The sequence below is a fragment of the Apium graveolens genome, chromosome 1 (assembly GCF_009905375.1).
Source record: "Apium graveolens cultivar Ventura chromosome 1, ASM990537v1, whole genome shotgun sequence".
NCBI lineage: Eukaryota > Viridiplantae > Streptophyta > Magnoliopsida > Apiales > Apiaceae > Apium > Apium graveolens.
The window spans coordinates 95650940-95723028 of record NC_133647.1 but is presented as its reverse complement, the minus strand read 5'-3'; positions in this window follow the sequence as shown (position 1 = coordinate 95723028).

The window sequence follows — 72089 nt, the reverse complement described above, 5'->3', positions numbered from 1 at the left end:
ATGCTAGTTTTGGTATCCAGTTCGTACTTGTTTCACTTGTTTTTCATAAACGAGTTATGATATCTGTTCCTATACCATTTTTATGTGTATTGTTTCACTTGTTATTCATATAGTGGTACTGTTGAGAAATTGATTGCTCACCCTTGCAGCTTGTTTTGTATCTATTTATTGCAGATGTCTAGAAGACCAGGGTAGAACAGAGTGTCAGCCCCCTCCGGTCCCGGCTCCTCTGAGGTAGTTTGTATCAGACCATGAGGTCTGATGAGTTGCTGTAATAAGTTAGAGTGTCGGGTTGTGGAATATATTAGATGTGATGTTGTAACCTAAATAATACTTGAACCTGCATCAGATCCTGGTTTAGGGTCGTGTTTATATAATAAAGTTTAATTAGTAATTCACATTCATAAATTTTTATATTTTGGTGACGCTAGCCCCTGACCCCGGGGTTGAGGCCGTCACAAATGGTATCAGAGCTACAGGTTCATGTCCCTGATTTAGGTTAAGGATTGAGTCAGAAAGGTGTAGGAAGTATGTCCTAAAGTGGGAGTCAGCAACTAATTTAGAGGAGCAACCCTAAGTGTCAGTCGAGGGTTCCGACGGCGTTACCCTAGCATCTATTAATATTTTAATAGACTTTCCTTAACCTTGTTGTATTTTCCCTGTATATTTATATTGTTGACAGTGGCCCATAGTGATTTCCAGTTCTCCATCTCGGGAGAACATGTCTGATTCAGATGGTTCAGACTCTGAGAGGACTCTAGACGTTATAGCTGAGGAGACTCTCATGCCTCCCCCACCAGTTTCCCCATTTGCTCCGATAGGCGTATTAGGACCTAGTGCCCATCCTCCTTGGATATGAAGGTCATTGTCTGCTGTTAGGGATTTCCCTCCAGGGTGCGGTCCCAGTTCTTCTACCTCGAGACCACTTGTCCCCCCATCTGTTCCTTCAGGTGCTCTTCCCCGATCCCCTACCATGTTCACCGAGTGGTGAACCAGTCTTTTATCAGAAAGGAGAGCCCGGGGTTAGCAGCACAGCTTGACCAGATACCGGTTGAACCTTTTCAGGGCATCCCTGCCCTTTCACCCGATATTCAAGAGCGAGTGCGATCTTTCACTCAGGCTGTTGTAGAGAGAGCCCGAATCATTGACCGTTTAATTAGCTCACAGTTCAGGGTTGTTCAGTATAAGGATCTAGTGAACTGGTTGGTATTTTAGTTAGGGTCTATTGGTGGCAGTGGTAGTGGTTAGATAAGAGTTGCTGCAGTGAGATACAGAGCTCGGAGTTGGTTTGTAAGAGTTCTGTAGGTGTTTTCTTTATATATGTATATTATGTTGTTGTAGCTTGTATTAGGTGGAGGCTGCTATGACAGCCAATTTTGTTGTGTACTCAGTTTATTTCTAGTGTTGTACTGTAGTTGTTGGATGGATTTGTACTGTTGTTGTACTGTAGTTCTTTCTATTATATAGTTATTGTTGGTTTCATTCTCTTTGCACTGTTGTTATTACTATTACTGTTATTGTTGTATTTGTCACTGGTTTTGTTAAATTTAGTTATCCATCGCGGATGGACCTTAAGTAAATAAGGAAGGGAATATTTTATTGTGACATCATTCTCCTGATGCATAAAAATGTTGCTACTCGGGGGCACAATTTTCATATAAGACCTTTTTGTTATGTTTCAGGAGAATGCCTCCCATGAAGAATATCCCGTCCAATTCCTCCAGTAGGAACTCTGATGGGGGGCCAGCCATGTATGGATTACTAGATTTGCTGTGCCAACAGTCTAATCAGATGGCTCAGCAGCAAGAATAATTCCAGCAGCAACAACAACAATTTCTGCAACAGCAGCAACAACAGCAGCAATTCATACAACAACAACACCAACAAATCCAACAACAGTTGCAGCTTCAGCAGCAACCCCAGCCGAGAGAGCCAAACCAAACTGGATGTTTCAAGTCCTTTCAGTCAGTCAAACCCCTCAGAGTTTAAGGGAGAAGTAGACCCATTTGCTGCTAGAGTTTAGCTTAAGGAAATGGAGAAAGCCTTCACCCTCATTCAGGTCAGTGATGATTCTAAGACGGATTATGCTAGTTATTTTCTCAAGGGTGAAGAAAATTTTTGGTGGGAATCCATGAGTACACTAGAAGGAGAGGGCCCTGTTTCTTGGGCCAGATTTACAGAGTTATTTCTAGAAAAGTATTTTCCGGATTGCTTATAGAGTCAGTTGGAAGTGGAGTTTTTGGAACTGAAGCAAGGAGAGAAGAGTGTGGCTGAGTATGAGGCCAAGTTTACGGAATTGGCCCGACTAACCCCTGGATATGTGAATACTGATATTCAGAAAGCTAGGAGGTTTCAACAAGGACTGAAGCCTGAAGTTCGTAGTAGAGTGGTGGCCCTACAGCTCAAGACATATACCTCTGTAGTTCAGGCCTCCCTAGTGATTGAGAGTGATCAGAGATTGGCCTCCAAGGAGAGAAGTGATAAGAAGAGGAAGTTTGATAGCGGTGCTGATAAGGCGGATCGAGAGGAGTCCAGTCAGAAGTTCCCAAGGAAATTTGGTCATAATAGAAACAAGAGATTCAGGAGACAAGGTTTTTCCCAGACAAGTTCCGGTGTCACCTCAACTGCTTCTGCCCCATTTCAGTCAACCAAGCCAACTGTGGAATGTAAGTCATGTGGTAAGAAGCATAGTGGTCAATGCAGAAAAGATGTCCAGTGTTTTAAGTGTTATCAAAAAGGCCATTATGCGTTAAAATATAATTCAGGGAACCCCAGAGTTAACTGCTTTAAGTGCGGTAAGGTTGGACACATTGCCAGAAACTGCAAGGTTGCTACTCAGGGCAGCGTAGGAGGTAGTGCATCCCAAGGACCGGCAACCAGCACAATAAGAGCCAGAATCTTCAGGATGACCAAGAGGTCTAATGCTCAGGATTCGGATGTGGTTACAGGTGCGCTTTCTCTTAATTCCGTGCCTATTAATGTTTTGTTTAACTAAGGAGCGTCTAAGTCTTTTATATCTAAAGAATGTGTAAGTAATATGGATTTGATGTTGGAAGATTTAGCTCAGCCCTTGACTATAGAAGTGGCCAATCAAGATAAAGTTTTAGTAAGCCAATTTTTGCCCTAGGTGTCAATTAGAAATACGTGGGCATTCCTTTTCAGTGAACCTAATACCCTTTGAGCTAGGAGAATTTGATGAGATTCTAGAAAGGGATTGGTTGTCCCAGCATAAGGAAAATATTGATTGTAAGAAAAAGAAAATTGTGTTGTATACAGAAGATAATGTCAGAGTAACTTACCGAGGATGAAAGAAGGAAAATAAATTTCTCTCAGTACTAGAAGTAAGAAAACTGTTGAGACAATGATGTGAGGTATACGTAGCCCATGTCGTGGACACTGAGAAAAAGGCACCCAGTTTGGATGAGATTCCAGTAGTTAGTGAATTTTCGGATATGTTTCCAGACAAATTGCCAGGATTACCACCCGATCGTGAGATTGAGTTCTCTATTGACCTAATTCTGGGAGCAGAACCAGTTTCAAAGGCTTCATATCATATGGCCCATTGGAAATGAAAGAACTAGCTAAAAAACTTTAGGAACTTTTGGATAAAGGGGTAATCAGACCAAGTGTATTCCCGTAGGGCACACCAGTATTATTCGTAAAGAAGAAAGACGAAAGTATGAGGTTGTGTATCGATTATCGGGAACTGGACAAGTTAACCATCGGGAATAAGTATCCCCTACCCAGGATTGATGACTTGTTTGATCAGCTTAAATGAGCATGTTGTTTTTCTAAAATTGATTTAAGATCGGGCTATCACCAGCTGAAAATCAAGCCTGAGGATATACTGAAGACTGCATTCCAAACTAGGTATGGCCATTATGAGTTCTTGGTGATGTTGTTTGGATTGACTAATGCACCAACAACTTTTATGGATTTAATGAACCGGGTGTATGAGGAATATCTGGATAAGTTTGTTATTATATTTATTGATGACATCCTCATCTATTCAAAGACCAAAGATGACCATGATGAACACCTAAGGATTGTCTCCAAAGGCTGAGGGACAAGCAGTTATACACTAAGTTTTTGAAATGTGAATTTTGGTTAGAGGAAGTTCAGTTTTGGGGTCATATAGTGGGAAGGGATGGTATTAAAGTGGTTCTCGTGAATATTGAAGCTGTATCCAGATGGGAGCAGCCGAAGACTCCGACAAAAGTTAGAAGTTTTCTTGGATTAACAGGTTACTACCGAAGATTTGTGAAGGACTTTGCCAAGATTGCAACTCCATTGACTAAGCTGACCAGGAAAAATAAGAGGTTTGTTTGGACTGAGAAGTGTGAATAAAGTTTCCAGAAATTGAAGAAAAGATTAGTGACTGCACCTGTGTTAGCATTACCGGATGAAACCGAAAATTTTGTGATCTACAGTGATGCTTCTCTAAAAGGATTAGGCTGTGTGTTAATGCAACATGATAAGGTTATTATGTATATGTCCAGGAAGTTAAAACCCCATGACCAGAAGTATCTCATACATGACTTGGAGTTAGATGCAATAGTATTCGCGTTAAAGCTATGGAGGTATTACTTGTACGAAGAGAAGTGCGACATCTACACGGATCATAAAAGCTTAAAGTATATATTCACCCAGAAGGACTTAAACATGAGACAACGAAGATGGTTGGAGCTGATCAAGGATTATGATTGTTCCATCAACTATCATCCGGGAAAAGCTAATGTGGTAGCAGATACCTTAAGTAGGAAGGAAAGGTTGAATGAGATTAGCGTTTCTGAAGGACTCGCAAGAGAATTAAAGAAGCTGGAAATTGAAGTTCGAATGCCAGAAAGCAACAAAGAGCATTTGTATGAGATTACTTTTCAGCCAGAATTGATGGAAAGAATAAGAAGGTGTCAAAAGGAAGTTATGAACAAAGGACTGGATAATTTGACAGGAGAAAAAGTTTGTACTCAAAAGGATAGCAAAGGTATGTGTGACGCCCTTCAAACCCGGGTCAGAAGTTTAGGGTCCACAACATACACACACACACACACCATATTTAAACATGTTTAAGAATATAATAATATATGCAATGACCCAACTTACCATATCCACGGATCACAACAGTTTAAAGTATATCCACAAGCCACAATCTTATTTATTACAAACGTACCAAATCCCAAATTTATTTATCTTACATCTGAAGTCAAACTTTATTACAAACTTTTTAGCGCACACCAAGTCACACGACTTCTGCTAGCTTATTCCATTTCAACTTTAAAACCTAGTTGGCACACTCGACTGGGGATCCTCGCCATTACCAGTTTCCTTCTTAACTGGAGAAGAACATATATAGATTCGCAAGAGTGAGCTAACTAGCTCAGCAAGTTACAATGACAATACTGAGATTAAATAATGATCAATTGAAATGATATAGGGAATCAAGTTTCCTGATAAACAATGGTTAGGATTGGATTTTCACTTTTATTTTAAAAACCAAGGTTAGGCTGTTGATCAGTCACACACTAACCCCGAGCAAGGCTCCCAGCTTTGCTCTATACACTGGATCCAAGGCACACATTGGCCTATTATGACCACGAATCTGGTCCGACCACGAATCTGGTCCATATTTAAAAACAATACAATTCCATAATAATAACATGATAAACAATGTAATTTAATAAACTGAATCATAAACAACATTATCTTGAAGTATAAGATGATTTACAATACCATGAAAGTATAACAAGGTAAACAAGAAGATTGACATTCAATTCAATGAAAGAATCAGAGTGTAGAAGACCAAGGGTGCAAAGGTTACAAGGAATGGTCTTCTGTTATACAAGGCATAAAGGTTCGTCTGATAAATAATCTTATATCAAGGATCAATATATGGTAGATTTGTATCTGTGGAGTAGTATCGAATATGTGTGGTTTGTATCCAAGAATTTAACAATCAATGGTTTCCAAGAAATCAGGCTCACGGCTCAAGATCAATAAGAATTAGGGTTTAGGGTTAAGTACTTCAAAGTACTTGCAATATAGAATAGGAGTTACCGGGAATAATTGCAACATAATGAAAAGAGTTCAAAAATATTCGCAAGTATACTACAAGAAAGTTCAGGGACACATGCCTTATCAATTCGCTTTCACTTTACTAACACTTGTCAATTGGTTCCCATTCACTGACCACTTGCTTTCTCTTTCTACATCTCGCTTCCTCTTTTAGACATCACATATACTCATTAAAACTACTTCTCATCTCATTGTATTCGATACAAGCTTCTATTTATCCTTCATTTCACCCAAATCTGACGTACGGATTGAAACTTTCAACAAAAACAGTCAAACAACGCACATACAATCATATTATACAGCAATCAGATCACATATAATACACAGCACGTTAGATATTTGATTAAAATAATTTTTCAAAGAAGATTCGGGGTCAAAATGATTTTTCAGATATTTAATATGAATTTTTGAACATTTTTCGGAATTAAAATTGGACACCGAATCATTTTATAATTAAATAATAGGGTTCGAACACCCGAATTTGACTTTAAAATAATTTTATAATAATTATTGAGCTTTGAGAATAATTTAAAATAATATTTTAAAGCACGAAACTATTTTTCGGAATATTAAATCAAAAAATAAATAATTAAATCTAATTATTAAATCAATTAAGATTAACTAATAACTAATTAAATTAATTAACCAATTAATATTCAAATTAAATAAAATAAATAATTATCAACTAAAATTAATTAATTAAATAATTAATATTTATTTTTAAATTAAAAATAATTTTCAGAAATTAAATAATGACTTTTTTGGGATTTTTAAATAATTGAAACAATTTCTGAAAATAAAATATAAACAGAAATATAGTTATTATAAATTTTTAAAACAGCAATCCAAGTTTTGGAAAACTAGCAAAAACACAAGGACCTTTTTGCAATTTGGTCCCCGTCCATGTCATCACCGTCGCCGGTTGCCGGCGATCGCCATTAACAGCGGTCCCGATCTTTTCCGGCGACACTAAACCAACCCAGAAATTGATCAAAACATCAGCAATTATTCTACTTCATTCCAGGAACATATATATACAATCAAAATCGTTAAATAATACGTTGTTTGGCAGGAAAACATACCAAAGTTTACGCCGCCGCTGCTGTCAATTTCCCGACGAACAGCTTCCCGTTGTCGTTTGTTTAATTGGTTTATACCAAATGATTAGTTTTTGAATGATCTATAATTCCTTACAATCAATTTCAAAGAATAATCCCAAACAAAGAAACGCCTAATTTTCAATCAAGAGCATTCAAACACATTAACCCTAGTTCTTCAATTCGAGAATCAAACTCAATTTTCTATATGTTATTGAACTCTATTTTTGACATATAATATACCAAAATGACCAGGAAGAAAAGATCTACATGATTATGCCATCAAATCATATCAAAAACATTAAGAACAAAAATTCATAATTTAATCCATAATTATTTCAAATTAAAACAATTAAATAAGAAAAATACCCTAATTCTTGCACAAAAATAGATGGTGGATTCAGAAAGAGGTTTTCGAGATCTTCATTTTGATATATTACATTCCCGAATCGGAGTTCGATAACGCCTTCGTTTGTGCGATTGATTTTCAAGAATACGGTATTTTATTAGGGTTTTCTCTGGTTTTCAGTGGTTTGTACTGTCTGATTATGATTTTACGCGTGAAAATGAAATAAGAAAAGGCTATTTATATTTACGGAATATTAGTACATTCTGGATCGTGTTGGATCGATAAATATGTTGCTTTGCCGCTAAGTAACTATAAATACGATAGTTTTGGATAAGCATTATCCTGTTTTGGATAAGCACTATCCTGTTTTGGATAAGCACTATCTTGTTTTGGATAAGCACTATCATGTTTTGGATAAGCACTATCCTATTTCTGATAATTATCAAAACCGGGCTTTTATAAACGATTTGTACGAAGATAATGTTATCGAAAAGGGTTAGCATATCGAAAATATTACGCCGTAATCCGGATCTAAAAAGTCAAAACATGGAAAATGTCCGGAATTACCAGATTAGGTTAGGAAGGAGTTTCCGGAAGAGTTTCGGGTTGTAAAACTTAAAAACGATTGAGGTTGGACGATTCCCGACTTTATAAAATAATTTTGTAATTATTCAGAAAATAATTAATAAATTTATAAATCAATATAAAATCATATAGTACTCTAAAAATTACCAGAAAAATACCTTGATTATCTATATTTTATTCTGGACATAATAAAATTAACATACCTAGAATTTACCACATATAAACATCCACATAGCCACACCAATCATCAAACATAAAATCACATAAAAATTATTTATTGATAATAATAATTACACGTCATGTCCCGGATATTACATCCTCCCCCCTTAAAAGGATTCCGTCCTCAGAATCTCCTAAGTAAACAATTGAGGGTACTTTTCTCACATATCACTTTCTAACTCCCAGGTTGATTCTTCAACCTTAGGGTTTCTCCACAATACTCGCACTAGATTTACCACTTTATTTCTCAACACCTTTTCTCTCTTTTCTAGAATCTCTATTGGATTCTCTACATACGATAAATCTGCCTGAAGTTCGATCGGCTCATACTCAATTACACGCCTAGAGTCTGGATTATACTTTTTAAGCATCGATATGTGAAAAACATTATTAATATGCTCCATGTGCGGGGGAAACGCCAATTCGTATGCTACCTTGCCGACACGTTTCAAAACTTCAAAATGTCCAACGTATCTAGGACTCAACTTCCCTTTCTTTCCGAATCTCGATAATCCTTTCCACGGTGACAGTTTCAGTAACACTAGATTTCCTTCTTTGAACTCCATATCCTTTCTGGATTGGTCTACATATTTCCTTTGATGATCCTGTACTGTAATTAGTCTTTTCTGAATGACCTCAACAACTTCCTTTGTCTGCTGTACCAACTCGGGTCCAAGTATTTTACGTTCTCCGACTTCGTTACAATATACTGGTGATCGACATTTGCGTCCATAAAGAGCTTCATAGGGAGGCATTCCAATACTGGCATGATACCTGTTATTGTAAGCAAACTCCACTAAGGGCAAATGCTCATCCCAATTGCCTTTGAAATCAATGGCACACATATGTAACATATCTTCGATTGTTTGGATTGTTCTCTCACTTTGGCCGTTCGTCTGCGGATGATAAGTCGTGCTCATATTTAACTTAGTTCCCAAATATTCTTGGAAACTTCTCCAAAATCTTGAACTGAATTATGGATCTCGATCAGACACAATAGACACAAAGACTCCATGACGCATTACTATTTCCTTCAAATACATGTGAACCAACTTATCTAGTGAAAATCTGTAATACCCCCAGATCCGGGGTCGGGGATCCGGGTCGTCACGGTCTTTCTTTCCACAATATCACTTCACTTAATTAATAAATAACCTTATGCTGTGACCCCACACTAACACACACCACAACCCGTTATAGTCTCAGAGAAGAAATTGAAATAAGTACAAGTCTTTGAATCCACAATTTAAAAGTTATTACAACCCAAAATGATTACTTGATAAATTTAGAGTTAATTGCCATTATCTGCCACAAGTTATAATTATACATAATTGATTCTCAAAAGTAGATGGTCTGATCTACAATAGATCTACCTCTGCAGCTATAGCAGCTACAACATCAACGGGAAGACGCAGGACGCTTCCCACGCGCTTGCGCTGGGTCTGCTGGAGTCTGGCCATCTTTCCTAACTATTGTTGTGTGATGAAGAAATAAAGCAAGGGTGAGCAGCAAGCCCACCAAAATAATATATATAATGATTAACAATATATGAGCCTTCTCATAGTACTCATGAAAGTCTTGGTCAAAAGAAATGAACCAAGTTGATATCTTAATGCGATGAAGTCGCAAAATATTCAGTGTATATATATATATTCATATATACTTTTCAAAATATTGGAAGTCCTCTTCCATGCATAATACACACAGAGTTCCAGTGTATAACTGTATAAAAATATCGTTGCAAGGTGATCTCATATATCTAACCTTGTCTCAACATTATTCTGAAAATCTTTATCATGCATAAGATAATCATTTACTAGATATAAGTTTAAAAGATGAAGTTACAAGATACTCCAATATACTTATATCTTTTCCAAATACTACTTGAACTACCACCGTTCAAGTTATAATTAGTTCAAAGGTTCATCACATAGATGAGACTACAAGATAATACTTGAATAGATTCAACCTTTAAAATATCATCAAAATAAAATGAAGTTATGAGATACTTCATTTGATGTAAACATCATTTTGAAAACTTGACCCTGCCAACACTCAACAAGCGCCCAACCGTAGCCTTTCTATCGAAGTGCTCTGGGTAGTGTTGCAGAAATTATCCAATTGGATGATGAACTCATTACGGGAGTTTGCCGCGCCAGGAAGACCACTTACGATGATCAGTTGTAGTAGTACAACCCCACCATTTTCTACATGTAGAGGAGAACCTGTCGGATTTACTTGTCAACCGAACACTGAACTCCTAAGGAATGGACCGCCTTAGCGGAACTTCCAGGCCATTTGGGCCAATATAATAAGGCTGGGCCGGCGCTACTCGACCACTTACGCCACTCCTAGTTCAGATGAAATCCATGACTCTGAAACGTAAAGCTCGTTTCCCCCTTTCCCCAAGTAGAAACTTGTTGATACGGCTCCACCAAGAAGTCGTACCTAGTTGGAAAGGAAAACTCACCGATATTTCCCAGGCGATGCCTGTTAATGGATTAACTTGTTCCAAGAATTTTACTTCCCGAATATTGGGTAAGTAATCAAAAACTCTTTTACCAAGACAGCAACCTTGTTGCGAATATAAAACACACCACCGAGCCGGATCCCCCAGGTTTTGAGCGAGTATTTAAATCCCCTTTTTAAAAGGAAGATCTTAAATATAAAAATAGTTTTGGGATCCGCTCTAACTTTTGAAAATCATTTTAAAGACTCGAAAACACTTTAAAGAGTGTTTGGAGTAAAACTGATTTAATGAAGTAAATCAGTCCCCGGAATATTTAGAAAATGTCTGAATATTATTATTTAAATAATATTCCCATAAAAAAAATAATCTTTATAAAATAATTGAAGTAGAAGTATTAAAACTTATACTTGAAATGAATAGCAAATAATCAAAGATATACTTATACGAAAGTAATATCTTTATTTGAATAATCAAAAATAAGTTTGATTATCGACACCTTATTCTTTAATAAAATAAAGAATATATCTCAGCAAATAATCGGAGTCATAGATCCTCAAATGAATATTCAAATAATATTCAATAAATAAAATAAGCTGAGTCATAATACCTCGAATGAATATTATAAATAATATTCATTAAATAAAATAAAGGAGTCATACATCCTCAAATGAATATTCAAATAATATTCAATAAATAATGTAAAGGAGTCATACGCCTTCGAATAATATTCGAAATAATATTCAATAATAAAATAAAGTTAAAGTTATCGAATAAACCTTATTCGATTAATAGTTTTAAAAACTATATCCATATATATATATATATAAATAAATATATATATATATAATATACTCGGGAACATCGACTCCAGGTTTAGAAATATGTTCACCTTTTATCCCTTATACTAAGGGTATACGCAACTACTTGCTTATTTCTAGCATAGGTATTATGCAACTATAAGCATTGAAATCAACAGATAGATAACCAGATTACGAAACAGACATGCATATATACCATATTAGCATGCTCCAATATATCGCAAAATTTGCTAATAACAATCATGCAATATCACAAGATAATGCATATACATATATTTACATCACAACAACAGTATAACGGGTAGAAAACTTGCCTGAGCGACTGGGGTTACGAATGGCTCGGGACGAGTCTGGTAACCTATAAACAACAAGTAAGTTGGAATTAAACCAAAGTCACTTATAAATCTATACTTTAACTAACTTAGACTCTAACGCTTGTTTTGCGCTCACTGATTCGCTTAAGCCACTCGGGTACCCTCGGCTCCACCATTTTTAATAATTTAACCTTTATGAGTTTTAAAGCGATTCCTTCGCGAGTGTCTTACCAACTGCCTAACACTCTTACCATAATTGTTTCATACATTAATTAACCCTTTTTGGTCTTTAACCTATGTTTCAAAGTAAGGCGAGGGAAAAAGTTTCGTTCGCGAAACGCCGTTACTTGAAACGGTCGTTTCTCCTAAACCGTAAATCGGAATCGAACGAACTACATATCAAAACGAAGCTCGTAACATGAGCTATCTAAACATGGCAGTGGTCATAATCTAGCAGGGGGTTCTCGGGTCCTAATGCTATGCACAAAAACAGTCCAAAGAAAATCGGACGTTACGACGGCTATGTTTACGCGATTACCAATATTTATACCACTCCAATTCTTTACCAATTCACTACAAACCACCCAACCATCATCAATACATCAAACACAACTTATATCAAGGCAAAGTCAGTCCATAATCTCAAGGTTTTCCAACTTATTCAACCACAAACATGATCTACTAACCATAACTTAAGATTCATTAACCATTAACCAAGATTCATATCCAAAATTACCACAAATCCAACCAAACTATCTAACATACATGGATCTTGCTATACATACATGGATATTTCTATATATACATTAATCCATCCATAAACTCATCAAAACTCAAAGTTCAAACTATAAGTTAAAGGTGAAAGTTGTTTTATACCTCCTTGAAGCTTCCTAACACAACCCAAGAGCTTTGAATGCCTAAAAGAACCTTGATCCTTGCTTGTATAACCTTAATCTTTCATAAAAATTCAAGAAAACTAAAGTTATTTCTTGAAGGTTACTATTCACCATCTTCTTCCTTGATTTATTGGAAGAGATTGTGAAGGAATTAGGAGCTTAAACTTATAGCATATCCATATCTATGTACAAGGAAGCTTAGATAATTACCTTGTGATTTAACAATGCTTGGAACTTGATTTTTGAAATTCTTGCCCTTGAAAAAGATGAAAAGCCGAGAGCAAGATGATGAGAATGAAATGATTTTGTGTTTTTTGATTTGTTTGGCTTAGCTTGGTTGTTTTTTTGTTTTGTTTTTGGTTAATTACCTTAATAACCTTTTATTTGTGTGGTTATAAACCAACCACACCTCCTCCTTCCCTATGTCATGCTTACATCACATTGCTATGTCATCCTCCCTTCCTTGTCCTCTTCTCATTGGTTGGGTGACATCACTTCCTCTAATCCCTTTGCTTAACTTCCTAATTGTTTGCCTAATGACCGCTGATCTGTTATACGGTTCGCTTAACTTTCGTTTTCGTTTATCGTTTGAAGGATCATACCCGGGATCTTATTACTTAGGTTCCCTTAACCTTTCTCAATATATTATATTCCTTTTATGATCCTCTCCTATAATCCTTTAATTTAAATCCTTTTTATCCTGTTACCTTTTTCTCAAATCTTTCCGTATCTAGTGTATTTCCGGGAAAAATCAAAGTGTTCGGATTTGGATTCTGACGATCTTTACATACACTTATATCCCATATAAAGTACTAATAAAATCTCAGAATATCCATATCAGAACCCCTACATAGTGTGGCATGAAAAGTTTTCTCATTCAGCAAAAACACTATTCATAAGGGTTTCAAAAATTTCCCAAAAATTGGGGTTATTACAGTCTCCCCTCCTTAAAAGGATTCCGTCCCGGAATCAGATAGAAAATGAATAGGGATACTCTCTTAGCATTGCACTTTCTAACTCTCGAGTAAATTTTCCCACATTGTGGTTCTACCATCAAACTCTTACTAGTTTGATAACCCTTCTCCTAAGCACTCGTTCCTTTTTACTCTATACCCTTCCTGGTTGCTCCATATAGGTTACGTCTGGTTGCATGTCTATGCGCTCATATGCCCCTATTTGTCTGGCATCCGAATTACACTTCCTTAACATTGATACGTGGAACACGTTATGAACTTGCTACAGGTCCGGGGGTAGGGCTAGCTCATATGCTAACTTCCCAAACGTCTTAATATATCCAAGGGTCCAACAAATTATAGACTTAGCTTTCCTTTCTTTCCGAACCTCATCAATCCTTTTTCAAGGGTTTCCAAGAGGATACCTATAACATTACTAGGCCCCCTATTTCATACTCTTTGTCCTTTTTGAGTCAAATCAGCATACCTCTTATGTCCATCTTGGGTTACTACCAGTCGTCCTCTGATTAGATCTATTATATCCCTGGTCCTTTGGACTACTGCGGGTCCGAGCATCTTGCGCTCTACAACTTCATCCTAACATAAGGGAGATCGACATTATCTTCCCTCAAGGATCTCATAAGGTGACACCTCGATAATGACATATGATCTATTGTCGTGATATAACTAAATCCGCGTTAAGTGATCATTCCAAATTTTTTCAAGTCTATTGCACAGACTGTCATTATAGCATTTAGCATTAGAGCTTTTGCTTCTCAATACCCCTTCTTTTCGAGTTCGTAATCGCTACTACCTTCCGTTCCTAATATTATACTGGTTATACTTTTGCTCGTTAGCGTTCTATAACCTTTTAATAACCACGTCAACCTTAGTATTACGAATGTGTTCCCATTCTGAATACCACCATAACTTTACTACTCCTTTTTCAGCTGTTTCTATTTTCGAAAGCTTAATCCTTCATATAGAAGTAAAAGAATTTATTGAGAGATCACTATGATCATGAACACTTGTTATCTCGCATAGTTAGTACAGAAGGTGGCCAGCCTTTAGTACTTGACAAGCAATTAAACAATAGTTGGTATCCTACTAGGCTTCTATCACACAGATAGACAGTCATTCGGCAATACCTCCCCTTCTGGAAGGGTTGTTCTTCTCAACTTACATGAAATGAAAAGAAGAGAAAAGAACGAACTGAAGAGAATTGTATATATAAAAAAATATACTGCCACAAAATATCTGGCTTGGAACCTACCTCTGAACTATAGAGGTTTGTCATAGGAGAACAAAACATATACGTATTTATATCAGCATCAAGTATTATAGCATCGTATTTCCCATGCCTAAATATTTCTATTCCGTCCATCATTCTATGGACCCATGCTCTTCCTCGAGCTTATACACAATCACCTTTGAAACTCCCTCGATTTCGAAAATCGAACCTGGGATCTCATTTTAGACATCACCGTTACTAGAGTTCTATGCTTGCACCGCAACCTTCCTCATATAGTAATACGACTCTCTTTTCATAAGAGGGAATATATATTCAATAGGTAGATACTCTACGTAATTAGTCTATCAATGATAACTTATACACTACCACGATCCGTTTAGTGGTACTCAATCTCAACATCCATTCCAATACAACTCTCACGGTTGTAATCAGCTCGTTACTCGCAGAATCATTGCTGCCTTACTATGGTCCACCACTGACCCACTGTCATCATTCACTTTCCATGAAATCTTAATAGCTAACCATACGGAGTCCATACATGTCGTATCAAATCCTTCTAAGGAGGTAACATAATCACCATTTCTGATTCATGAAGAACACTCCTGATCTCAAAGGTTCGTTTAGTCCTTTTGAAACATGGTCCAGGCTCATTCTCAAGATAGTACCTTCTAAGATAGATAGCCCGCTCATGGCGATTACATGAATTAAACCTTTACCAACTACTATTACGGCTGGGTATTGCACAGTCATCAGAAGAAATGTCAATCTTCCAAACCATAATACAACCTTCACAGTTTTAACCATCATCACTGTATTCTTTTGGCACAAGCGCCTATAATTATCCTCTTACCTTTAAAGTGTCGGCCACCTCTTTGGCCTTTCCTGATAGTAAAATTTCCTTACAGTCAATGTCACTTTAACCATCTCCAAATAAATTTTCTACCTTATTTCAATCACAGCTTATGTGAAAATGCTTTCCTTAAAATCTGATGAGTAAAAAAAAATCACCATTTTTCCATAAGTTATTGCCTCAGTCTTTAGAGGTTAATCATTGTCATGACTGACTCTCAATCATAATTAGAACATCTTTTATCTTAAGTCCTAATTGCCCTGAATAATTTTGACCATTACTGGTTCGATCCATACTTTCTCGTGGTTTAACACGTGCCCCACTTGGCAACATTATAATTATGTCATATTTCCTTTATCAACATTTCTATTCTTGAAAATTTTGAATATTACCTTTCTCCTTGTAAAACCTCTAAGGTTATCCTTCAATCGTTCCTCCTGTATTCCCTAGATACAGGGCATATTAAAATACCATTTACTATTACTAGAACCATTGTCTATATACTTCTGAAAAATTTCTCCACTGATTCTTAAAGGTTGTTGCTACATTAACCCTTTCCAAATCATACTGTCAAAACTCATACTGTCCCTATTAAGGGTGAAATTCCAACCTTTATGCATTCCCCTAGGATTCATTTTAAGTTACCGATGTTCTATCCTTAATTCCACCTTTAAAAGGTACCTGCATCCTTCCATGGATAAATCAAGTCATATATCCCTGATAAGGGTGTCTTATTCAATCATTCCCACCTCGATAGTCTATACCTAACTTCATAATAGCATCCTTATTCAAATTGAGGTCAATCCATATGGCCTCCAAAAGATAACAATGGTCATCCACTTTTCTTTCTTGATTTGGTAATGATAACATGGATGTTCTGGAAGATATTGGTCATGTTCAACGTGAACTTCTTCTTAATAATTCCTTATTTACTTTTGTTGTTTATCTCAACAGTCATCTCAATGTTGGGATATCTTTCATATCTGGCGTCTCCCTTTCTGGGTATCATGCCACCGGTCTTACACTTTACCTTCTTGAAGGTCACTTCCTTCACCCAATTTTCTTAATTTCTTACTTTCTTGTCTCCTCAGTCTATCCGCGTCTCATTATTTATCCTTCGAATTATCTCAAGGTTTCCTCGAATCTTCCCAACTTACAGGGGATAAAATATATGTATCTCTTATACCTTCAACCATCAATTTAACTCATGGTGAATCACTCTCATCCGGACGATTACCTACTTTTCTATTTCTATTTCTACGAGTCTTTAGGGTTTCCTCATACCCAACTCCCTTATCATTCCTCAAACTCTCTTGCCTTTATATTCCTTTCTCTTATCGTTATTTCATGAACCAACACAACATAAGCATTGATTTCAAACATCCCGTCATTCTGGATTCGTGTCTTCAGAACGAATCTTGATAACTTTTACAACTTAGATTCATAATTCATCATACTCGTCTGCCTTTGTTCTGGCTCTTAAGCTTTTACACTATCTCCATAACCTTGGGAAGTACTTTCCTAAAAACAATTGACTGAACTTAAATCAGTTTATTATAATCTCTTGCTTCGTGCCTTCCTTGGCCTTTCACCAGCGGGTGGTCTCTCTCTGAGGAGGGTAAGTGACAAAACAGTCTTTTGTGGTTCGTCAATCATTTAGAATCTCAAATGATTCATCTATTTCCTTTAGCCAGGCTCTTGCCTCGATTGGGCCAGCTTGTTCCTTGGAACTCTAAGAGCTTAGCGACTTAGAGGTCCTGAAAGAATTTCACACCACATTGTTTCCTCAAGGTGGTGGTTGGGGATAATAGTCTAAGTTCTGTCTAGACAGGTCCATGAATTTCCGTATAGGAGTACCGTCTCGGGTCTCCTTATCTCGCTCGACTTTTGTTTTCTCAGTCTAAATATTTCTTCCTACTCCCCATACTTGGGGTTATCTTATACGTTAAAATCCTCATTTTCCACTTCATTATGTTATGGGTTCCTTCTATCTTGATGGCGTCCTCCCTGACTATCACATTCAGGGTTTGCTCTAAATCTTATTCCTCAAACTAGCTTTCATCTAAGATCTCAACCTTACGCTCTTGAACTTTCGGAACCCAAATTCTATAGGAATACCTCATTATTCCCTTATCATCTTTCTCGATATTAACCTCTTATCTATTTGTTGGCTCTCTGCCTTTATTCATAACTTTTTCTGGCACAATATGATCTTTTCCAATAATTCGGGCTGTATTGCAATCTCAAACAGCTTTTCGGTACCGGCTCCGGTTACCTTCACTACTATTTCCATTTTCTCAAAATCTCTTATAAACTCTCCAAAAGACATTATCATCTTGAGTCTCTCCTTTTTACTAAGGGCATCAGCCACCATATTGGCTTTCCCCGAATGATAAAGAATCTCCCAATCATAATTCTTGATTAGCTCTAACCGCCTCCTCTGGCGTATGTTGAGCTCTTTCTACGTAAGAATGTACTAGAGCTCCTATGGTTTGTGAATCTCACACTTCTCTCCATACAAGTAGTGCCTCAAATCTTTAGGGCAAAACTATTGCCACGAGCCCAAGCTCATGGGTGGGGATATCGAATTTTAAATTCCCTTAATTGTCTTGACGCAGACGCGATTATCTTGCTGTGCTATATAAGAAGCACCCTAATTCCTTATGCAAAGCGTCACTTACAAATCACAAAATCTCATTTTCCATCCGGCAACGCCAACATAGAGAACGTCACCAACCTTTGCTTCGGTTCTTAAAAGTTGTTCTCGCATTTCTCTGTCCATTCGAACTTCTCAGTCTTACGAGTAAGCCGCGTTAAAGGGGCTACTATCTTTACAAACTTGAACGAACCTCTGGTAGTGACTGGCCAATCCTACCTCTGGTAGTCGACCCAACCAGGGTCATCAATTCATCAGTGGTCCTTTATCCAATCTCGTCAGGATCCTCCATGGGATCCTCCTCAGCAACTATCCCTTCTAGGACAACATCCTCAACCGCTACATCCTCAATATCAACATCATCCGGTCCTGTGTTAGGACGCTCTATTGGATCCACAATCTGATCTCCAATTAGTAATAAAACATCATCGCGTTGATGTTCCTCAACTTCAGGGTTCGGAGTCCCGCTACCATATACGATAACGAACTACGCTTCTATCGCTACATTTATAAGGGTTCCCATAAGGGTTTTAACTGTCAGCACTACGTTAGGTAGTCCGACTATGAACTTGGCAAGAGTTCTTATTATCTTAGTGAACTTATTATCTTAACGTCCCATCATCTCTGAGGTTTATAACGCTTAGCTCTGATACCATTTCTGTAACACTCCTAGATCCGGGGTCGGGGATCCGGGTCGTCACGGTCTTTCTTTCCACAATATCACTTCACTTAATTAATAAATAACCTTATGCTGTGACCCCACACTAACACACACCACAACCCGTTATAGTCTCAGAGAAGAAATTGAAATAAGTACAAGTCTTTGAATCCACAATTTAAAAGTTATTACAACCCAAAATGATTACTTGATAAATTTAGAGTTAATTGCCATTATCTGCCACAAGTTATAATTATACATAATTGATTCTCAAAAGTAGATGGTCTGATCTACAATAGATCTACCTCTGCAGCTATAGCAGCTACAACATCAACGGGAAGACGCATGACGCTTCCCACGCGCTTGCGCTGGGTCTGCTGGAGTCTGGCCATCTTTCCTAACTGTTGTTGTGTGATGAAGAAATAAAGCAAGGGTGAGCAGCAAGCCCACCAAAATAATATGTATAATGATTAACAATATATGAGCCTTCTCATAGTACTCATGAAAGTCTTGGTCAAAAGAAATGAACCAAGTTGATATCTTAATGCGATGAAGTCGCAAAATATTCAGTGTATATATATATATTCATATATACTTTTCAAAATATTGGAAGTCCTCTTCCATGCATAATACACACAGAGTTCCAGTGTATAACTGTATAAAAATATCGTTGCAAGGTGATCTCATATATCTAACCTTGTCTCAACATTATTCTGAAAATCTTTATCATGCATAAGATAATCATTTACTAGATATAAGTTTAAAAGATGAAGTTACAAGATACTCCAATATACTTATATCTTTTCCAAATACTACTTGAACTACCACCGTTCAAGTTATAATTAGTTCAAAGGTTCATCACATAGATGAGACTACAAGATAATACTTGAATAGATTCAACCTTTAAAATATCATCAAAATAAAATGAAGTTATGAGATACTTCATTTGATGTAAACATCATTTTGAAAACTTGACCCTGCCAACACTCAACAAGCGCCCAACCGTAGCCTTTCTATCGAAGTGCTCTGGGTAGTGTTGCAGAAATTATCCAATTGGATGATGAACTCATTACGGGAGTTTGCCGCGCCAGGAAGACCACTTACGATGATCAGTCGTAGTAGTACAACCCCACCATTTTCTACATGTAGAGGAGAACCTGTCGGATTTACTTGTCAACCGAACACTGAACTCCTAAGCAATGGACCGCCTTAGCGGAACTTCCAGGCCATTTGGGCCAATATAATAAGGCTGGGCCGGCGCTACTCGACCACTTACGCCACTCCTAGTTCAGATGAAATCCATGACTCTGAAACGTAAAGCTCGTTTCCCCCTTTCCCCAAGTAGAAACTTGTTGATACGGCTCCACCAAGAAGTCGTACCTAGTTGGAAAGGAAAACTCACCGATATTTCCCAGGCGATGCCTGTTAATGGATTAACTTGTTCCAAGAATTTTACTTCCCGAATATTGGGTAAGTAATCAAAAACTCTTTTACCAAGACATCAACCTTGTTGCGAATATAAAACACACCACCGAGCCGGATCCCCCAGGTTTTGAGCGAGTATTTAAATCCCCTTTTTAAAAGGAAGATCTTAAATATAAAAATAGTTTTGGGATCCGCTCTAACTTTTGAAAATCATTTTAAAGACTCGAAAACACTTTAAAGAGTGTTTGGAGTAAAACTGATTTAATGAAGTAAATCAGTCCCCGGAATATTTAGAAAATGTCTGAATATTATTATTTAAATAATATTCCCATAAAAAAATAATCTTTATAAAATAATTGAAGTAGAAGTATTAAAACTTATACTTGAAATGAATAGCAAATAATCAAAGATATACTTATACGAAAGTAATATCTTTATTTGAATAATCAAAAATAAGTTTGATTATCGACACCTTATTCTTTAATAAAATAAAGAATATATCTCAGCAAATAATCGGAGTCATAGATCCTCAAATGAATATTCAAATAATATTCAATAAATAAAATAAGCTGAGTCATAATACCTCGAATGAATATTATAAATAATATTCATTAAATAAAATAAAGGAGTCATACATCCTCAAATGAATATTCAAATAATATTCAATAAATAATGTAAAGGAGTCATACGCCTTCGAATAATATTCGAAATAATATTCAATAATAAAATAAAGTTAAAGTTATCGAATAAACCTTATTCGATTAATAGTTTTAAAAACTATATCCATATATATATATATATATAAATAAATAAATATATATATATATATATAATATACTCGGGAACATCGACTCCCGGTTTAGAAATATGTTCACCTTTTATCCCCTATACTAAGGGTATACGCAACTACTTGCTTATTTCTAGCATAGGTATTATGCAACTATAAGAATTGAAATCAACAGATAGATAACCAGATTACGAAATAGACATGCATATATACCATATTAGCATGCTCCAATATATCGCAAAATTTGCTAATAACAATCATGCAATATCACAAGATAATGCATATACATATATTTACATCACAACAACAGTATAACGGGTAGAAAACTTGCCTGAGCGACTGGGGTTACGAATGGCTCGGGACGAGTCTGGTAACCTATAAACAACAAGTAAGTTGGAATTAAACCAAAGTCACTTGTAAATCTATACTTTAACTAACTTAGACTCTAACGCTTGTTTTGCGCTCACTGATTCGCTTAAGCCACTCGGGTACCCTCGGCTCCACCATTTTTAATAATTTAACCTTTATGAGTTTTAAAGCGATTCCTTCGCGAGTGTCTTACCAACTGCCTAACACTCTTACCATAATTGTTTCATACATTAATTAACCCTTTTTGGTCTTTAACCTATGTTTCAAAGTAAGGCGAGGGAAAAAGTTTCGTTCGCGAAACGCCGTTACTTGAAACGGTCGTTTCTCCTAAACCGTAAATCGGAATCGAACGAACTACATATCAAAACGAAGCTCGTAACATGAGCTATCTAAACATGGCAGTGGTCATAATCTAGCAGGGGGTTCTCGGGTCCTAATGCTATGCACAAAAACAGTCCAAAGAAAATCGGACGTTACGACGGCTATGTTTACGCGATTACCAATATTTATACCACTCCAATTCTTTACCAATTCACTACAAACCACCCAACCATCATCAATACATCAAACACAACTTATATCAAGGCAAAGTCAGTCCATAATCTCAAGGTTTTCCAACTTATTCAACCACAAACATGATCTACTAACCATAACTTAAGATTCATTAACCATTAACCAAGATTCATATCCAAAATCACCACAAATCCAACCAAACTATCTAACATACATGGATCTTGCTATACATACATGGATATTTCTATATATACATTAATCCATCCATAAACTCATCAAAACTCAAAGTTCAAACTATAAGTTAAAGGTGAAAGTTGTTTTATACCTCCTTGAAGCTTCCTAACACAACCCAAGAGCTTTGAATGCCTAAAAGAACCTTGATCCTTGCTTGTATAACCTTAATCTTTCATAAAAATTCAAGAAAACTAAAGTTATTTCTTGAAGGTTACTATTCACCATCTTCTTCCTTGATTTATTGGAAGAGATTGTGAAGGAATTAGGAGCTTAAACTTATAGCATATCCATATCTATGTACAAGGAAGCTTAGATAATTACCTTGTGATTTAACAATGCTTGGAACTTGATTTTTGAAATTCTTGCCCTTGAAAAAGATGAAAAGCCGAGAGCAAGATGATGAGAATGAAATGATTTTGTGTTTTTTGATTTGTTTGGCTTAGCTTGGTTGTTTTTTTGTTTTGTTTTTGGTTAATTACCTTAATAACCTTTTATTTGTGTGGTTATAAACCAACCACACCTCCTCCTTCCCTATGTCATGCTTACATCACATTGCTATGTCATCCTCCCTTCCTTGTCCTCTTCTCATTGGTTGGGTGACATCACTTCCTCTAATCCCTTTGCTTAACTTCCTAATTGTTTGCCTAATGACCGCTGATCTGTTATACGGTTCGCTTAACTTTCGTTTTCGTTTATCGTTTGAAGGATCATACCCGGGATCTTATTACTTAGGTTCCCTTAACCTTTCTCAATATATTATATTCCTTTTATGATCCTCTCCTATAATCCTTTAATTTAAATCCTTTTTATCCTGTTACCTTTTTCTCAAATCTTTCCGTATCTAGTGTATTTCCAGGAAAAATCAAAGTGTTCGGATTTGGATTCTGACGATCTTTACATACACTTATATCCCATATAAAGTACTAATAAAATCTCAGAATATCCATATCAGAACCCCTACATAGTGTGGCATGAAAAGTTTTCTCATTCAGCAAAAACACTATTCATAAGGGTTTCAAAAATTTCCCAAAAATTGGGGTTATTACAAAATCTTTCATTGATAGGAAAGAAATGCGCTGATTTGGTTAGTATGTCCACTATAACCCAGATAGCATCATGGTTCTCTTTCGTCCTTGGTAAGCCAACTATAAAATCCATAGCAATGTGCTCCCACTTCCAGTCTGGAATCTCTAGTGGCCGTAATAATCCACTTGGTCTTTGGTGTTCCGCCTTAACTCTCTGACACGTGTAACATTTGTTAACCCATTCCGCAATTTCTCTCTTCATGTCCGGCCACCAATAATTTTCATTTAAATCTCTATACATCTTGGTACTTCCTGGATGAATGGAATACTTTGAATTATGAGCTTCTTGTAGAATTTCATTCTTCAATTCAGTCACTGGTGGTATCCAAATTCTGGATAAAAATCTGAGAATACCTTGGTCGTCCTTCTGAGTGCATAACTCTTCTCTGACCAAACGATTGATATCCTGATCCATTATTTCCTCTTGGCACTTTCTTATCTTCTCTAACAATTTTGGTTGAAAAGTCATACTGTACATCTTTGCTTCATCAGGTTTGCAAATTCTGACCTCCAAGTCCAATTTCTGAAATTCCTTATATAATTCTTCAGGTATTGTTAGGTCACACAACACTATAGAAGGTGGTTGAATATAGTGTTTATACAATCAAATCGATTTCGAACACAAGTATGTAACAGTAATCAAGTATATTCAATAAACTATGTTATAATAGAAAGTTGTTCTCTCTCAGTGATGAACAATATCACTAAGAGCTGCTAGGTTATAATGTATAATCTTTCTCGTGAATGATAACACATATAGTGTAAACCCTAAGCTGTGTTTATATAGTACACAGTTACAAGATATCTTCTAATTGATAGGGAATATAATTCTATCTCCTAAAATATATCAATCAGATATTATCTTCTACAAGTCTTTTAGTGTAACGCCCCCAAATCCGGGGTCAGGAATCTGGGTCGTCACGTAATCCTTCAATCATGTGTAACCTGCATTAACTCAACAATCCAATAATTCCATATCACTGACCCCCAATCTCACACACTCACAAGTTATAGCCTTAGAAATGATGTACAATAAGTATCATTTGTTATTAGAACTCAAATGTACTTTACAGGATCTCGAACAATTATTCATAACCTCTACATGAAGTTACAATAAATACGACTGATATCTTATACCTATCTAATACTCTGGCACACCTGAGACAAAGCTGCCAGGGATTCTCCCCATGATTGAAAGCGACTAAGTCCCACACCGACATACTGGTTATCTGTTATGTTGTGTCATTTAAAAGAAAGCAAGAGTGAGCTATAATGCTCAGCATAATAATGTACAATATGAAAATGACTATATGATAAACTCACGTAAAACATCATACATGATAATTACGTTTTATTCAAAAATAGTTTTCCCTTGGTGATACACACCTTCTTATGAAAACAATCCTTTAGTGGATTTTATTATCCTACGAATACCTTAATAGTAAACCCAGCACCTAGGCTTGGGTTACGGTATTGCATCACAATTCCAATTGGAAGAATAGGGCACTCGTTGGAGCCACCATATATGATGATCAGTCATACTACGATAATAGTAACCTTTTCTACTAGTAGAAGGACGACACCTTCGTATCCTGGTTATCACCATTGCCGCATTCGGGCAACGTGTCTCATTTTTGGGTATACACATACTTCACAAGTTCCTGAGTACATAGAGTACCTTTGCCTGCGGTACCTTTGGTAGTTCATCTAGCACACATAGTACTAGAGTCTACCCCTCCCTTGTCCTTTAAAAGAATTTTATCATATATCGAGAACTCGAACCACATCGAAGTTCCCCAAGCGTTTTGCTTGTTGATAGAAACAACTTATCTTACTAGGGTATATATATATACACATATTTCCAAAATTTTTGAAGGAAGTACTAAGGATATGAGTTGACCGTTGTCAACAGATAAGTAAATAAGGGGGAGTTTCTTTTGAAAATATATTCAAAATATTTAAAATAAGTCGAGATAATATTCTCCGATGATCTGAAATTATTTGAATGATTTTCCGAAAATCAGAAAGTATTTTAAATCAGGTTTTATGATTTTTAAATCATAAATAAATCATTTAATAAATATTTAATAATTAAATATCAATCGTTAAATAATTAAACCTCGAATAATTATTCATTTAAAAGAATATTGAAATAATATTTCTCAACTAGTTTATGTTTAACTAACTTAATAATCTTTAATATTTAATCGAGTCTGAAATAAATATTCACTGGAGAATACTTTTCCCATAATAAATGAATAGTAAATAGATATTTATTATTCAAATGATAAAGTATAGTTGAGGGAATATGATATTTGGAAATTGTTTTAATAAAAGTTCGAGGTGTTTAGTATTTCGTAAATGGATGTTGAGTCCCTTGAAACGTAACTACTATGGACTTTAATCGTCCTATAAATATCATCGGAATGATTCCCGGGTTTTTATTTTATAAAAACAAAACTAACCGACTCTCGGTATTACAACTTATACATCACGCTCTACTATAGCGCTAATATTCTTAAATAAAGCATCTCCGGAATACTTCCGGGTGTTCATCAATTTTTACTGACCGATCCTCGGTCTAAAATATATACACGCCATGCTACTCGCTAGCGTTAACGTTCTCAATTATAAACTCCTCCGGGATACTTCCGGGTTTTTATAAGCTTACACCGACCGACTCTCGGTCTAAATATAACATTTCGAACTCGGTATGAACATATACTAGAAATTATCAACAATTGAGTAATGTAATACATCTCAAACTTCGTAAAACAGTTTAAAGCAATCTAATGCATATATCACAGTTTTGTAAAATATTCACAACACAACAGTTCTTAAAAGGTAGGGTTTGAAAACTTGCCTGGGTATCTTGAGGTGGAGGATGCTCTAGGTTCCGCTCGGAAATCTATAATCATAAACACAAGTCGTTTTGTTAGATCCCTTTCTAATTTACGGCTACCCGCACTCATGCACTAATCATTATGCACCCTCTCAACCTATATTATCCTTATTATTTCTTTAAGTCCTTATTCACATTATGGTCACTTTCTTTTTCAAAGTATCTTAAGTCCATTTTCATTTTCGTCGTCGGCTGCGCTTATGGATTCTACGGTTTCTAATCGCGCGGTCTCGGCTCCGATATTTTTATAAAATTGAAATTTCATTATTTTTACTTGAACTTTTTATGGAAGTTAGGAAACTTAATATACTACTCTCTGTAAAAATTTCATGATTTATGAACATTTTTAAGTCGATCCTTTATATTTTCAAAGTTCATAATTCGTAGCAGTTTTTATCGCGTAAATTACTTTTAGTAAAACGGCCATAACTTTTGATCCGTAAATCGGAATCAAGCGATTCAAGCACCTAAACGATTCTTATAACATTGTATATCATAATCAAGGGTTATTTTTCAAGAAACTATAGTTTACCTCTTCGGGACTTTCTGCAGAAACGTAAAGTTACATTTTGTTCGTTTTAATGAGATTACGGTTATTATCGAAGTTTCGTTTATGTCTTAAATTATGATACTACCACCAACAATCAACATATAATCATCAACCCACTAAATCCTCTCAAGAACATCATGTTCTTGAGGCAACAACAATCAACCTTAAATCTACTTAGCTAAACATCAAGATTAAAATAATACTCCCACTAAAACTATGTTTACAACTACATACTAAAAGGATCTTGAACTTAAATCTTAAATAAAGTTGGGTCAAATATTTTTACCTTTATTGAGAGCTTGAGATGTGTTCTTGATTATGGTGAAGTATTGGGAGTGATTAGTATTGTTTTTGGAACCTAAAACAACCAATAAAATCAAGAAACCAAAGAAGAGTTACTATTCACACTATTCATCCTCATCTTTGTTGATTTTATTTCACCCATCAAATCTTGATAAAAAGAGCTCAAAGATTTATCTTACCTTAGTTTGGTTGGTAGGAAGCTTGAGAATTAATGGAAGGATTTATCCATGGCTAGAGCTTGAAGATTTGAAATTGGTTTCCTTGTTTTAAAGAAAAGGGCCAAATGAAGCTTCTTGGAAGAGAGGGAGAGAAATTTGTGTTTGCTTCTTGGTTGCTTGGAAATAATACAAGTGGTAGCTTGTAATTGATATTTATTCTCTAGTATATATCCTAGGATTTATTCTTGTTGCCAAATCCTTGGAAAAATCTAGCTAGGCTTCCTAGTTTACAAGCTAACCTAATTAGATTAGCCATTTAGCTTACTATTCTCTAGCCCTTGGTTGATCATCCTATACCTTAGCTCACTATTTGATAAAGTAACCACGGTTACTTTCCTACCATGGTTAGTTAGTGTGTTATGTTTATTTAATCGTTTACGTGTTCGCTCGGCCGCTTAAATATTTTCGTAATATTTTCTTGTAAATGGTTCGCGACGTAATTCCTTTCATATTTATTCCTTATGTTTTCAATTATCATACTTGGATATAAATACGTAGGGTTTTAAATTCGTAATTATATTGTGATTCCCGTAATCCTCGATGATTCGTAAATATGGTCGTTTTTCAAAGTTCGTTTTCTTCGAAAACTAATAGCGTTTACATACACTTATTTGGTACGTATAATCATAATATCAACTTCGAATCTCATTTTCTCATGCACAACATAGTGTGGGCTAAAAAGTTTTTCCCCGTCTGTCAGGGTTACTATTCATTTAGCGTTTTACGAGGTTTCAAAAATTCGAGTTATTACGGTGTGGTCGCAAAAGTTTTTAATAAACCGCAAGGTTACTATTCCTAAAGGTCTTTTATCGATGTCAAAAATTTGGGTTCTTACAGTCTTCCCCCCTTAAAAGGATTCCGTCCCGAAATTAGTTCAGAAATAGGTAGGGATATGTTTCTTGCATGACAACCTCGAGTTCTCACATTGACCTATTAGTATTTGATCTCTTCATAAAATTTCCACTCATCCATCCAATATATTTTCGGGTACTCGTCCTTGTAGTCCTATGACCTCTACATGTTACTCGGTATACGCTAAGTCTGGCTACGAGTTTATTAGCTCATTTTCAATCATATGTCTGGCTTTGACGGTTAAATTTCCTAACCTTGATTCGTGGTATTCGTTATAACTTGGCGATGGTGTTAATTTATAAGTCAACTTTCTTGGTCTTTTAATTCTCCAACTGGTCCAATAAATCTTGGGTTCAACATTTTTTTCCCTTTTGAATCTCATCACTCCCTCCTCGGGAGGTACTTTCAACAATACCTGGTCAGTTACTTCGTACTTTCTATCTTTATAGTTCTGGTCCCCGTATCTCTATTGTTCAGTCTGGGCTGCCACTAGCCGGGTTTTGATAAGTTCAAGGAATTCCTTTGGTCTGTTGACTCAACTATGGTCCAGTATCCTCTGCTTACCCATTTCTTCCCAACCTAAGAGAGAACGATTCTTTCTTCCGTACAAAGATTTGTAGCCATTCCAATGCTTGCATGATAACTCGTTATTGTCGGTAATTTGATTAACGTCAGTTGGTCACTTCATTTCCCTTAAAATCGATAATATGGACGATTAGCGCATCTTCTAGTGTTTGGAATCATCCTTCAACTTATTTGTTTCCCTTACATCGCTTCTATTAGTTATAGAGTTTCAGTCCTTAACGTTTTCCCATTTTTGGCGCATCTTCCCTATCGATTAAGTCATGTAAGAAGTTCTCGTTGCATTTCTACACGCTTGTCTCCTGCTACACGCTTAGCACTAGATTTAACATATCTTCCCGTAGTAACATAAGGCACGTCATCGTCCTGTTGCCATCTTAAAGGAAGCACCATTTCATACGCAATTGATTGACACGTTTTAGGATCGTGGAACGTTCAGCTTCCGTCATCGGTCGGACTTCTTTAATCATTCCCCGTATAATATCTATAGTACTACGATACCTTATGGATCGTACTTGTTATTCTCGCTAGCGCCTTAGACGTATTCACGTTTATTGGTATCTGCTACCAGTGGCCTTTATAGGGCGTGTACGATCTTCTTTGCCTTTTATCAGCTCTGATAATGTCATCCTTCATTCTTCCACGTTGTCCTTCGTAAGGGATATCGGCGACTACTTTTCGTATGCTCGCGTGGTAAGTACATCTACACGAATTTTCTGTCAACGATATGCGATTCCCCAAACCGTTCCAAATAAAAGGTAAGCCACTAGACGTATCTTCAATGGCCCGGATAGTCCTCTCATTCTACTTGTTGATTTGAGAACTGTAAGTCATTCCTCTGTTCTTCCCTTCTCGCGAAATATCTTGGGTCCTTGCATGGCGCGATAACATGGGGTCTCTCTATCACCAATTATCTCTTCCGCGTTTATAACAATTTTGTAGAGTGGACATCTATCGTTTGCATAATAAAATAAGCGGCCTTATTTATTCTATCACTCAAAATCCTCAAATAGCACGATGGCTAACTTGGTTCTTGATAATCCTCCTTCAAAATTTATTATAATTAACTCTTACTCCCATTCAGGTCATTTACAGGCCGCAATCGCCAAAATTTTAAACCTCACCTTTCCGTTTTCACTTTCAACCATGTTGAGTACTTACTTTCCTAATCAATGATATCCCTTTTCATATTCTGTCATGACTAATATCCTTTTACATTTTTAGGCATCTTTAAGTCTTCCTGTTAAGTAATAAAGGGTTCTTTTCATGCGATCCGTCTCATCAGTTATTCTGAGATTTATCATCCTCAATATATCTTTTCCTACTTAAAGTGTCAGCCACCACATTGGCCTTTCCTTGATGATAATAGATTTCTTAATCATAGCCTTTGATCAATTTGACTATAGCCTCTGTCTCATGTTCAGTGTAAGAAAAAAAAATCCAAAATTTCCTCATAAGTAAACTCCTTGTCCCTTTCAGTGCGAACCTTATCGCAATTATTCTAGATCATTATTAGGACGCCTTATGTAACGGTCCTTAAGCTCTGTAGACATATCATTAGACTTCACGCAACATCCTATTTTTATCGTCGAGTATTTCTAGCACGGGATTGCTACTAACCTTACCTTCACTTTTTGAAAATCTTATTCCTCAAATACATACATGCTTGGTCTTTCCCGAATTTATCAGCACCTATCCCGATAATGTTTCATAGAAGTGTACATCACTAATCACGTTGTATCCCTATTTTCGTTCTTCTATAACCATATTAAAGATACTTATGATAATAACTAAACATGGTATTCCATTTTTAAAACAACTTACTCATCACGATGCTCTGATTGCACCGTCATAGCACTGAGCTTTCAGTCTCATATTACAACAATCGGTTCTCAACTATACGTCTCTTTGTTGGGAAGGCAATTAGCCTTGGAAAAATGATTTTCGCGATATCGATGCAATTTAGACAATCTTAACAAGATTTCAAAATCTATTATCCGAAGAAATAATGAGCTCTGAATAAAAGAGTCACAACACTCAGAAAATTTATAACTTGGAAGGAAGAATACAACAAGGATTGTCCTTCGATGTCCTTAGAATTTTATATGGTGATATTATAGAGAATATCCCTTGAAAGCAATGATTGCTGAATAATAACATCATACGAATGATACTTGGAAGATTTTCCCATTGAAAGAATACTTTTCTTTTCGAATAACGAAGGAAATTTGAAATAACATTCTCAACCAAAGGTTAATCATTGAGGTTCAAAATGATATTATTTTGAAGGAAGGAATCTTACTCAATGATTTAACAAATAAGGAAGTATATTGTTCTTCAATCACTTTATGACTTTAAATGGTTATTTTTTATATAAAAGAAAGAATAGAATATTTCATGAATAAAATATTTCATAAAACTGAATATGAATTCTCATTTGAGTGGGCGACATAGTTAGGTCTCAATTAAATCATTTTTTGAAAATTTCATCAACAATTAAATCTGGCATATGTAATGCACCATGGAATAATAAAAATTTAATTGGAAGTGGAACTAGTAAAATAATAACTAGTCCATATCAAGCAATATTATCAATCGGCTAAGAAAATGGCCAGCACAATTGGTTTGGCCCATAGCAACTAGCTAGGACGATTAGCTAGGCTTTCGTTGTATTAATTAAAATTTTGACTAGTTAGGACAATTAACTAGTTATTCATGAGAACATATGCAACTAGGCATATTTCAGTTTGTTTGTAAAAATCTCAACATCGTAACCACTGAAGAAATTGTGGCTACCTGGATGACGATTTTGAAATAAATAGTTTCTAAATTTGGGCCGAGAAAGACAATTATAACTTTGAATCGAGTGGTCTTGGCATCGGAACAATCGATAGCCTCTTATCAAATATTTTTTTCCAAATAAAGGGTACACTCATAGGTGCCCTAGTTCACATACTTTATCAGATCTTTAAATAGAATTGAATCGGAATACCAATATCAAATTGATACCCTTACTATGATTTCAAAGTTCAATATATAATTTCATTCCGATTAAGGGAAAAGGATTCCCGAGGAATATATGGATATTAGATCATCCATGTTTTTAACAATTTGTTAGATATTTACAATCTCGACTGAGAAGAGTAAGTATGAAAGAAGAATCAAATGAAGATACTCATTATGAATATTCATCAATGAATCGAAAAATAATCTCCTGGATAATTGAAATAAAGTATAAATATCTCTGAGTTGAACAAGAAGATCATGATCTATGAATGAAAGTTCATGGATTAACTAAAAGAATTGAACAAGTCCTGATGCGGAGAAAGACTATTCAAGATGGTCCCATCAGAAGTTCAAAGTAGGGAACGAAAAAGATTGTCTGATATAACTTATCAGGGCAATACGAATGATCAACAATTTGGAGGGAGTAACGTGACAGTGAGTAGGTTCCAAAATACTTCATTGATTATCCTAACTCTCATCATTATCCATCTGAGGATGATCCCACCTCATCTTCTTTGTAATTCCATGTTTCGGCTAGTGTTTCCTTCAGGTCATTTTAAAATCGCTTACTAATCTTGACTTTCGCACGTATATCTGTTATTCCGGTGTTTTAACTTGAAGATCTTACTCGGAAATATTCCAAAAGCATCTATTAAGTTGACAGGGGCCTGTGACACGCATCCGTTACTAACTACTAGTGGCAACTTCCTCCTGGGAACAGATCAAAGAGATCTCTCAGGGATCTCAATGCAGTCCATAAGTTCGGTGGCATGTGTGTGTAATTGAATCATATGTTACCAAATATATTAGATGTCTACGATTAAATATACGTAGTCTATGACATCATTTCTACCGAAGAATACCTATCTAGACTCACTAGTCTATCTTTTTAGAAGGTTCTAAGATCGAACCATCACTTATTGTAATCTTACGCCATTTATTTATAGACATGCCATCAATTCTTGACGCTCTTTATAACACCCTCCAAATCTGGGGTGTAGATTTGGGGCATTACTAATAACAACTACCAACTAAACCTGCACAAGCGGAATATAAATATGATAATTACCCCGAACTACTGCTACTCAGGATCTTTTAAGGTTAAGAGTTGAAAACAAGAACAACACACTAACTTTATTACAAACCCAAATAAAAACAATCGGTCTCAAGAACTCTCTTTGTTACAAAACTTTATTCTATATACATTCTCACCACACAACTTTTATTCAAACCACACAAAACTTTTATTTAACCCAACATTACTACTTATCTTGTTACACCTGATCTGGTAACTCAAAGCTCTCTTCGGGAAAAGGAAGGAACACTCCTTGTATAAGAGGGTCCCGCTGCTTGACTCGCTTCTTGACTACTCGGGTCCTGATGGGTTTCATTCTCTACCTTAACTGTAAAACAATAGGAATAACAATAAAAGGGGATGAGCCAAAATTGCTCAACAAGCCTGCAACAATATATATATAGTATAAAGAGAGAAGAATAAGTGAACCAATAAGCTGCTGGTTTGAACAACCATCTGTATCTGGATAGGATAATAATTTGCCAACACTGGTGAGTGCCAAATGAAAAAGACTGGAAACAAGAACCAACATATGCATTATAACCCGCTGATCAGACAGGATATAGTGCAGATCTATACCCAACTGCATAGATCCAACCAACATTAGGAGTACTCAGGCAACTATGGCCTATTAATTAAAGGTATGGGTAAAACCCAGCCCGTATCGTAACCATCCAGTCCCAAGCTGGGCATCCGGAACAATCAGAATGCTTTTGATGTATCCCAACATCATGATATATCCGAGTATATATAACAAGGGTAAAAGTATATGAATATGAATAAAGGATTCAATAAATTGGGAGAAATCAAGAATCGAAATAAAATAGAAACCAGATTTAATAATTGTGTAACATCGTATATAAACAAGAATTATCAAAGGTAACTGATATAGAAAAATAGGATATAATTCACTATTCTGAATTTAGAATAGGGGAAAAACTTGGCTTACGCGTACTTAACCTGGTTCAACTCACCGCCTTCTATCTCTAGCTTGATCGACCTTGCTGACACTGAACCAATCATAGAAAGATAGTCGTTTAGATAACTTACTACATACGCGTATCTCGAATTGATAATACGCAACCCTATCAATCTACCCATGCGTTTCTATCTGACTCGCATATATACACATATAATTACATAGCACGCATGGTTCACATAATCACGTAAAGCACATAGCACATAAGGCACATAATTAATTTTTAGACTTATAAATATTTTTAGAATCGATACTAGACTTATACCTGTATTAACTAACCCTGTCTGATTTTATTACAATTTTTTGGGATTTATTTGAATCGATTATACCCCTATTAGGGTCTATAAATAATTAACTAACACTAGACAACTCTATTTTGGAAGAAATTATGACTTACAATTATTCTTATTAGATTCGTTTCATTTTTCTGAGTCTAGGGGTCTTCGTTTCGCTCAAATCAGACTCACGGTTTAATTATTATGAATTAAACAAGATTTAATTAATTAATAATTAATTATAAATAAATAATTATAATTAAATAATACTTAATTATATGTTTAAATAATTAATTAATAATTATTGTATTTTAAAATAATTAATTCCTAATTATTAGGATTAATTACAATTTATTACAATTATTTACAAATTATTATTATTTACTCGATTAGATCGATTATTTATAAATAACCAATCGATATAATTAACTGATACGCTATTTATCGAATAAATACTTATTACTCGAATTATAATCTGACTTAGGATCACTTACTTCTATAAATACGAGCTACTCGTGATTCTCGAATAACTATCGAACTGCTATTATTATTATAGCTTATACGATTTATTAATCAATTTACGATCAGTATTTAATTATTCGATACGAATAATTAATACGATATTCTTCGAATAAATTATCGCTCGAATAATAATTCTAATTATTGAATCACTACTCGTATAGATACGAGTTACTCGTAATATTCAACTAATTATCGAGTTATTAATCATATTATTTAATCCTTATTAATTAAATAATTATTTACCTAATTATTAATTAATTACATAATTATTAATTAATTACCTAATTATTAATTAATTAGATAACTAATAAATAATTAGATAAATAATTAAATAATTAATTAAATAATTAAATTCGAATTTCTAAATTAATAAAATAATTTAGAAATTAATTATAATATTTTTCAGAATTTAAAACTAATTTTTATTAACTTTTTAGAATTACTAAAATAATTTTCTGATTTTAGAAAAATAAAATAAATACTAAAAATAATCAGAAACACAAAAACAGAAAGAGTTTTCAGGTTTGGGGGATCAAACCCGGGTCGATTTCCGGGTTGGAACCGGGTCGAACCCGGGTCGCGAAGAACAACCACCCGCAACGAAGCCGGTGGTTTTTCCGGTGGACGAAACGGCGACCAACGACGTGATTCCAATCCCGTTTCTCTTCGATCGTACTCCCCACATGCCCAGCCATGAACCCCCCTCCTTCCTTCGTCCTCCTCTCTTCAAAATGCGGCCGAAAACGAGAAGAACACGGCGGCGGCGTCTAAACTCCGGCGACCTCAAAAACGACCCCAAACTCGATGAAATCATTGTCGTTCGACTCGCAACACGACGATCTACACCCTGTACTAACAGAATCATCAAACAAACAACGAATCGAACAACCCGAATTCAAGAAATTAAACCCGAAAATACAAATCAAAAATTGATTAAACTACGCATGAAATTGATAACAGAAATTGATAGAGGATTGAAAGAGCTTCACAACGAGTACTCACATGATCAAATCGGTGCACAGAAACACTTCCAAAATCCGGTTTGATTCCAAGAACTCCAAACCCTAATTTCAGAGAATTGGGGATTTTCTTGATTTTTCTGATTTTTTTATGATTAATTAACTAATTAATTACTAATAATTAGCTATTTATAATTATGCAAAATAATACCCCCAAATAAAATTAAGGGGCTAATTACACTCCTAATAAAAATATTTGGCCCCAATTTTTATAATTTTTGGGTATTAATTATGAATTTTTAAATATCTAATAAATACAAAATAAATGTCAAAAATTCCCAAAAATTGTGAATATTACAAAAATACAAAGAAAAATGATGTATGATAATTTTATGATCATATAAAAATAAAAATGTGATTTTTGTGGGGTTTTTGGTACCCGAAGGGGTCCGAAAAAGTCATTTTTCGCGAAAAAGGTAAATTTGTAAAACGTCTAGGGGTTCAAAATAGCGATATGGTATAGGTTGTTTTTGGCAAAATAGGGCCAGTGATTTTGTTTGAAATATGGGCTTTTAAAACACTGTTTGAGCTGTACGGGTTTTGATATAAAATATATAACTTGTAATAAAACATTCAATAAATATCCAAAACACGTTCGGATCAAAACAGACAACACGTAACACATAGCAGTTAGGGTTTAATGACTCAACACATTTAATCACATAATAATATGCATAATTTATCTTTATTGTGATATAATACAAGCGTAATTTCTCGGTCGTTACATTCTCTCCCCCCCTTAACAGGATTCTGTCCTCAGAATCACACTATGCAAATAACTAAGGATACTTTTGTAACATTTCACTCTCGAGCTCCCAGGTTGATTCTTCAACCACTGGGTTTCTCCAGAAAACTCTCACTAATGACACAGACTTATTTCTTAATACCCTCTTTTGCTGATCTAGAATTCTTATCGGTTTCTCTATATATGACAAATCTGCCTGAAGTTCTATTGGTTCATATTCTATTACATGCCTTGTATCAGGGTTGTACATCTTAAGCATAGATACATGAAATACATTGTGAATATGCTACATATGGGGTGGTAGAGCTAACTCATACGCAACCTTTCCAACTTTCTTCAAAATTTCAAATGGTCCGACGTAGCGAGGTTTCAATTTGCCTTTGTTGCCAAATCTAGTTAATCCCTTCCATGGTGATACCTTTAGCAGTACATGCTCTCCTTCTTGATAGTTCATATCTTTTCTGGATTGATCGGCATATTTACGCTGTCGATTCTGCGCTGCTTCAAGTCGTTTGCGGATAAGTTCTACTTTTTCCTTGGTCTGCTGAATCAGTTCTGGACCTAGAATCTTGCGTTCTCCAACTTCATCCCAACATGTAGGTGAACTGCATTTTCTCCCATATAAAGCTTCATAAGGTGGCATTCTAATACTCGCTTGATAGCTGTTATTGTAAGAAAATTCCACTAGCGGTAGGTGCTCATCCCAATTGCCTTCAAAATCTATTGCGCATACACGTAGCCTATCTTTGATTGTTTGAATTGTCCTTTCGCTTTGCCCGTCCGTTTGTGGATGATAAGAAGTACTCATGTTCAACTTGGTTCCTAGACATTCTTGGAATTGTCTCCAAAATCTCGAATTGAAACGGGGATCTCGATCCGATACAATCGATACGGGTACTCTATGACGCATTACGATTTCCTTGAGATATAAGTGCACCAACTTGTCCAGTGAAAATCTTTCTTTGATCGGAAGAAAATGTGCTGATTTCGTCAATCGATCAATGATTACCCAAATTGCATCGTGATTTGCTTTCGTCCTTGGAAGTCCCACTACGAAATCCATAGCTAAGTGTTCCCATTTCCATTCTAGAATATCTAGTGGTTGTAATAGTCCGCTCGGACGTTGATCTTCAACTTTCACCCTTTGGCACGTATAACATTTGCTGACCCATTCCGTTATCTCTTTCTTCATATTCGGCCACCAAAAGTTTTCCTTCAGGTCTCTGTACATCTTTGTGCTTCCGGGATGAATCGAATATCTTGAACTATGAGCGTCTTGTAAAATTTCCGCTTTTAATCCCGGTACGTTAGGTATCCAGATCCTTGAAGCAACTCGAAAAATTCCTTTGGCATCCTTCTGACTGGTAATCTCTTCTCCTGTCAAATTGTCGATTTCCTGGTTCATTACTTCTTCCTGACACCTTCTTATTTTTCTCCAATAGTTCCGGCTGAAAAGTCATAGCGTAATTCATTTCGGTAGAACTTTCTGGAACACGAACTTTAATTTCCAATTTATCGAATTCCTTGATTAAGTCTTCTGAAGATGTTAATAGGTTCAATCGTTCCTTTCGACTTAAAGCATCTGCTACTATATTGGCCTTGCCTAGATGATAATTGATTGAGACGTCATAATCTGTAATTAACTCTAGCCAGCGTCGCTGTCACATGTTAAGTTCCTTCTGTGTGAAGATATACTTCAAGCTTTTATGATCCGTATAAATCTCACATTTTTCGCTGTACAGATAGTGTCTCCAAAGCTTCAGTGTGAATACAATTGCTGCTAGCTCGAGATTGTGCGTCGGATAATTCTGTTCATGCGGCTTTAACTGTCTAGAAGCATATGCGATCACGTTACCATGTTGCATCAAAACCCATCCAAGTCCTCGATAAGAAGCGTCGCTGTATATGACAAAGTCTCCTTGACCATCAAGTAAAACAAGTACAGGTGCAGTTACTAGTCGATTCTTCAATTCCTGGAAACTTGCTTCACATTTCTCGTTCCATTCGAACTTTTCATTTTTTCGCGTCAACTTCGTCAATGGTGTGGCTATATTTGCAAAATCTTTAACGAATCTTCTGTAATAACCTGCTAATCCCAAGAAACTTCTGACTTCCGTTGGCGTCTTCGGTCTTTCCCAATTTAAAATAGCTTCAATCTTTGTTGAGTCCACTTGAATCCCTTCAATACTAATGATGTGTCCTAAAAATTGCACTTCCTTCAACCAAAATTCACATTTCAAAAATTTCGCATAAAGCTGCTCCTTTCATAATAGCTCCAATGTCGCTCTTAAGTGCGCTGCATGTTCTTCTTCCGTCTTTGAATAAATCAAGATGTCATCAATAAATATAATGATAAACTTATCCAAGTACTTCTTGAATACTCGATTAATCAAATCCATAAACGCTGCAGGTGCATTCGTCAGTCCAAAAGCCATCACGAGAAATTCATAATGTTCGTACCTTATTCTGAACGCAATCTTTGGAATATCTTCTGCCTTGATCTTTAACTGATGATAACCTGATCGTAAGTCCATTTTCGAAAACCATGTTGCTCCTTTCAGTTGATCAAATAAATCATCAATGCGAGGTAAAGGATATTTATTCTTGATAGTTAACTTGTTCAGCTCACGATAATCAATACACAGTCGCATGCTACCATCCTTCTTTTTCACGAACAATACTCGTGCGCCCCATGGGGATACACTTGGCCTTATAATTCCTTTGTCGAGAAGTTCTTGCAACTTCTTTGCTAATTCCTTTATTTCAACAGGTGCCATTCGATATGGAGCTTTCGAAATTGGTTCAGTTTCAGGCGCCAAATCAATAATGAACTCAATTTCTCGATGCGGTGGAAGTCCTGGAAGTTTGTCAGAAAAGACATCGGGAAACTCACAAACTACAGGAACATCTTTAATCTTCAGAATTTCTTTGTTAGTATCCAACACGTAGGCTAAATAAGCTTGACATCCTTGACGTAGTAATTATTTTGTCTATATTATTGTTAAGAATTTCTGCTTTTGCTTTTCACCTTTAAATATTACCGTTATATTTTCTTCAGTCTGCAATTTCACTTTCTTATTTGCGCAATCAATCTGAGCATTATTACTAGCTAACCAATCCATTCCTAAAATAACATCAAACTCTCCTAACCTGAAAGGTATCAAATCAACTGAGAAATGACATCTCCCTATCTCAATATCACAACCTGGGCATACTTGATCTACCATAACCTGATCATCATTTGCTAATTTTATGACTAGCACTTCATCTAACCCTTCATCATTTTCTTCATAAGCAGATTTTCACAAGGTTTGGAATGCCACGAGTAATCATAGGTGATGAAGGGTCGCATTTCTGCAACCATAAGTTCACTTCTATGATGCAGCGCTACAATGTGAATCATCGAGTTGCTACTACCTATCATCCGCAAACAAATGGTCAAGAGGAAGTGTCTAACAGAGAGATCAAGCGCATTTTAGAGAAGGTTGTTTGTCCGTCAAGGAAGGATTGGTCTTTAAAGCTCGATGAAGCTGTTTGGGCTTACAGGACAGCATACAAAACTCCACTTGATATGTCCCCGTTTCAACTGGTGTATGGTAAGGGATGTCATTTACCTGCGGAGCTTGAGCATAAGGCCTATTGGGCGTTGAAGAAGTTGAACTTGGATCTAGATGCAGCTGGAAAGAAGCGAATGCTTCAGCTTAATGAACTTGATGAATTTCGACTCCAAGCGTATGGGAACAACAAAATGTACAAGGAAAAAGTGAAAAGGTGGCACGATAGGAAGCTACATCCTAAGTTATTCGTTCTAGGGCAACAAGTTCTCTTATTCAACTCTCGTCTCCGACTTTTTCCTGGGAAATTGAAATCAAGGTGGTCTGGACCTTTTATTGTCAAAACTGTGTTTCCACATGGAGCGGTGGAGATTTTTGAGAATGATCTGGACCAAGTATTCAAGGTTAATGGTCAGCATTTGAAGCACTACTTGTTGGATTTTAACGCAGCGGGGGCATGGCAAAACACTTTTACACATACAAAATCCAAATAAAAGCATACAGATCATGAATAAAAATTCGAGGGATCGAATCTAACCTTTTAAAATAATTCACAGACAACGATCAGAGATCCTTAGCAGTTGCTCCTCAAGTGTGAAGCACTCCACCGGTATCCACCAAGAAAACGATGTTAAGGAGGAGGAAGGAGGTGGAAAGAATTGGGTTTTCCAAACTTTTTGGGTTTTCGGGTTCGATGGGGTTGGAATAAAATTAGGATCTATAATAGTATATTTATAGGCAAAATTTTCAGCTGAAATTTTCCCATAAATATTATTATTATTATCCCATTTATTATTCTCATTAATAATTAAAACACCTTTTAATTACTAATCCTTTTTCTAAACACTTTAGAAATAATTCTCTCTCTTGATTTAATTTCCAAAAATTAAATTCTTAATTAATAATATTAAGAACTTTTCTTAATTAATTTATAATCAATTAAATCTCATTTAATCAATTATTAAATTTTCTAATTAATTATTTATTTCACAAATAAATAATTATTAGCCATTATTAATTAATTCCTCCACCATTAAATCATTCTCTTTTTATGGTGTGACCCTGTAGGTTCAATATTAAGCCGGTAGTAGAAATAAATAATAATAAAACTATTTTATCATTATTTATATAAATTCTCTAATTTATTAAATATGATTAATTAATTAATCACAGTTATTCTACATCGTGAGGGATACTTCTCAGCATATCGCGACTATCTGGATAATATGAATTCACTGCTTAGAATACCAAGAACCTATTCAGTGAATAGTTACCGTACAATAAACTCCTTCTACCCTACAATGTTCCGATTAAATACAAGGCATGGATCTCGTGTCAAGCCTATCTAATTCAATCACTTGCTTACCATTTACTATGCGTAGTTCTATGCAAATTAGAAACTCCTTTCTAATTTCATTCACTCTGGCCAGAGATTCCTGAACTAGCATAAGTGGATCAGCCTTGAACATTCGCTTCGTTCACTGGAAGGGGTAGATCCTTTATTGATCATACACTATCTTCGTGTACAAATTCCTATACCCAGAAGAGCCCTAATAATTGTCCCTGGAGACTAAGAACTAAACCAAAGCATAGTTCAGTGTACACAAGATGACTATGATGACCTCAAGTCTAAGGATACTTGTACAACTATCACTATGTGAACAACTGCTGACACGTGAGTGAACTCCATCAGTTGTTCAGCTGTGCGAGTCATGTTCCGTGAACTTATTCTATAATAAGCACCTACATACTAGCTATAGTGTCACCACACAAATGTCTATGAGAACAGACATCCTTCATAATGAAGCAAGCATAGTATGTACCGATCTTTGCGGATTATTAATTACCAGTTAGTAATCCTATGACCAGGAACTATTTAAGTTTAGAGTTATCATCCTTTTAGGTCTCACTATTATGATCTCATCATATTCCATAAAAAGCTTTACTCTAAACTATGGTATATCTTATTTAAACACTTAAATAGATAGGGCCCGTAATAAAAACAAAACAAGTCTTTTATTAATATCAATGAAATCAAAACAGATTACATAAAAGTTATTCCTAAATCCTAATACATGAATGGACTTAGGACATATTCCTTTCAATCTCCCACTTGTACTAAAGCCAATCACTCTGGTATCTAATACCCATCTTGTCCTCATGACGATCAAAGTGACTTTCATAAAGTAGCTTTGTGAGTGGGTCTGCTATGTTGTTATGTGTGTCAACTCTAATTCAATACAAGAAATGTTACCGCGCTCCCACTAACCCTTTTGTAGATGCATGGTTCATCTGCGTTTTTGATAAAATCAAACTCTTTGATTATCTCATCAAAACGAATGTTCCATCTTTCGAGAAGCTTGCTTTAAACCATATATGGTTCGCAGTAGCTTACACACTAGGTTTTCATTTCTCTTGGAAAGAAAACCATCTGGCTAATTGCCATATCTCATAGTCGTAGTAAGCAGCAATCGCAAGCAAAATCCGAACTGATTTTAACAGGGCTACAGGTAAAAGGTTTCATCAAAGTCAATCCATTGCCTTTGTTTGAATCCTTTTGCCAAAAGCCTGGCCTTAAAGGTCTCCACCTGGCCATCTGCTCTAATCATTCTTACGTATACCGTATACATAGATTCCATTCCGGATTTCATGGCACTATGCCATTTCTCTGAGTCAACACTACTCATAGCCTCATTATAGGTCATAGGGTCGTCATCATCAATGATCGACAACTCATTGTCATTCTCAATGACAAGGCCAAATTACCTCTCAGGTTGGCGAGACACTCTCCCTGACCTACGAATGGGCTGTTCCACAAAAGTTTGTTCAGTCAAAACAGGTGTTTCCACTTGATTCCTTAGTAGTTTGTGCTTCTTGAACTTCATCAAGTTCAATTTTGCTCCCACTGTTTCCTTCAAGGATAAACTCCTTTTCCAAGAAGGTAGCATGTCTAGATACAAACACCCGATGATTGGTGTAAAAGTAATACCCTAAAGTCTCTTTAGGATATCCCACAAAACTACATTTTACGGATCGATATTCCAGCTTATCTGGGTCAACTTACTTAACATAAGCTGGACATCCCCAAATCTTAACGTGTTTAAGACTCGGTTTCCTTACTTTCCATATCTCATATGAAGTTTAAGGAACAGATTTGGAAGGCACCTTATTCAGTAAATATGCTGAGGTTTCCAATGCATAACCCCATAGGAATACTGGAAGATTTGCATAGCTCATCATGGACCGAACTATGTCTAACAAAGTTTGATTTCTCCTTTCAGATACTAATCTGGAGGAGTCCACTGGGAGACTATACCATTTAGTTTGAGATAATCTAGAAACACTCCATTAAAGTATTCACCACCTCGATCTGATCGAAGAGTTATAATACTATGTTTGGTTGTCTCCACTTCATACTTATATTCTTTAAACTTTTCAAAGGCCTCAGACTTGTGTTTCATCAAACACATATCCGAATCCAGATCTATCATTTATGAACGTAATGAAGTATGAAAATCCACCCATGGCTTGCGTAGACATTGGTCCACATACAACTGTGTGTACCATTCCTAGCAAATCTGCAGCCCTCTCTCCATGTCCACTAAATGGAGACTGCAGTGCCACTATAAAGTGAGATTTTCATCATCCCTTTTCTTTTATTAGTTTGTTCAATCTGAAGTAAATTATGTCACATATATACAGACCATTATTTAAAGTCCCACGTCCATAAAGAATATTATCTCTAAGAATAGAACATTCATTATTCTCAATAATAAATGAAAAATCCACCCAAGTCTAACATGGGAATAATATTCCTCACAATCGAGGGAACAAAATAACAATTATTTCAAACAATAGTCTTGCCCGTAGGCCTATGTAAATGAAACGATTTTACATCTACAGCAGCAACTCTTGCTCCATTTTCATCAGTAGAATCACCTCCTCTTCCTCAAGAGTCCTACTTCTCCTTGGTCCCTGCAACAAATTGCAGATTTGAGAACCACAGGCGTTATCTAATACCCAAGTAGAAATTTGATTTAATGACATATTCACTTCTATCATGAACATACCTGAATCAGAAGCGGTAGTCTCACTACCCTTCTTCTTCTTCAATTCTGCAAGGTAAACCTTGCAGTTCCTCTTCCAGTGCCCCACTTTTTTTACAGTAAAAGTAAACAACTTTGCTCTTGGGGTCTTCAGCTTTTGGTGGAACCGGCATTTTCTCACCTACTTTCTTCTTCTTGGAAGGGTTCCTCTTCCTATTCTTAGGATTGGAACCTTCACCAATTTAGAAGAACAGAACTCTTCTTAGGGTGAAATTCGATTCTGCAGTCATCAACATGTTGTGGAGTTCAGGCAGGCTGACATCCAACTTATTCATGTGAAAGTTCACAACAAACTGCGAGAAAGAACTCAGAAGCGATTGCAAGACCAAGTCTTGGTTCAGCTCCCCATCCATGGAAAAACCAAGTTGTCCAAGACGTTCAATCAAATTGATCATCTTAAGTACATGGTCATTCACAGATGATCCCTCAGACATCCTACAACCGAACAGCTCCTTCGATATCTCATATTGAGCTGTCCTCCCTGCCACATCATACAACTCTTGTAGATGCACGAGGATAGTGTGAGCATCCATATACTCATGTTGCTTCTGTAGCTCAATGTTCATGGAAGCTAGCACGATGCATTGAGCAACATTTGCATCATCTATCCACTTACGATACACAACATGTTCATCATTATGTGCATCACTTGCAGGTTCAGTAGGCTTAGGTGAGTCAATCACGTATTCCAGCTTCTCAATCCTGAGAACAATTCTCAAGTTTCGAAGCCAGTCAGCATAATTAGGACCAGTCAATTTATGAGCATCTGGTATGCTCCTGAGTGATAGTGCAGAAGACATAATGTATATTGTAAATCTGTAAATGATAAACACATAACAACACTTAGCAAATATTTGATTTCATTTTAAAACACTATATGAATCGGGTCTTTATTCATAAGTGGCTCCCACTAGTTTATCTAATTTATTCAACCCCCTACGTGAAAAATTAAGCATTCATAATGCTAGTGGGAATAGGGATCCTACATTCCATTACACGACCCCGGCTGTAGCACGAACCGCCATGTAATGTTCAATAGGCAGACAACTCTTGTCAATTACATCTCATGTTATTCCCTAATCAAACTTTAGCCTCTTGAATAATTGAGTCTCGGCTGTAGCATGACAAACTCAATATTCTAAGTCAAGTCTAACCCAACATTCCGTACAATTGAATCAGTCCCCAAAGGCCCACGGCTGTAGCACGTACCGACCTTTAGATTCTTATTCAATGTACACATCTGTATGTAATAGACAAGTATTTCTTATTTCGAAATCAAAGCCCTCGGCTGTAGCACGAACCGACAATGATTCAAAAATAAGAACTACTTTTCTATCATGTTGGAAGGCTATGACCGACACAAGCCCGTTGTATCATTGGCCAATTACTACTTGATATTATTTAATTTTAGAGGGATTATATTACGTTACAATCATAATCATATTATAAAGAAATTCTTCCTTTTAAATTAAATATTTCAAATCAATAATCAATAATCAGATGATTCCCAGATCGGGTGGAACATTGTCAAGAGGCGTCACTTAATAACCCTTTCTTACAGATAGAAATCTGTTGTTGACAGAATCATCCTTTCTCTTATATCGAAAATTCATATTCAATTATGTGTTTCATAAACACAAGAATCTCATGATTGTATTCATAATATTGTTATTAAGGTTATGAAACAATTTCACTATACTATGTTGTCTAACAAACGCCTTATGTTCATTTAAGTCCACCTAAATCTATCATCGCATGATAAACTAAGCATATATCACATATATAAACATGAATAAACATCAAGGTAGGCATGTTATATCATCTAGCACATTAGAACAAGCAATATACATCTCAATGTATCACAAGAAGCATTTAAAATCAATTCAAACGATCAAAAACAGCTTTAAAACACTTCATGGAAATATAAACAGTTCAAAACTTTTATATAAACTAAAATTGATCACTCTATTAGATCCGTCTCAGAAAAATGAATCCAACGGTATATTGCACGCCCAAAACGGAGTTACGAAACTCCCAGAAAATCAAATTTAAAATCAACAGACGGGCTGTAACGCATTACAGGAACGCGTTACAGGACCTGTAACGCATTCCGGTGATGCGTTACACCCCTTTTAAGCCATTAAAGGGTGTAACGCATTCCACAAATGTGCAACATCCCTTCCCGCATGCGCTGCACGCGCCGACAGTTGCAGGCGGCTGTCAGCTTCCTTTTCTGTACCTGTCAGTCGTCCTTATCTTCGAATGCCGTGCTTTAAACAGACAGCCATACAACAGCAGAGAACAACAGATATACATATATATATTCAAACTTACAATTTATATATATATATATATATTTGATTTATTTAATTACGAATTTTAATTACAAGAACTTCAAAAATTCATAATAAAAAATCTATACATCATAAAATTATGAAAAAAATACCCAGACGATCTACAACACTTGTAGAACCCAGATCAATATTCAAAATTATTCTGAGAAACGATTTCTCATCAGACAAAATTAATCCATGATATAACTTGTAAAAATCATAATTAATTCATACAAGCACAAAAAATTCTGAAATTTTTACTACAGATCTATATGCGTACAACCTATGCTCTGATACCATTATTGGATTTTAACGCAGCGGGGGCATGGAAAAACACTTTTACACATACAAAATCCAAATAAAAGCATACAGATCATGAATAAAAATTCGAGGGATCGAATCTAACCTTTTAAAATAATTCGGAGACAACGATCAGAGATCCTTAGCAGTTGCTCCTCAAGTGTGAAGCACTCCACAGGTATCCACCAAGAAAACGATGTTAAGGAGGAGGAAGGATGTGGAGAGAATTGGGTTTTCCAAACATTTTGGGTTTTCGGGTTCGATAGGGTTGGAATAAAATTAGGGTCTATAATAGTGTATTTATAGGCAAAATTTTCAGCTGAAATTTTCCCATAAATATTATTATTATCCCATTTATTATTCTCATTAATAATTAAAACACCTTTTAATTACTAATCGTTTTTCTAAACACTTTAGAAATAATTCTCTCTCTTGATTTAATTTCCAAAAATTAAATTCTTAATTAATAATATTAAAAACTTTTCTTAATTAATTTATAATCAATTAAATCTCATTTAATCAATTATTAAATTTGCCAATTAATTATTTATTTCACAAATAAATAATTATTAGCCATTATTAATTAATTCCTCCACCATTAAATCATTCTCTTTTTATGGTGTGACCCTGTAGGTTCAATATTAAGCCGGTAGTAGAAATAAATAATAATAAAACTATTTCATCATTATTTATATAAATTCTCTAATTTATTAAATATGATTAATTAATCAATCACATTTATTCTACATCGTGAGGGATACTTCTCAGCATATCGCGACTATCCGGATAATATGAATTCACTGCTTAGAATACCAAGAACCTATTCAGTGAATAGTTACCGTACAATAAACTCCTTCTACCCTACAATGTTCTGATTAAATACAAGGCATGGATCTCGTGTCAAGCCTATCTAATTCAATCACTTGCTTACCATTTACTATGCGTAGTTCTATGCAAATTAGAAACTCCTTTCTAATTTCATTCACTCTGGCCAGAGATTCCTGAACTAGCATAAGTGGATCAGCCTTGAACATTCGCTTCCTTCACTGGAAGGGGTAGATCCTTTATTGATCATACACTATCTTCGTGTACAAATTCCTATACCCAGAAGAGCCCTAATAATTGTCCCTGGAGACTAAGAACTAAACCAAAGCATAGTTCAGTGTACACAAGATGACTATGATGACCTCAAGTCTAAGGATACTTGTACAACTATCATTATGTGAACAACTGCTGACACGTGAGTGAACTCCATCAGTTGTTCAGCTGTGCGAGTCATGTTCCGTGAACTTATTCTATAATAAGCACCTACATACTAGCTATAGTGTCACCACACAAATGTCTATGAGAACAGACATCCTTCATAATGAAGCAAGCATAGTATGTACCGATCTTTGCGGATTATTAATTACCAGTTAGTAATCCTATGAACAGGAACTATTTAAGTTTAGAGTTATCATCTTTTTAGGTCTCACTATTATGATCTCATCATAATCCATAAAAAGCTTTACTCTAAACTATGGTATATCTTATTTAAACACTTAAATAGATAGGGCCCGTAATAAAAACAAAACAAGTCTTTTATTAATATCAATGAAATCAAGACAGATTACATAAAAGTTATTCCTAAATCCTAATATATGATTGGACTTAGGACATATTCCTTTCACTACTATGGGGACACGACAAACCGGGAAGTGGTTAGTGCCGTTTTATTGTCAACTTGAGGAAGGTACGCAACGTCAAGCTAATGACGAAAAAGAAGCGCTTCGTGGGAGGCAGCCCATGATTTGTTGTTACAGGAACCCTTAGAAGTTAATAACCTATCCAAAACCACAAAAAATTCAAAAAAATGGAGCATGGAAAAAAAATTCCAGAAGCCCCCTGAGCGCCCGCTCAGCTATGCTTAGCGCCCGCTCAGCCCTGCTGAGCGACCGCTCAGGGGCCGACTGGGAGAAATTTTTTTATGATAAAAAAAACCAGAAAAAATCAGAAAAATAAAAACACAAAACACAGCCCATAAACCCACGACCTATTTCCCCATTATTCCATGATTTTAACCCTTAACCCCACTCCTAATCAAATTCTACCCTAATCCATACCCGATATATACATACACCTATCCCATATATCTCCCATACACTTTCAACACTTCAACTCTCTCCCAAACACAAAAACACAAATCTCAAGCACATTTACTCAGTTTCGATGGCACCCAAGAGAGCAAGGACTATCGATAGCAGCAGCACTGTCCCTACTGCTGATTCCTCGAGGGGTACTGCTGCGAGGCCTCGTTTGAATGATAGGGCTGCTGAGGAGGAGTACACTAGGCTTCTGGGGAAGCCAATTTTGAAGGAGAGGGGATTTTTACCATCGGGGAGGGATGGTAAGTTGTTACCTATGATTGCTGAGAAGGGGTGGATAGCTTTTTGTGAGTCTCCAGAAGCAGTTCCGAACTCGCGAAGGCCGAGAAGAATGGGTATTCTATGGTCTGGGGGATGACGGTGGATTATCACCCCGCGGAGATTCTCCGTGTGATTGGGCAGAGACAGAGGAAGCCCACGGAGGAGAACTGGAACAAGATGACTGCTGAGGATTTTGACTTGGATTTGATTTGTGCTACTCTCTGTAGGCCGGGCACAGTTTGAACCTTCAAGACTGGAACTAATGAGTATCGTCACTTTCCGGCGATAGCCATGAATATGTATGCCCGTGCATGGAATGCTTTTATTTGTGCTAATATTTTGTCTACTTCGCATGCACATGAGGTCATAATTGAGAGAGCATAGTTGTTGTGGGGAATTTTGAATGAGGAGTACTATGTGGACCTTGTGAGTTCATCTACCAAGGAATTCTGAAGTTTTTGAGGGGAGCTAAGCACATGAACATCCCTTATGCATCTACGGTTACCAAGCTTTGCCGAGCGGTGGGAATTCAGTGGCCGTCTCATGAGCAGTTGCAGTTATCGGCCGCTCCTATTGACTCCGGGACTCTGCATGCGATGCAGGAGTGGACCGGTGGTGAGCCCGAGGAGCATGGGCTGGGTTATCGTCTTCCAGGAGGGCGTCCAGCACGAGGTGCTACCATGGCGAGGCCAAGGCGTGATGAGGCTGGTTCTTCTAGAGCTCAGGAGGGTGCTGGGATGGCTGATGCCCAGTATAGGAGGCTGTCACGGAGGATGGATGCTATATACGAGACGCAGAGCAGGTTTGCTCAGGAACTCACCCTTGCAATAGGGACTGCTTTTCGAGGCCTTGGAGCTGACATCCAGTGGCCAGTTTTTTATGAGGACTCTGCATATCCGCCTCCTGATACACCACCCTCTGAGGGTGATGATGATGATGATCTCTCCGAGTAGGTATACCCTGTGTTCCTTTCTACTACCTTCACTGGGGACATTGAAGATTTTAAGTTTGGGGGTGGTAGTTAAGGAATATTTTATGTGTGTGTCATATAGTTCCATATTCATGATAGTTTAGTTCATATAATTGCATAATTTTTGCCATATAGTTTTTTTTATAGCTTTAACTATTTATCATGTCATGTAGCTCATGCATTTGCCATGATCCCTTTTGCGCTGATTTACCAATTGATTTGTGATGTTGATGCGAGTGTAGTGATAGCGTTAAAGTAATGTTGAGTCGTGTAGGTTGATATGCATGCTAGAAACACTTGTATTTTCACTAAGTCTTAGAGAATGCTTAAGGACTAGATTGTTGTTATGGTTTGATGGTTTTCCAGGTTAATCTATTTATTATGCTTAGAATTTTATAATAGGTTCTTAGTGATAAAAGGCATGAAAAGAAATAAAATGGAGTAAAAAATGGAAATCGTTGCTAATTGTGGCTAGGCGTCAAATGGCTAGTAGCCGGCTCGTATGTTTATACGAGTAGTCTAGGGTTGAGCAAGATGGAGCGAAACGCACTTGCTTAGAAATTTTGAAAAAAAAAGAAAAAAAAGAAGGAAAAAATAAAGAGTTAATGCATAATTGATCACGAGTGGGCTCTTTGGTATTCGAGTTATTAAGTTCTTAGGGGACTTTGTGCCTAGTGACCTAAGGCTTTTATAGTCTGGGATCCGCTAACCTAACGCTCGCTACATGGATGCCATTGTATAAGTCTTTTGTGGACCTCACTCATTGCACGGTCAAATAAGCATTTGTTTGTTATAAATAAAAAGCATGATTCCGTAATAAGCTCCAGGATTCTTGAAGTGTTATAAGTCACTTTGTGCGTAGAATTTTTATTCTTTGTATAATTATGTGATTGCCTTGATGATAATTGAGTCATGATAGTTGGTCTAGTTCCGAAGCATATCTGTTAAGCATCTGCAAACACCACGTTTCTGGCTGTATGTTAGTTTGCAGGATTTGATTGATCTTTATTCGCCTAATTGCATTTATTGAGATGTCGTAAGTTGGTTGGTTTGGTCGTAGTAAGGGGGATCGCTTGAGGACAAGCATCGATTTAAGTTTGGGGGTGTGATAAGTGGCATTTTATACCACTTAGAGCGTCTTATAATATCTTAAATTGGTGTCTTGAAATCAAGTATTTTGTGTATTTGATGCATTTTTCTAGTGTTTGTGCATTGCAGGGTATTAGTTGCATTGCGGGGGAGAATTCATCAATAATAAGTCTTGGCATGTGTTTAGCATTGTAAGTGGGAAGAGAGGAGCAGATTGCAGCGAAGAAACGGAGCAAAACAGGTCAATTTTCCAGAAAGGGTCTGAGCGCCCGCTCAGCTATGCTCAGTGGCCGCGCAGGAAGCTGAGCGCCCGCTCAGCTATGCTGAGTGGCCGCGCTGGGTCGTAATTTCAGAATAATTATTTTAGACTCCTATTTCTGTTTGGCTTCCAACTTCTGAGTAATCTGAGTTTTATGGGACTCCTATATAAGTAGATTTCAGAGACGTTTCACTAAGGTTGGATCGTTGTATTAATCGAAGAGTGAAGGAGATAAGGAAGAAGACCGTTTTAGCACACCGCAACAAAGAGGAAGCATATTTTCTTGTGATTCTTTATTTCGTTGTAACGTTGGATGCTAGTTTTCTTACTTTGAACCTATTTACTCTTGTGACGTACTCTGGTTTAATATAATTAGTTTAGTTATTATTCTCCTGTGTTTATTTATCATGTTTTCATATGAACCCATGATGACGATAAGTGCTATCATGGGCTAATCGTGATCATGGGATCGTAACGGATTTACTATGGAATTCTTTAGTTAGTTGTTTAATATCTTAGCATGTGATGATTGTATGATATCTAGTATTGGTTGTACTTATTCGTCTTATGTGCGTCGCGAACATATAAGATAGGGTGTCAATCTCTTGTGGAGCGACGGTGGATCTTGAGATTTAGAACTTGCTATGCTAGCATAGGTTCATGTATGATGTTGCATGATTAGTGGGTAACTTTAACTGTTTTATTCGCCGTGTGTAATCAAAAGGAATAACTTGTTCTTAAATTGTTATGTTGTCAATTTCTGTAGACATATAGGGACTCAACATAATTGATGCCTATTCAACTTCTATCTTAATTGTGGATGTTTGGTAGAATGGTATTAGTTCAATGAAAGTTGGCTTTTATCAGTTTCGTGTTATTCGATTAATATTATCACTGTTGCATGCTAAGGGTAATAATAATGACTATTGAAGGAAGTAGTAATGAAGTTGTGATCTCATGAGTGTTTTAATATTGTTAATTCTAAGTGTTAATTAAGTGCTCAGTTGTAGTAGTTAATTGTAGTTAATAATTAGTTATTCAATTTTAAGCGTTATTGTCTTAACATTAAGAAGTAATCATACATTGGTGAGTGAGTTTAATTGAACAATAATTAGTCTGAGTCTCTGTGGGAACGAACTAGAAAGTATTCTATATTACTTGCGAACGCGTATACTTGTGTGTATTATTAGCGCGTGATTTTGCCCTAACAGAGTCTGTAATAAATATTCACTGGAGAATACTTTTCTCATAATAAATGAATAGTAAATAGATATTTATTATTCGAACGATAAAGTATAGTTGAGGGAATACGATCACTGGAAATCGTTTTAATAAAAGTTCGAGGTGTTTAGTATTTCGTAAATGGACGTTGAGTCCCTTGAAACGTAACTACTATGGACTTTAATCGTCCTATAAATATCACCGGAATGATTCCCGAGTTTTTATTTTATAAAAATAAAACTAACCGACTCTCGGTCTTACAACTTATACATCACGCTCTACTATAGCGCTAATATTCTTAAATAAAGCATCTCCGGAATACTTCCGGGTTATCATCAATTTTTACTGACCAATCCTTGGTTTAAAATATATACACGCCACGCTAATCGCTAGCCTTAATGTTCTCAATTATAAACTCCTCCGGGATACTTCCGGGTTTTTATAAGCTTACATCGACCGACTCTCGGTCTAAATATAACATTTCGAACTCGGTATGAACATATACTAGAAATTATCAACAATTGAGTAATGTAATACATTTCAAACTTCGTAAAACAGTTTAAAGAAATCTAATGCATATATCACAGTTTTGTAAAATATTCACAACACAACAGTTCTTAAAAGGTAGGGTTTGAAAACTTGCCTGGGTATCTTGAGGTGGAGGATGCTCTAGGTTCCGTTCAGAAATCTATAATCATAAATACAAGTCATTTTGTTAGGTCCCGTTCTAATTTACGGCTACCCGCACTCATGCACTAATCATTATGCACCCTCTCAACCTATATTATCCTTATTATTTCTTTAAGTCCTTATTCGCATTATGGTCACTTCCTTTTTCAAAGTATCTTAAGTCCATTTTCATTTTCGTCGTCGGCTCTGCTTATGGATTCTACGGTTTCTAAACGCGCGGTCTCGGCTCCGATATTTTTATAAAATTTCAAAATCATTATTTTTACTTGAAATTTTTATGGAAGTTAGGAAACTCAATATACCATTCTCTGTAAATATTTCATGATTTATGAACATTCTTAAATTGATCCTTTATATTTTCAAAGTTCGTAATTCGTTGCAGTTTTTATCGCGTAAATCACTTTTAGTAAAACGGCCATAACTTTTGATCCGTAAATCGGAATCAAGTGATTCAAGTGCCTAAAAGATCCTTATAATATTTTCTATCATAATAAAGGGTTAATTTTCAAGAAACTACAGTTTACTTCTTCGGGAATATCTGCAGAAACTTAAAGTTACGTTTTATTAGTTTTAATGAGATTACGGTTATGATTGGAGTTTCGTTTATGCCTTAAATCATTATACTACCACCAACAATCAACATATAATCATCAACCCACTAAATCCTCTCAAGAATATCATATTCGTGAGGCAACAACAATCAACCTTAAATCTACTTAGCTAAACATCAAGATTACAACAATACTCCCACCAAAACTATGTTTACAACTATATACTAAAAGGATCTTGAACTTAAATCTTAAATAAAGTTGGGTCAAAGATTTTTACCTTTCTTGAGAGCTTGAGATGTTTTCTTGATGATGGTGAAGTATTGCGAGTGCTTAGTATGGTTTTTGGAACATAAAACAATCATTAAAATTAAGAAACCAAAGAAGAGTTAATATTCACACTATTCATTCTCATCTTTGTTGATTTTATTTCACCCATCAAACCTTGATAAAAAGAGCTCAAATATTTGTCTTACCTTAGTTTGGTTGGTAGGAAGCTTTATAATTAATGGGAGGATTTATCCATGGCTAGAGCTTGAAGATTTGAAATTGGTTTCCTTGTTTTAAAGAAAAGGGCCGAATGAAGCTTCTTGGAAGAGAGGGAGAGAAATTTGTGTTTGCTTCTTGGTTGCTTCTTGGTGGCTTCTTGGAAATAATGCAAGTGGTAGCTTTTAATTGATCTTAATTCTGTAGTGTATATCCTAGGATTTATTCTTGTTGCAAAATCCTTGGATAAATCTAGCTAGGCTTCCTAGTTTACAAGCTAACCTAATTAGCTTAGCCATTTAACTTACTATTCTATAGCCCTTGGTTGATCATCATATACCTTAACTCAATATTTGATAAAGTAACCACGGTTACTTTCCTACCATGGTTAGTTAGTGCGTTACGTTTATTTAATCGTTTACGCGTTCGCTCATTCGCTTAAACGTTTTCGTAATACTTTCTTGTAAATGGTTCGCGACGTAATTTCTTTCGTATTTATTCCTTATATTTTGAATTATCATACTTGGATATAAATCCGTAGGGTTTTAAATTCGTAATTATATTGTGATTCCCGTAATCCTCGATGATTCGTAAATATGGTCATTTTTCAAAGTTCGTTTTCTTCGAAAACTAATAGAGTTTACATATACTTATTTGGTACGTATAATCATAATATCAACTTCGAATCTCATTTTCTCATGCATAACATAGTGTGGTCTAAAAAGTTTTTCCCCGTTTATCAGGGTTACTATTCATTTAGTGTTTTACGAGGTTTCAAAAAATTGGGTTATTACAGTGTGGTCGCAAAAGTTTTTAATAAACCGCAAGGTTACTATTCCTAAAGGTCTTTTACTGATGTCAAAAATTTGGGTTCTTACATCTAGTCTTCTAACTCTCCATGCATATCTTCTATTATTTTAGTCATGATCCTTTCTTGTAAATCAGCTGCTTCCCTTATCTGAAGTATCCGCACTTAAGTCCTGATATAAATCTTGACGGCCTTAAGTTCTGATTTAAGTTCTGACTTCAGTAAGTTCTGATTTCCATTAAGTCCTGATATTAAGTTCTGAAACTAAACACAACAGATTAGATATGACATCACAAATATATCTATCAATCTCCCCCAACTTGTAAATTACGAAAAATATACAAGTTAATAGATTTGATGATGTCAAAAAACATTTAAGTACAAATGCAATATGAGTTTATTTAGACAACTAACTACAACTTATAGTCCTTGTAGCTTTTACCAAATTTACTGAGTCAATCTGAATCCAAAGTGATTCTTGACAAAGTTTGATATCAGCTCTTCTTCTGTATTCCTCAGGACTTGAGCTAGTGTAGCTTTGACTTGCTTCAATTCTTTATCTTGACTTCCAATCTGGTAGATTGCATTCCTAAGTGCTGAGATATGATTTCTTTCTAAACCATCACCAAGTCTGATTACTCTCGGATGAGATAAGTCTTCATTATAGCTCAGACATTTCTCTTTTAGAATTACTTCAAGTTTAGCAGAATCCTTCTTCTCTGGAATTTCACTTCCATCATCTTCAACAATGTTTGGAACGAATTATGTAACCCTTGATCCAGAAATTCTTGCTTTATCCCTTATGGTCTTCATTATGAAATTTGACCATCTTCTAGTAATCTCAGACTTTATCTCCAAAAGATAATGAAAGAATTGAAGTTCTTTCAGAAATTTGTTCAGCACATCTGATTCTGACATTCTGTATGTTCTTCCATCTTCAAGAAACATAATCAGCTTTTCTTCGACATTACTTTTATCATGAGCATCCAGTACCACTTGAACAGATATAACCTTATCAAGGCGTTTCTGTGTAACTTTTTTAAGAGGTTTGTCAGTCGATAAGAATGGATCTCCTGTAAGTACTTCAACTCCTGTCTTGATCTTGGCTTCTTCAGAACCTAATCCAGCTCTGTCTCTTGCTTCTCTGGCTTTCAATCCAACAGTCATGAAATCAGATAGCAGCTGGATTTTCTTAGGATCTGATGGATTAACATTCTTCCATAGGAGTTTTCTCTTATCAGTAAATGTCAATTTGTTCAAATCAACTTCAGCTTTGTCAGAGGTTGATGTCTTAATGACTTGATCATAATTTACTATTTCTTCTGTAGCTTGCTGTTCTTCATTCTGAACAACTTGAGTTGTGTCAGAGATTGTCTTGGATTCTTCAGTTATCTTCCTTCTTTTCAGAGTTTGAACAGTTTCATCTACTGCAACAGCATCATCAAATACTTGAAACAGTTTGCATACAGGTTTCATCAAGATTTGAGGAATCTTCATCTCCTGTGGCTTTGTAGGTTTATCAATTTTTTCTTTCCCTTTATCCTTGGGATCAATTTCAACTTGTGATCTTGTCTTGGGCTTTGAAGCCTCAGAGCTTTCCTTGATCACAATGCCTTTTACCTTAGGCCTTGGAGGTTTCTTTGTATCAGAAGCTTTAGACTTTAGATTTATCTTCTCAGCTGCAAATCTAGCTTCTTCCTCCTTTAATATCTCTAGATCCATTCCAGGATTATGCTTGAGAAATAGTCTTCTAGCAATTTCTTCATCAAGTGTCTGAATCTTGGGATCTTTATAATAGACTGTAGTCTCCCTTCCCTTGAGCTTCAGAGTTTGCAAAAACTTCCGAGAGTCTTGACTATCACCTTGAATGAGAAGATCAAAACTTGATATCAGATTTTGCTTATCAGAATTTGCTATCAAAGCTTGAGCATCTACAACTTCAGAACTTGTCTTCTTCTATGTAGAAGCTTTGCTAGAGTCAGAAATTAGTTTCCTTGAAGAAACTTTGTTGATTTGCCCTTGACCTTGACCCTTGCCCTTGATAGGGTTTCCCTGGTCATCTTCTTTATCATCCTTCTTCTTCAGTATTTGACTAGTAGAGCATTTGGACTTCACTACCTTCTCCCCCTTTTTGGCATCATCTGGTAGGAGTATAGATAGAAGAAGTTCTACTGAAGATTGAATTTCATTCAGTTGAGCTTGTTGAGAGGCTTGATTCTGCAGGACCTCAGTCAGTTGGGCCTGTTACTTTTCTTGAACCCTCTCAATTGCCTCTACTTTCTCATGAATAGGTCTGATAAACCTCTTTTTGTCTATCTTGATCTCCATATCTAGCTTATCAGCTCTTTCTAGAAGTTTGTCAACTTTTTCATGAGTAATGGAGTGTTGACCTTGAAGGTTTTTAGTACTTAGAGCTGTGACTTTAAATTGGCGCTTATAATTAGAGTTTGTCAACAACTCATCAGCTTTTGCAATATGCTCTATCAGAACTTTAGAGCTTGGAATGAAATTAGATTCATTCCACTTCTTGGTCCATTCAACTCCTCTATGAGTTTCTTCCCAAGGAACAGGAGCATCTTGTTCAACAAACTTTGTAAGCAGTTCCTCCTTTCCAAGAATCAGAGCATTAACTGGAGCACTGTCTCCAGAACTTGATAGCATCTCCTCATCTTCTGCTAACACAAGAGTGTGTGTAACTGAAGGAGATTCTGGAACAACTTCATTCTGATCTTCAGTTTCCAGATCTAGAATTGGTGTAGATGGTATCTCAGCCTGTAAGATTGGAGAAGTAAAGGTAGATGGCTGAGCTGCAGTTGGAGCTTCCAGATAGAGAACATAAGGTATATTCAAATTGTGAATATCTATTTTAGGACTTGTGTCTTGTTCTTCAACATTATTTGTAGCTTTGATTGGAGAGATAGGAGGTGTGATCACTGTGTCATGAACAGTGTTTTTAGGTGCTGGAAGGGCTTCAATGATTATTGGTTCTTGTGAGATCAGAGATTCCTGATCCCCTTCCTCAGATTCTTCATATTGAGCTTGTGTAATCTTCACACCTGCTCTCTTCTTCTTTGATCTTGATTTTCTTGATGGAGGAGAGACATTATCTCTATCATAGTTTGATAACCTTTTTCTTTTATGAAGACTAGAACCCTCAGCTTCAATCTTTTTCTGAGGGGTTACCTCTTCAGCTTCCCCCTCCTTCTGAAAAATAACATTTTCAGCTTCTAACTCTACAGGTTCTGATGTGGGAACCTGTATTTGTTCATCTTCATCATCAGATTCATCCCTCAGAATGATCCTTCTCCTTCTCCTTGGTGGAGATTTAAGCACAGAAATAGTCATTTTAGGCCTAGAGGATTTGTCAGTTTTTACAACTGGCACCTTTTGAGAAGTATTAGAGGTTGGGTTGGTTTTTAGAGGTGAGGTTCTAATGGTAGGTACTGATGGTTGAGATGAATGAGCTGGTTGAAAATATGTTCTGATGGTAGGTTGTGGTTGTGGTTGAGAAGTTTGAGATGGTTGTGTATTGGTTGTAGGTGCTGATGGAGGTTGAGATGGTGCTACATCAAGATATATGGTTCTGTATTTGTTGGGGTCAGAATTTACTAAGATTTGTTTAACAGATATGGGAATTTGGAGTGGTCTTAGTACATTCTTCTTATTATCAGTAGATAATAAGTCGCTAAAAGCCCTTTTAGCAAGTTTGAAAGGTGGAATTGACTCACTAAAATTCTGGGGCTTATCAGAGCAACAAAAACTGTAAATGAGTTGACAAAATCTAGCAAAATAAACAGTATTTTTGTCCTCTTGCATCCTATCCCCAATAAATCCTAGCACAACACTAGCATAATCAAAATGAGTTTGATTAATGAGAGCATACCCGATTTGCTGACTTAAAATAGGGATGGCATCAAAATTTGAGCATTTGTTGGCAAAAGTTCTGGTGATGCAGTTAAAAAAGAAACTCCACTGCTTTCTTATGTATGGCCTTTTCAGTTGTCCCAGCTTGGACAAACCTTTCTTATAGCCAAGATTGGCGATCATACTTTGCAGAAGTGGCTCCTCAATCTGAGCATTAAAAGTACAATCTTCTGGCATATGTAAAGCTTGGCGAAGTGTAGCCAAAGTAACCAGGTGCTCATCTTCCCCTGTTGTAAAGATAATACTTGGGGATCCAGCTTCACCAACATCATCATAAACTCCTGACCTCCAAAACTCCAGTATTTGTGTTGTGTTCCTGAGAGTGATTGAGGTTGGGTCAATGCATATCCAGTCTCACTGTTAGCAAAAAAGTCCTGAACGAAGTGAAGATCTGATGGAGCTTCGTCCTTGCTAAGAATAACCATGTAGTTGTTGGGAAGAAACTTGGCTCCATTAAAAATGATGTCCTTTGGTGCCATTTCTGTGAAAAATCAAGTGAGAATAGTGTGTACACAAGGTGTTTGATAAAATGCCTGTAAGAAAATAGCTTCAGAGAATGTTAGAGAGTGAGAGAGAATAAGAGAGATTAGAGAATAAGAAAAGTAGGTAAAAGATTATAAAATCTTTTAAATCTCTTATTTATACACCCACTAATTACAACGGTTAAATTTTGAAGCAGAACTGACATTAGACACCTGTCACGCAGTAAATAGTCAAAACAGTGGTTAGTGGGCACGGGAAATGTGCAGTATTTATTGCTCACATGCTATTTTTCAAAACAAACACGCAACCCATAAACCAAATGATTATCATTATTTTATCTCACCTAATTATTTTCTGATAAATATGACTGTTACAGTATATACCACAAATAAGTCAAGTAAATAAATAATGCCACGTAAGCACCAGAGTTTCCATCAGGATTTACATCAGAACTTGACTATTATCAGAATTTAACGGTCATCAGAACATGGCTTCTGTACTCAAAAAGTGAATGACTGTATCTGTAATTCATCACACAAATACTAACTGGTTTTTTCAGAGTTTAATCATCAGAACTTCCATCAGACTTTGTCCTCATAATTTATGAAAATAATACTTAACTGTTTGTCAAAACCAACTTAATCACCACGGTAATTTTCATCATTCATATGGAGTGAGAGTGTGTGCATTTGCAAATGATCAGATAATGATTAAAGTCTGATAAACTTCAGTATATTTTAGAAATAAGGCATAACTAAGAAAAGTGCTTAAAATATGTCTTTAATTTTGAAGTCTACTATAGAAAAAATTTATGCAAGAGTCCACCTCAACTGTTTGTGCTCATTTTATGCATCTTTTGACATTCTTTTTACAGTGGCTTCTCAGTGTAAATGAGTCACAACTGCTATCAGAATTTATGCTATTATCAGAGTATTTCTCCAGTAATCAGAGAATGTGAAAAGTCACCAAGAAAAATTTATTTGCTTTTCTAATGCATATAACTTAATACCAGCAATGCACTTGGGTCTTCCCTTTCACATATTTACTCTAGATCTCAAAGGAGTACCTGACTTCAATATATCTTTTCTTTTCTTTTATTTTCTTCAGATAAGTGAGGCTTATCAAGCATGTAGTTCATCCTTAAGATTTACTGACATCAGAATTTGACAGATAAGAAGCAAAAATCTAGTTTGTGACTTAATAATAAGACACACAAAGTAAATTTGACTAAGATCAAAATCAGAGTTTGCTTGTGTTATTGATTTCCACATAAACAACTAATTCAAATATGGGATACATAGTTTGTTAAAGACTACTAAGTCAGCATCTAACAAATAATCCTCATTGGAGTGAATAGTGTTATGGATAAAAAGCTAAGGTTATTATTTGCTGTATTTATTACTAAGATTCGGGAGCTCAAGGCCTTTAATGGCTGCTCTCGTGTATCGTAGCTTAATTCTGCCTTTACGAGATGCCTACGTATCTCTGTGAATTAGAGAATCAAGCCAAAAAACGTAGTTCTGATTTGTGGGGTGAGGCCCCTTATATAGATGTGGGAGTCCTTGAATTGGACTTGGTATAGGAGACTTGGTGGACAAGCCTCTGAATTAGGATAGACTTAGGAGTCCTAGGAAGTAGGAAGCTGATTCCTTATCCTTTTAGGTCCCCTTGAGGCTAATCTATAAGGATTTATATCCTTATCGGGACTCTTCTCAATAGCTGATTTTTCCCTTATTAATTATTTACGAAATTAATTAATAATTAGGGCTTTTGGGCCTTTTTTATTCCATCAGGCCTGATCTGGTCCATCAGGCTTAACCTTTCTGGTCTGAGTATCATATATCTTTTTATTGGGCCTAGCAGCCCACAGCTTGTACAATTAATGCAGTATTTAATTATACAATCATAATTTATTTATCCCTATCATTTGCCCCCCAACTTTTGGGAAACATTGATTAGGTTTCGCAGAAGTTAAGTCTATTCGTTCCCTTACAGGGTTTCGTTTTTCCGTAAAGTGTGGAGCGACCTACACATTTACAATGAATTTTTCCTTTTATTCAGGAATTATCTTAATTTCCAGGAATTTTTCCCTTATTTACGGGATTTTCCCCTAATTTTCTGGGATTTTCCCTAATTTTCTGGGATTTTTCCCTAATTTTCTGGGATTTTCCCTAATTTTCTGGGATTTTCCCTAATTTTCTGGGATTTATCCTTAATTTTATGGATTTTTCCCTAATTTCCTGGGATTTATCCTTAATTTTCTGGGATTTATCCTTAATTTTCTGGATTTTCCCTAATTTTCTGGATTTTACCTAATTTTCTGGGATTTATCCTTAATTTCTGGATTTTTCCCTAATTTCCTGGGATTTATCCTTAATTTCTGGATTTTTCCCTAATTTCCTGGGATTTATCCTTAATTTTCTGGATTTTTCCCTAATTTTCTGGGATTTATCCTTAATTTTCTGGATTTTCCCTAATTTTCTGGGATTTATCCTTAATTTCTGGATTTTTCCCTAATTTTCTGAAAATATTAGTATTTTTCAGAAATTATTTAAGGAATTTCCTTATTTTTCTGTAATTTTCCAGGAATTTTTCCCTCCCTTTTTCTTCTTTTTTTTTTCTTCCTTTTCTCTTTTTTTTTAATGCAGATTTCGACCAGGAATCCATTCGACCAGGATCCTGGTCGAATTAACCTCCATATTGCCCTGGTCGACAGGATTTCGGGTAGGATGGTTTCGATCAGGAATCTTGGTCAAATTTCGGCCATGATTTTTTCCTAATTTATATATATATATATATATATATATATATATATATATATATATATATATATATTTCGAGCAGAGAATTTTCGGTCAGGATTTTGGGTCAGAATTCCTTGTTTTGACCGAATTAGCCACCTTTTGTTGCCCAGGTCGACGTAAGTTCGGGCAGGATCCATTCGACCAGGATCTTGCCTTGCTTTCTGGTCGACAGTTTTTCTGTTTTATTCATTTTCGATCAGAATTCTGACCATTTCGGCCAGGAACTAATATTTTGACCGATTTAAGTATCATTTCGTGCCTTGATCGAAGCAATTTCGACCTCCAGTATTTCGATCAGGATTTCCTCATGATTCCTGGTCGAATTGGGTCATATTCCTGATCTTTTTATCCACTTTTCCCTGGGCTTTATTTTTGGGCCACCTTCACTTAGCTGGGCCTCTATCCTTTTGGCCCATTATGACTGGATTTTGGGTTATGGGTTGTTAACCTTAAATATCTGGGCCCTTTTCTGGGCTTTTGTTTTTATTGGGCCCATATTTATTCAACTGGGCTTTTATTTTAAGCCCAAGCTCCAAATCTTTCTGGTTTTTTTTGGATCCTTCCAGATTCTTCAAAAAACTCAAGTTTTCTTCTGATTTTTGCTAGAATTCTCTTGAATTTTCCAGGAATTTCCTGGATAATTCCAGAACCTTCCAACTTTTGGGCCCAAATGGGCTTTTTAAGGCCCATTACCCACTTTCTCTTCCTATATATAGGTGGGGGGAGTGTGCATTCACTTCACACTCTTCACTCTTCACCTTAAACTTTCTAAACTTCTCCTCTCTCAAATCCCCTCCTTTAGCTTTCCAGGTCTTTTCTAGTCTTTACTAAATGGCTGACAAGAGTTCCGAGAGGGCGGCCAAGATAGCCTCGGCTTCAAAACGAGGTAAGGATATCGAGATCCGCTCTTCGTATATGTCTTTAATTGATATGATTAACACTAGGGGGGATGAATATCCCTCCACTGCACATCTCGACTCTTTTAATCATTGTAATACTTGGCACAACATAGATTTTAATAAACTAAATGCTCGCTATAACGTCCTTCCTCCTCTTAGATTAGTTCCAGTCTCTGGTGGTGACCGTACTTGCCACTGGAGACCCGACACTCTCTTTATTTACACAGATGCCCTTAATGCTGGGCTTAGGTTTCCTTTTCACCCTTTTATTCCTCATCTTTTGGCTGATTTACAAATCAACCCGTGTCAGCTTCCTCCAAACGCCTGGAGGAACATTCTATGTTTTATGGTCTGCTGTCTTAGGGAGGGCTTTCCTCTTTCTGTAGCTGTTTTTAGGAAGGTCTTTCAGTGTTATAATAGTTCTTCCAGTATCTATGGCTGGGTCTATGTCAAGCAAAGGCCCAAAAGCAAACATATCTTTAACAGCGCCTCTATTCCTGATAATAATCAAAATTGGAGGAATAGTTTCGTTGGGTTACGTTGGGAGAATGGTGACTGGGGCACACTTTTTCGATCTTCCTTCGGGAAGGTCAGTGATGGTAGCCTCAAATCCATTCACCTAACTCCTGAAGAAACTATTATCTATAATGGGCTTACTCAGGATGATGGCATTACCACCAGCTGGACTCTCTTAGAGGAGTTTTCCCTGATTCACGTGGGACTATCCTCTGTTTCTCAACAGGGTATTTTTCTTCCCTTCTTTAATTTATTTTATTTCATGCATTATTAACATCACTCATTTTGTCTTTTGCTTTGTTTCGCAGCTGCCAAAGAGATTAACGAGGACAATGTTCCTCTGGTTGAAGAGACTGCTAGGATGAAGAAAGCTCGGCTCGCAGGCCTTGACACCCGGGGAAAGGCGACAGAGCCTATCTTCTTGAGAAAGCAGAAAGAGCCTTTGGGGGAGGCTTCAACTGAAGGAGTTGGGGGCCATAGTGCTCCTATCACTGATGCTGCCCCTACTGCTACTGCCACAGGCGCCTTCCAGCCTCTCTGGGGATTCCGCCGAGGGGACACCGTGGTTGGTTCCATGAAACATGCTTGGGATTGGTCCTACCATAGCGTGACTCCAAAGGACTTTACTGATGTGGTGGCCACCCCTGACCTTGAGAGGATTAAGCTCATGGGAGCCCAATCTCTGGCTTCCGTATGCCTTCTCTCTTTTAAATTTATCTTTCATTCTTGTAGCATTTTCTTGCCTTATACTTCGTTGATTGCTTTATTTCAGTCTAACGCCTATTTTCAAGGCGCCGTGAGGCAAGCCGAGTCATGGAAGCGGGCTTCTGATAAGGCCGACAATGCCCTCAGGAGGCAACAGAAGAAGTATGCTACCCTGGAGAAGAAGCTCAAGCACAAGGAAGAAGAACTCGGAGAGTCCAACGCCGAGCTAGTGGTACTTCGGGCGGAGAAGGATAAAGCTATAGACAACTATCTGGACTCGGAGGAGTTTGCCCAATCCATGAGGATTAGGGATGATTCAGTCTTTCCCGGGTTTTTTAGGACTGGTTGGGACACGGCCCTTGGGACCGTGAACGAGGCTTGTCCTGATATTAACCCGACGGACTATGTCTGCCCTGATGACGAGGCTTTGCTACAGAGGTTTCGTACCCGAGTAGTTGTCTCGGATCATGTTTCTCAGGATCCACTCCTTCCCCCTCCCGAGTCTTCTTCCAGACCAGCTGAGGACGATAGCTCTTCCTCCTCCTCCGAGACGACAGAGACATCCAGCGAGAGCGGAGAGGACGATGATATGGATGTCGAGGGTACTTCAGCTCCTTAGAGCTTTTTCAGCCCTGCATGGCTTGTTGTTTTTTATCCTATTTTCGAGACTTTATTTATCGAATTTTTGTAATATCTATCAGATCTATTTCATTTATCACCTTCTATGCTTGCATCCATGCATTTGATTTTTATTTGTTAGGCCACAAACATACTTTGAAGAACTCATGAATTTTGTAAAATTGTCTGGGATTCGTCCCTTACACAAGTAATAATAAACTTCGTAATAAAACTAAAACATATAAATCCTAAGCAAGCAAAGCTTCAAGGTGCTTTTCAACCTACTCGCCATCCTGACGAGTGAGAATCGTATCCGGCTGCCCTACACATAGTAAACCTTCAGGTTTTGTGCATGCCAAGTTCTCGGGACTTCAAATCCATCCATAATCTCTAGCTTGTAGGTTCCTCTACCTTGAACACTCTTGACTCTGTACGGCCCTTCCCAATTCGGGGCAAGCTTCCCTTTTTGTCCTACACCAGATGCTTCTATCTTCCTCAAGACTAGATCGCCTTGTTTAAAAAACCTTTCTTTAACCCTTAGGTTGTAGTAGAATGAAGCCTTTTTCTGATATTCTACTATCTTTGCATGTGCCTTATCTCGCACTTCATCGATCAGATCCAGGGCTAACCTCTGCCCTTCCTCATTTTCTTCTGCGTTGAAAGCCTGAATCCTTGGAGAGGAATGTGATATCTCCACGGGAACTACTGCTTTTGCCCCATATGCCAACATGAAAGGAGTTGCTCCTGTCGTGACTCTACAGGTAGTCCTATAGGCCCATAATATGGGAAGTATCTCATCCACCCAATTATTTCTTGACTTCTCGATCCTCTTCTTTAGTCCATCCAGGATTATCCGATTTGCTACCTCTGCTTGCCCATTGGCTTGCGGGTGAGCCACAGAGGTGAATCGTAATTCAATTTCATTTTCTTCACAATACTTTTTGAATTCCTCATTGTTGAATTGTGCTCCATTGTCAGTGACGAGGATACGGGGAATTCCATATCGGCACATAATGTTTTCCCACAGGAATTGTGCAACCTGCTTAGTTGTGATTTTGGCCAAGGGTTTGTCTTCGATCCACTTGGTGAAATAATCAATGGCTACAATCAGAAATTTCCTTTGTGCCATGGCCATAGGAAAAGGCCCTACAATATCCATCCCCCACATGGCAAAGGGAATAGGCGAGTTGATAGAGGTCAGCATCTCGGGGGGTTGTCTAACTACTGGTGCATGCTTCTGACAGCGATCACACTTCTTCACATATTCTTTGGCATCAGCCATCATTTCTGGCCAATAGAAGCCTAAACGGGTTATCTTATGAGCCAAGGCCCTGCCCCCCAAGTGCTGCCCACAAATACCTTCATGCACTTCCTCAAGAGCCAAGCGCGCCTCGTCGGGCCTGAGACACCTCAAGTAAGGAACCACGAAAGATCTCTTATACAGAATTCCATCTATCAAGGAGTACCTTAGCGCTCGAATAGTTAACTTCCGTGCCTCAGTTGCATCACTTGGCAACCAACCGGTCTGAATGTGAGCCTTGATGGGATCAATCCATGACGTCCCCAAGCCTATGGGAGCCACAAGCTTAACATCTATGCTTCGTGTCTTCAAAACACGGAAGTACACACTTCCTGAACTTTCTTCAATCTCAGATAAAGCAAACTTTGATAGCGCATCTGCTTTAGCATTTTCTTCCCTTGGAATGTGTTCAACATGGCATTCATTAAATTGGGTCATCACAGCCCTTACTAGGCGAACATACTTAGCCATCGTATCATCCCTTGCCTCAAATTCTCCCTTTACCTGGGATATGATCAGCTTCGAGTCTCCACGGACCTTTAAGTTTTTGACTCTAAGTGTCCCAGCTAGACCAAGGCCAGCAATCAGGGCTTCATACTCTGCCTCATTGTTTGTGGTTGGGAAGTCTAGCTTCATAGCATACTCAATTAAGAATCCATCAGGGCTTTGCAAAATCAACCCTGCTCCACTGGAATTTGTTTTTGATGCTCCATCAAAATAGAGAACCCAATATTCTTTCTCCTTGTCCCCATTATCGACTCCATTGTCTTTAGGTATGGTATCTTCCTGCCCCCCGACTTCTTGGTTGGGTATGGTACATTCCACCACGAAGTCAGCTAGTGCCTGGGCTTTTATGGCCGTACGTGGCTTATACTTGAGATCGAACTCTCCCAACTCTATTGCCCACTTAATCAGTCTCCCACTTGCCTTGGGACTGTGAATGATGTTTCTCAGTGGCTGATTTGTTAGCACTTCAATCTGGTGAGCTTGAAAATAAGGACGCAGCTTTCTTGAAGCCATTACCAAGGCTAAAGCGAATTTCTCAATAGTTGAATAATTCAACTCTGCACCATGCAAGATTTTGCTGACATAGTATACGGGTTTCTGGACTTTCAGTTCCTCCTTAACCAACACCGCGCTCAAGGCGCTCTCTGAAACAGCCAAGTACAAGAATAAAACTTCACTCAGAACTGGCTTGGCCAATAACGGGGCTTGGCCCATATACTTCTTTAATTCTTCAAATGCCTTCTGATTTTCCTCACTCCATACAAAGTCTTTAATGTTCTTTAATGACTTGAAAAATGACAAGCACTTGTCTCCTGACTTGGAGATGAATCGTCCTAGCGCCGCAACCCTTCCTGTGAGCTTCTGTACATCCTTGACAGTTTTTGGTGGTTCCATATCCAAGATTGCCTTTATTTTATCGGGGTTGGCCTCAATTCCCCTCTTTGAGACCATCAATCCCAAGAATTTTCCAGATCCTACTCCGAAAGCACACTTCGTTGGATTTAACATCATCTTGTGGTACCTTAGGACCTCAAAAGCTTCCCTCAAATGGGTTATATGATCAGTTTTTACTAGACTCTTGACTAGCATGTCATCAACATAGACTTCCATAGTCTTCCCAATAAGATCCTTAAAAATTTTATTCACCAACCTCTGATAGGTGGCTCCTGCATTCTTGAGACCAAACGCCATAACAAGATAACAATAAACACCAAAGTCAGTAATAAATGATACCTTTGGAATGTCATCCTTATGAATTTTGATCTGATTGTATCCGCTAAATCCATCCATGAAACTCAGCATCTCATGTCCAACAGTGGCATCAATCAAAGTATCAATTCTAGGCAGCGGGAAACAGTCTTTGGGGCATGCATCATTCAGATCAGTGAAGTCTATACACATCCTCCACTTTCCATTAGCCTTCTTCACCATTACAGGGTTTGCTAACCACTCCGGAAATTGAATCTCCTCAATGAAACCAGCCTCTAAGAGCTTTTCTACTTCCTGTTTTATAGCCTCTTGTCTTTCCGCGGCAAAATTTCTTTTCTTTTGTTTCACTGTCTTCCGGCTTGGATCCACGTTTAGCTTGTGAGTAATTAACTCCGGGTCTATGCCTGGCATATCAGCTGCTGACCATGCAAACACATCACTATTTTCTTGTAAAAATTTCACTAACTTCCCTTTAAGAGGCTCCTCTAATGTGGCTCCAATGAAAGTCATCCTCTCAGGATTCTCGGGGTCTAAAGGAACCGAAACCAATTCTTCTGCTGGCCTTCCTCTATTCTCATCATTTTCTCGAACATCCATATCTTCAATAGGAAGAACCTGCCCCCCGACTCCATCTGCCCTCAAAGAGGCCACATAACAGCTTCTAGCCATTTTTTGATCTCCTCTCTCTTCTCCAATCCCGTTTCGGGTGGGAAACTTCATGACTGAATGGTAGGAAGAGGGGACTGCCTTGAAGGCATGTATCCCTGTTCTCCCCATGATAGCATTATTAGTTGAACTAGCCTTTACCACCACGAAATCCAGCATCTGCGTTGCTTGCCTTGGTTCCGTACCTATGGTGGTTGGCAATTTGATTATCCCTTCCACAGGACATTCTACTCCAGCAAATCCATATATCGGCATGTCGGTTGGTGTCAACTGGGAGTCGTTATATCCCATTCTTAGAAAGGTGTCGTGGAGCAAGATATCCACAGAAGCACCATTATCCACAAGGACCCTCTTAACCGGGCTATTTCCTATTATCGGTGTTATGACCAGCGGGTCGTCATGGGGAAACTTCACACCCTCTAGGTCGGAATCATCAAAAGCCAATGTTACTTCTGTCCTGGCCCTCTTCGGGGCTTCTCCAACAATATGCATAACCTCCCTAGTATATGCCTTTCTGGAATTTTTGGACAATCCAGCAGCAGTTGGACCTCCAAAGATCGTGTTTATCACTGGCCCTCGAGGGCGTCGCGGTCCTCCAAAAATTGCATTTATAACCGGCCCTCTGGGTTGGGGATTCCGCCCCTGATCATCTTGGTCCCTCCTACGATCTTCAAAGTTCTTCCTTCCATTATTATTTCTGTCCCCTCCATCTCCAGTATACTTGTTCAACCTTCCTTTTCGAATCAAAAACTCAATTTCATCTTTTAATTGCCTACACTCATCGGTGTCATGGCCAACATCCTTGTGAAACCTATAATACTTGCTCTTATCTAGCTTGGCGGGATCAGCCTTCAAGGGCTTAGGCCAACGAATATCTCTATCTTTCTCAATCTCCATCAAAATCTGACTTCTAGGAGCACTCAGCTTAGCGTATTCAGTGAACTTTTGCCCAAGTCCTCCCTTCTTGGGGGTTGAATCAGGGTTTTGTTCGGTTCTAGGATATTTGTCCTTAGCGATATACTCCAGATCAGTTTTTCGCTTCTTGCCTCCAGTGGGCTCATTACTCACTACGGTCTTCCTCATGCTTTCTTCAACCTTGATATACTTCCCTGCCCTCTCTTGGAGTTGCAACATGTTTTCAGGGGGACGTTTGGCCAAGGACATCTTGAAAAACTCATCCCTAGTTCCTTGTTGCAGTGCTATCATGGCTACCTTATCATCAAGGTCTGGGACTTTTAAAGCCTCCTTTGTAAAACGATTCAGGTAATCTCTCAAGGATTCCTTAGCTCCCTGCACAAGACTCATAAGAGATGCTGAACTTTTCTCATGAACTCTTCCACTGATGAATTGCTTAATAAAGGCCTGACTTAATTCTCTGAACGATCCAATAGAATTTGGGGGCAGGCGACTGTACCATCTTTGAGCCATACCCGACAGGGTTTGAGGGAAGGCCCGACACTTTATAGCATCATTCACGGGTTGCAGCAGCAGTGCATTAGAGAATGTCCTAACATGATTAGCGGGATCTCCCGTGCCATCATAGGCTTTGATAGTGGGCATCTTGAATTTCCTCGAGATATGGGCATTCATTATCTCTTCTGTGAAGGGTGGAGTTGGATCATCAGGATCTCCAAGGGGAAGGAGATTGCTTAGATCAGTTCTTGGGACAGCAGCCCTTCTTCTTACCGGACCATCCAGGTCTGTGACAGGAGGAGGATTTCTCCCCCTAGGAGGTATCTGGGGTCTGGTGGCCTGGTGAGCCTCCAAATCACGCCTCAGCCTTTGGATTTCAGCCTCATGAGCCCTGATCCTTTCCTGCACTTCTTGGGGATTCGCCCCTGGGGTGCTCTGGGGGCGTTGCTTTCCATCGGCCATTGGCTCTTTTCCAGGACGCCTCCTTTTCGGGGCCACTTCATCATCCGAAGATTCGGAGTCTCTCTCAGTGTATGGACCAGAAAATTCCCGATCCTCAGGGATAGGACCCAAACCTCGTATATAGGGGGGCGACCGTCCTCGTGCTTCGCTTCGCCCAGCATATCCGCTTCCTCCAACCTCAGGGTGAAGGGGCATCCCATAAGGGGGGTTAGTAGTAACAATAGTTGAATATTCATACCCGACGGGTCGAGAATTCACAGGTATATGTATTTGTTGAACTTGAGGATTCGTACCTTGAATCGGGGGAGTTGTCCCTTGTAGCTGGGGTTGAGTTGCCCCTGTCTGGGCTTCCTCCTGAGTAGATGCATAAGTTGAATGGGGAGGAACCTCCACGGTTGATGAAATCACCTGGGTTGTCTCTGATGGTGTTCCTTCCTCTAGAGCTCCAATTGTTCTCCGTGTTCTCGCCATGGTTATTGTTGTGCTTCCCACAGACGGCGCCAAATGTTATGGATAAAAAGCTAAGGTTATTATTTGCTGTATTTATTACTAAGATTCGGGAGCTCAAGGCCTTTAATGGCTGCTCTCGTGTATCGTAGCTTAATTCTGCCTTTACGAGATGCCTACGTATCTCTGTGAATTAGAGAATCAAGCCAAAAAACGTAGTTCTGATTTGTGGGGTGAGGCCCCTTATATAGATGTGGGAGTCCTTGAATTGGACTTGGTATAGGAGACTTGGTGGACAAGCCTCTGAATTAGGATAGACTTAGGAGTCCTAGGAAGTAGGAAGCTGATTCCTTATCCTTTTAGGTCCCCTTGAGGCTAATCTATAAGGATTTATATCCTTATCGGGACTCTTATCAATAGCTGATTTTTCCCTTATTAATTATTTACGAAATTAATTAATAATTAGGGATTTTGGGCCTTTTTTATTCCATCAGGCCTGATCTGGTCCATCAGGCTTAACCTTTCTGGTCTGAGTATCATATATCTTTTTATTGGGCTTAGCAGCCCACAGCTTGTACAATTAATGTAGTATTTAATTATACAATCATAATTTATTTATCCCTATCAAATAGTCACTGAACATTCAAAACACTATCAGAGTATATAAAATCACATCAGATAACAATCAGTATTTAATATATAACAATTTAAGCACAAATTACATGGAAATAAGACTA